At 41.1% G+C, this 65,213-nt stretch overlaps 7 protein-coding genes and 2 long non-coding RNA genes across 10 annotated transcripts; 1 reads left to right on the top strand and 8 right to left on the bottom strand.

Annotated features, from left to right (window-relative positions):
• The first annotated feature begins 4,527 nt into the window (after positions 1-4,527).
• LOC124383940 lies at positions 4,528-16,200 on the top strand. The gene is made up of 3 exons (XR_006925305.1): positions 4,528-4,627; positions 15,571-15,659; positions 15,755-16,200. It is a non-coding gene; the product is annotated as an uncharacterized LOC124383940 (long non-coding RNA).
• On the bottom strand, positions 8,074-11,645 carry LOC124383938 (C-C chemokine receptor type 5-like). Its single transcript, XM_046846327.1, has 3 exons — positions 11,598-11,645; positions 11,191-11,259; positions 8,074-10,326 (listed from the first exon to the last, which is right to left on the bottom strand). The coding sequence occupies exons 2-3, from the start codon at positions 11,220-11,222 to the stop codon at positions 9,294-9,296; spliced, it is 1,065 nt and encodes a 354-aa protein (XP_046702283.1). The 5' UTR covers positions 11,223-11,259; positions 11,598-11,645; the 3' UTR covers positions 8,074-9,293.
• Positions 16,201-16,734: 534 nt separating the features above from the next.
• On the bottom strand, positions 16,735-22,165 carry LOC124384156 (C-C chemokine receptor type 4-like). Its single transcript, XM_046846774.1, has 4 exons — positions 21,134-22,165; positions 20,194-20,294; positions 19,922-19,981; positions 16,735-18,152 (listed from the first exon to the last, which is right to left on the bottom strand). The coding sequence occupies exons 3-4, from the start codon at positions 19,948-19,950 to the stop codon at positions 17,105-17,107; spliced, it is 1,077 nt and encodes a 358-aa protein (XP_046702730.1). The 5' UTR covers positions 19,951-19,981; positions 20,194-20,294; positions 21,134-22,165; the 3' UTR covers positions 16,735-17,104.
• A 3,370-nt stretch (positions 22,166-25,535) lies between these two features.
• Positions 25,536-29,173, bottom strand: LOC124384154 (C-C chemokine receptor type 4-like). Its single transcript, XM_046846770.1, has 3 exons — positions 28,819-29,173; positions 28,521-28,577; positions 25,536-26,932 (listed from the first exon to the last, which is right to left on the bottom strand). The coding sequence occupies exons 2-3, from the start codon at positions 28,541-28,543 to the stop codon at positions 25,867-25,869; spliced, it is 1,089 nt and encodes a 362-aa protein (XP_046702726.1). The 5' UTR covers positions 28,544-28,577; positions 28,819-29,173; the 3' UTR covers positions 25,536-25,866.
• A 7,354-nt stretch (positions 29,174-36,527) lies between these two features.
• LOC124384155 (C-C chemokine receptor type 4-like) lies at positions 36,528-48,053 on the bottom strand. 2 transcript variants are annotated; one of them, XM_046846773.1, is made up of 5 exons: positions 47,771-48,053; positions 41,121-41,197; positions 39,565-39,676; positions 39,268-39,324; positions 36,528-37,910 (listed from the first exon to the last, which is right to left on the bottom strand). In XM_046846773.1, the coding sequence occupies exons 4-5, from the start codon at positions 39,288-39,290 to the stop codon at positions 36,857-36,859; spliced, it is 1,077 nt and encodes a 358-aa protein (XP_046702729.1). In that variant the 5' UTR covers positions 39,291-39,324; positions 39,565-39,676; positions 41,121-41,197; positions 47,771-48,053; the 3' UTR covers positions 36,528-36,856. The 2 variants fall into 2 exon arrangements, with proteins under 2 accessions (XP_046702729.1, XP_046702728.1); XM_046846772.1 differs by having other exon boundaries at positions 39,565-39,602.
• LOC124384951 (C-C chemokine receptor type 2-like) lies at positions 45,461-46,564 on the bottom strand. The gene is made up of 2 exons (XM_046847974.1): positions 46,058-46,564; positions 45,461-45,871 (listed from the first exon to the last, which is right to left on the bottom strand). Exons 1-2 carry the CDS (start codon positions 46,562-46,564, stop codon positions 45,461-45,463), a joined length of 918 nt encoding a protein of 305 aa, XP_046703930.1.
• A 5,500-nt stretch (positions 48,054-53,553) lies between the features above and the next one.
• Positions 53,554-56,143, bottom strand: LOC124384153 (C-C chemokine receptor type 4-like). The gene is given in 4 exon segments (XM_046846769.1): positions 53,554-54,920; positions 54,923-55,002; positions 55,636-55,703; positions 56,099-56,143. Coding segments are annotated over 3 exon segments (1,089 nt in total). The 5' UTR covers positions 55,677-55,703; positions 56,099-56,143; the 3' UTR covers positions 53,554-53,952.
• A 3,361-nt stretch (positions 56,144-59,504) lies between these two features.
• Positions 59,505-60,763, bottom strand: LOC124384944 (C-C chemokine receptor type 4-like; the record flags this gene model as incomplete). The annotated part of the gene is made up of 1 exon (XM_046847955.1): positions 59,505-60,763. A coding segment is annotated over one exon (1,035 nt), but the record flags the coding sequence as incomplete, so codon positions are not given.
• A 5-nt stretch (positions 60,764-60,768) lies between these two features.
• Positions 60,769-65,111, bottom strand: LOC124384158. The gene is made up of 3 exons (XR_006925356.1): positions 63,595-65,111; positions 63,157-63,224; positions 60,769-60,794 (listed from the first exon to the last, which is right to left on the bottom strand). It is a non-coding gene; the product is annotated as an uncharacterized LOC124384158 (long non-coding RNA).
• Between the last annotated feature and the right edge of the window lie 102 nt (positions 65,112-65,213).

The raw sequence follows: 65,213 nt of genomic DNA, 5'->3' as shown, positions 1-65,213 counted from the left end.
TTTTATTTTATATTTTAATTTAATTGATGATTTATTTATTTATATATATTTTGTCACATTTCACATTAGAATGAATGAATTATAGAATGAAAGTTGTTCATAATTTAAGCTAATAGTTAAATCCAGCTTCATGAAGATCTGCTTTTATATGGTGTGGATGATGTGGAAGATCTCCTGCTATAGAGCTCCTGTTTAAAACACTTTGGGGTGAATGTGAACGCTGACTGCACCCCCTTGTTTGCAGCTCGTCCAAATGAATACCACTTTAATCCAGTTTACAGCAGAAGTCACACCTCCACAAACCACAGCTGCTCCGAAACACACGTCACCACTCACACTATGAGTTTCAAGATTTCAGGGAGGACAAAAAGAAAAGAAACTGTTGATATTTAATCAGCACTAAAGTTTAAATGAAAGAGTTTTGCTTTACTGATGTAAATTAATATTTTATTATTGTCATTTTTCATTTTTATATTTTTTTATTACTTTATATTCAATTTTCATTCCTAATTAATACAAAATGAAGAACATTTTTACTACTTTTTATTTAGTATAATCTTCAAGACTCATTAATGAAAATAAATTAAATAAATAAATAAAAAAATATTTAATAAAACTTAAAAAATAAGAATAAAAAAAAAAGGAACCATCTTGGATTTTTCAATTACACACACACACACACACACACACACACACACACACACACACACACACCCCGAGATAAAGGTTTTGTATGGGAATCAAGTTAGCAAGTGGGTTTTGCATTGAGGACTTGTTTGTCTTATAGTGTGAAATAAAAAAAAAAATCTTTCTTCAGGTGTGAAGGGTGAGTATACCACAAGTCTGTGCAAGTGTGTGTGTGTGTGTGTGTGTGTGTGTGTGTGTGTGTGTTCTGCTTTGCATGCAGCCACAGCTATCTTTACTAATCGGGACTCTCAGGGGAGACTCAGGGTTCATTATGGTGCTTTCTATGTACACACAGGTGTGCAGGACTCATGTGTAGTGCAGCTTTAAAGAACATCACTAAGAAAAGAAAGTTTTCTCTGATCAGCCCAGAGGGCAAATGAAGCACCAAAACTGCATGATGAAGCTGAGGAGGATGAAGAGTGTGAAGATCCAGCAGGGGGCGCTCATCATCCTCCAGTGACTCTTACAAATGCAGTGTATTTACAAAAGAACTGGGACACATGACTTCTCCAGCCTCTTTACAACAAACCTTTTTAAAATATATTTAATGACTAAGTTCTTACAGACATCAACCTGCTTTCCTGCTTACCTGAATTCACTCAAATGCAACTTATAATCTACACAATATGGACAAAAGGTTGAAGACACCTGACCATAAGATTAATCTTTGTGTCTTTTTGAACGTCCCGTTCCACATCGAGTCTCCATTTGCAGTTAGAAAAATGTTGAAATCTACATGAAATTAAAACTTTTCACGTGTTTAATTCTCTAATCAACATGAAGAAATATTGAGGTTTGATACTAATGTACGTTTATTATCAGTGAAACTGAACTCAACATACAGCATGAAGAATAAATTTCCATGTCAGTGTTTTAAAGTAATGACGTAAATCTTCAGGACACCAAACGGAACCTTTGCTATGTTTCCACACGGACGGTTTTAATCGCCGGATTTGTGCACAATGGTGGATTTAATGTTGTTTTTTTATATCTGAGTAATGAGAAAAAGACGTCGTGTGTGTGTCTGTGTGTGTGTGTCTGTGTGTGTGTGTGTGTGTGTTGCGTTGAAGGTTTTAATTTCGCCTCTTATATATTTGTGAAAATGAAATGAGTTTGCGTTAATATATATGTATATTTATTTTTATATATTTGTGACAAAAGTCAACAGTATTCAGTATTACAAACTTTTAGAAATAATCCATAAATAATTAAATCATTCCGGTTCAGTCAACAACAAAAGTCTGAAGTGTTTCGGTTGTTCACAGAAACAGAATCCAAAATCTAAAGCAGTGTTTTAATTCACAGGAAATTCAGAGATTCATCAGACACGCGTCTGTGATTTAATGAGGTTGAACACACCGATTATATCTCCAGCATGACATCCACTCATCCCTTATCAGTGATACTACAACACACACACACACACACACACACACACACGGCTGTGCGTTTCTGAAAACAACTAAATTTAACGCAGACGAGACTTCGACTAGACTTCCCGCTTTGTCGCCTAAACTTTCTAAGAACGAGCTGCATAATGAGTCAAAAATGTCGTTAATCAGGAGGCGTTTTGTTGGAAATGACTTTCAGCTTGAATGATATGTGTTTAGGGGATTTTAGAGTTTCGTGTTTTGCGTGTGTGTGATACATTTTCATTCCTTTCCCACACCACCAGGAGGCGCATAAAGAACAGGGCTGCAACTCTTAAAGTGTTTCTCTGAGCGATCCTGTCTTCAGGCCTCTCACCACACACTCGCTCGTAGGAGTTAATGGTATTCGTGGTTGGGAGATGAGAAAATTCTGTTGAACTTTAGCAAGGGACAGAAAATACCAGTCAATGTTCATAGATTTAAGCAGAATTTCTTCTCTAATGTCGTCCAGTTTCAGATGCAGTCTCCATTTTAATCTCTAGGTTGAACACTCAGCAGCAGCTGGTCCACTGAGAACTTCAGTGCAGTGATGGACAGTAACAAAGTCAATAAAATGCGTTCTTGTACTAAAGTAGTTTTTCCACGTATCTGTACTTCACTGAAGTGTTTCCATTTGTGGAGGTTTTTACTGTAACTTCACTACATTTCACATTTAAATCTCCTCCGCTTTACTACATTTAGTGAAATCAGTCGTTTCTTTATATTTGTGAGGATAGAAACATGGCGGTGGTGGAACATCAGAGAGTCAACAATCAGGATCGAGCACACGCTCTGTTTTACACGTGTTCTGATCGGCACTTAGTGAATGTAAGTAGAAGGTTTTGCTTGTGAAGGTGTTGGATGTGAATCCAGGTCATATTTGTATATTTATAAGTGTAAAAGATGATTCATATATAAACTTGATTCACCACCTACGTGTTTTCAAGAAACTTTCTGTATCAAATGGAGAGTTTTTAGCAGATTTGAAGAAGAATGCAAATTTAGTTTCAAAATGATCAACACTCAACACCCCTCATGCGAAAGTCAGTGAAGCTTTTCCTTGAGAGAATAACACCGAGATCACTTCCTGTAATGTGGGGAAAATTTGGTGTGTTGGATCGCAGCATTACTTCAACTATAACACTGCAGTTTGCTCAAATTGTTCTACGAAACTGCTTTTCTCAGCTCTGTGCTGCTCGAGTACTGAAACTTCAACACATGGCAACTTTTGAGTTTCAGGTACAATACAACTCAAACCGGTTTTCTATGAAATCGTCGTGCTTACAATTACTCATTATTTTAAACATCTGTTAATCACAAATGACAATCAAACCATGAGCTTTGTGCTGTTGTTGCTGTTCTACATGATACTTCTTGTTATAATAAGTTCCACTCTTCTGAGGAGACGTTCCACTAGATTTTGTGGAGATTCATTCAGCCACAAAAAGTGTGTTAGTAAAATCAGGCACTGATGAAGGTGGGGTGAGAAGGTTCCTGGGGTGCAGTCAACATGGAAAATTCCTTCCAAAAGTGTTCAATTGAGTTTAAAGCTCTATAGCATTAGATCTTAAAGCAGATCATAATTGAGATGTCTTGGTGCACAAATATCATGCTGGAACAGGTTTGGGCCTCCTAGTTCACGTGAATGGACATCCAGAAACGTCCTAAGTATATTAAGAACATGGAAGACTAAAATATGTCTGATAGTTTTTCAGTCTCCTTATGGTGGATGTACATAGTGTTGTGTGTCAGTTTCCACCTTTTAACACTAGAGGTCAGTGTTCTGCTTTGTTACTGTAGTTACTGATTAGTTTCAGAGTGAAAGTGAACTGAAGGTGAACTGAAGGTGATGATGATGGTGGTGTTTATATACAGGTGTTGATATATACAGGTTTCACAGAAGCATTTCCACGCAAGCTTTTTCTCACGCCTCACACTAACGAGAAGCCGATTCATGCTTTCATTTACAAAGTGTTTGGACAGAAAGCAGCAGCAGCAGCACGAGTTCTTCAGTTCACTTTCCTTTCCAAGATTCAAATATAAATAATCAATAATGGTAAGTTTTTATTTACTGTACTTACTGTACATGCAGGCAAACTTTTGAACTTCCTCCCAGAAGACACACTTCCCCTCTCACTCAGAAAAGAGGCCTTCAGTGTGCTCAAAGTTCTTTTTAGTCAGATATTATTTCATGCTGATGTATATGTATATCGATGTGTAAATTATGCATGAATGTGTAATTCTATTCATTTACATTTATTTACGTGTGTTCTCTTTTTTTTCAGAATGATCTGATTCATTATCAATTTTAGTTCTGATGCATTTTTTTACTTTTTGTTCACTGCTTCATATGTTCAATAATATGAGTATTTATTAATCTGTATGTTTGTAGATCTTTTTTTTAATTGTTCCCTTTTTCTGGTAACTTGATCATTATTGTTTTTCCTTCTTATTTTTGTGTGTTACAGTAGAAATGCTGGTGATTCTCCGTGTATCTTCATGTCCCCTGTGGAATCCTGAGCTCCTGCGCTGTGAGTTACTCACGTCCTCTACACATCCTCTACACGTCCTCTACACGTCCTCTACACGTCCTCTACACATTTGGGGGTTTGTGCTTCACAAAAGTGAAATGTAATGGGAAGTTTGTGAACATGTCGTATTTCATTGCACTTCAGTGTTGAGTGTGAATGTGAAGCTGCTCCATTTATTCAGAAACACACTCACATGAAGCAAAGATCTAAAAATAAATAGCAAATTTTCATCTTCATAACTAATCATTGTCTCCTGAAATGAGCAGGAATGAAACGATGCACTCGTGAGACTCTCTCATGGTCGAGGAATGAACAAGTTTACGTTATTTGATCGTTCGTCTTTAATTCCTCACCACTGATTTGTTTATCAGACTTAATATTGTTAGTAATTTGCCTCCTACTCACCCCTGGTGCACAGGCATGGACTTGTTCCTCTTTTGTAAGGAAGGAAGTGCACTTCCTCCAAACACTTATCTTGACTTTCCAACAACACTGAAGGTTCTACCACATTACAGTCAGGGCCGTGTGTCAGTGTATGACAGTAAAACATTTACATTTAAGGTGATTGATGTGATTGTCCTTATAATTGTCCGTGTGTGGTATGGTGTGGTATAAAGTGACCGTGTGCAGTATGGTGTGGTATAAAGTTACCGTGTGCGGTATGGTGTGGTATAAAGTTACCTTGTGTGGTATGGTGTGGTATAAAGTGCCAGTGTGCGGTATTGTGCAGTATAAAGTGTCCGTGTGCGGTATGGTGTGGTATAATGTGACCGTGTGCGGTATGGTGTGGTATAATGTGACCGTGTGCGGTATGGTGTGGGATAATGTAACTGTGTGCAGTCCACTATCACCTCCTTAGTCCTACTGACGTTCAAGAGAAGGTTGTTCTCCTGGCAACATCTCTCCAGGTTTTTAACCTCCTGTAGGTGGGCCGTCTCGTCGTTGTTGGAGATCCGGCCCACCACAACAGTGTCATCAGCAAACTTGATGCTGGTGGTGGAGTTGGAAGTGGCCACACAATCGTATGTGTATAGTGAGTACAGCAGGGGGCTCACAACACAACCCTGGGGAACTTCAATGCTGAGGGTGAGGGTGGATGAGGTGTGTTTTTGTAAATGGGGGGTTAGTTAGGGGTGAAGGGGTGGAGGGGGTGATGGGGTGTATTATGAGATGAGTGGGGGTAAATGGTGGGTGAGTGAGGGGTAAAGGGGGGTGATGGGGTGAAAGATCTAGTCTTTGATCTTTTTTTAAAGAGCAGCTGTATATTGAATTTTGTCTGTTTATTTAACATCAAAGCTTTTTTACTCACGTTGCTCACATACTTACAGAAGGATGTCATAACTTTCCTGTGTTGTCAGATCTGCTCAGCAGCTTCTGCTTGGTTTTGCGAATATAAAATATTACACGAGCTTCATAGAATTTCTTCTGTTCATTTCACAATGATGTGAGTTCACAGCTGTCATTTACTGTGTTATTTTTCTGGTTGTGACGTCGGGGTGAGATTCTGAGGAAAGGAGTGACATTGAAGAGTGGGTTAGTCCTCGAGCTGAAGGCTGAAGGACACGTTCACTAGGGAAGACACACCAGACACACTGATTAGTCATACAGTACATTTTTTTTTTGTTTTTTTTTTTGCAATATTTCGGTGACAGACATGTTACAATGATATTATGAAATCGGAAAAAGATCATTCTTAAAAAACATATAGGAGACTGCAAAGCATTTCCAAAACAAACCTGATTCTTCATGTTAACAGTCCTAAAGAAGTTTCACTGAAGCCTTCAGAAGAAATTCTTACACAGCATTAAATCTGCCACACACACTGATATGTGCTGTATATAACCTGTGTGCATGTGGTCTCTGATGCCTCCAGGGAATTTTTACAGCATCTAAACCACTGGCTGTAAATATAAAGATACTGTATGTTCTATGTGGTTGAAAGCAGTTCACGCGTACTGGTGTGTTTAAAGATCTTTACACTGAATCTTTGGGTTTCTTGTAGTGCATAAGTTTAATTTTAAATCCGACTCTTCAGGTTAGCGTTTCCCTTTATTCACTTCTGTGTTTCCTCTGTGTTTCCTCTTATTGTTTCTAACACACACACACACACACACACACACACACACACACACACACACACACACACACACACACACTAGGTTTAAAGGGGCATCCCTGGTGACTGGGAAAAAAAAAACACAGTATATAATAACAAAAAAAATTATAAATCAGAAAATCTGGTTGATGCAGAACAAGTGAAGAAAACAGCTAAAAGCCCCTCGAGTTCTAGATCTAGAAACGAAACCTACAACTGAATATGTTTATCTGTTTCTCACTTGCTGAAACTGCTGAGAGAAGTTGATGTTCTTCTTCTCACTTCAATTCACATTTAAACCAGTTTACAAGAATCGACGAGTCGGAGTTTGACACTCGTAACAGCCACGCCTCGAATCGGGCAGCATGGAGGATCGTATCGGAGCTGTGTCTTATTGTATTCTACTTTTCTTCATTAGAGTAGATTAGATTGAACTTGGTCACTGCACGAGTTACGGTACAAGGCGATGAAATGCGGTTATTATACCAGAAGTGCATTAATAGCAGTGTTGAATATTTACATACCGTGTTTCCCCTGAAAATATCACCAGGACTTATATTATGTTTAATGTCCTCACTTAGTGTTCTAATGAGCTCCACTCTTCTGAGAAGATGTTCCTCTAGATTTTGTGGAGATTCTTTCATCCACAAGGGTGTTATTATAGTCAGATGCTGATGGAGATGAGGTGAGGAGGCCTGGGGCAGGAGGCAGTCAGTGTTCACATTCATCACAAAGCTTTGCAATAGAGTTGAGGCCCGAGCAAAATCTTGCACTCCAACCCACGTAAATGATCTCTTGAGTGATAAGAAGCTTCGTGCACATGCTGGAACAGGTTTGGGTTCAGGAGAAAGAAAAGAGAAAATTGTATGCCAGTGCACCTAAAGACGTCTTGTACCTTCTGGTGTCAGTTTGGAGAAGAACTAAATGTGGCTGGAAAAATCAGGTGTCCAAATACTTTTTATCCATATGGGGGATTTGTACTAAATAACACTGCTAACGGTTTGTATTTGAATCAAGCGCGTGACAGACTGAGCGACGTGATGCATTAATGATTTGCTTAGAAGAAAAAAAAAAAAAAAAAAGGATGTCATGCTATTGGTCTTCATGGTCGCTTCCTCCACAACACACAGGATGTAGAGAAGGTGTGATGAACTGCATATTTATATTAGCTGTCTCCTGTTCAGAATGTGGCTTCCTCATGAGATCTCGACCACACACACACACACACACACACACAATCACGCACAATGTCGTTATCTTTCTATCTTTCTGTTTGTTTTTTCCTGTCGAAATCTGTCGCCTTTTTTTGATGCTGGTTAAATTCAATAAGCAGAAGTGAAAAATGTTCATTGTAAAACACGGTTATTTATTTCATCAACACATTCATCAGGCTAGAAAATGCTACAAATGCGGCGCGTTTGAATTGTCAGATTTTTTTGATTGATAGCGAACAAAGGCTCAGTTTTGAATCAAGAAAAAAAACCAAAAACACATGAGATCATCCAACCACGTTTATAATGCTACAGCAGAAACCCACCAACGATTCTTGCAAATGCGATAAAGATGCTCTGTTGCATACGATCACCAAGTAAGGAAAGAAGACAGGAGACTTTTTATAATGCTTGAATAAATCCATTCTAATCCAGGCTGCATCATGTCTCCAGAGGATGATGATATGTAGAATACGACACGTGACTCAAAATCACAGCAGCACAGAATTATTTAAAAACGCATGTGAAGTGTGTGTAATAAGCCTTAATATTGAAGCGATGATGGCCATTTTTATTATGTACAATAATGCAAACTATGTAAAATGATTCACCCACCACCATGTTTCACTGTTGTTGTGTTAATTTCAGTTTTATGTTGTAATACTGCAGAATGGGGCAGATTTATATATAATGTATGGCCAAACATAGGTGAACATTTACATCCTTCCTTATGTGTATTTAATTGTCTAGATTATTTTTGTATTCTGTAAGATTAGAAAATCTTATTATTAAAACTGAAGGGCTCGGGTTTCACAATGTCCCTGTGCATAAGTGAGATTTATACAGATATGGTTTTCAAAGCCCTGGTCAGAAGCTCGCTGTGGACCTGAGAGGTGACCTGGAATGCTAAGTGTGGCAAGCCTTAATGTCCAACATCATTGTCCGGTCTCAATGATGTACAAGCCTCCCTCAGTGGTGCCCCAAAATCTGGTTGAAAGCCTTCACAGGAGGGGGTCCTTGGTGGTATTTTGAATAGGATGTTCTGTAAGAACCTTTTGGGTGCAATTGGGACAAACTTACACTTATAAAAGAACATATTCATTTCAAGCTGCTTTGAGACAATGTTCATTGTTAAAAGCTCAATACAAATAAACATGAATTGAATTGAATTGATTTGGTCATATATTATATATAAACAACTCTATTTTTATGCCTTTTTGTTTTCAGGAAACATGTTGACATAAATCATATACCAAATAAAAATCTTTAATCCGTACATTAAAACCTTTTGGTCGGTTTGAAGGCAACATGAGATTCTTTTTTGAATGGATCATAGTCTGGTATTGTGATCCTCCACCCTTCAGAAGGCAGTGGAACGTTCCTCCACGCTTGTGGACTGGGAATACACTGAAGCTGCAGCCTGGGTCATGTATTCTTTCATACACTGCACTTGGAAGCATGGGGTCTGGCGCAGAAGCCTGGCGAGATGCCTCCTGAATTTCTGACCCACAAACACGTAGAGGAACGGGTTGAGGCAGCTGTGTGAATACGCCACGGCTTCGGTGACCTGCAGCAGCAGCCGGATGGTTTTGCTGAGTTCACACCCTGGAGGCAAGATGAGCTTCATTTCCAGTGCACTGAGGAACGCTGCGATGTTGTACGGTATCCAGCAGCAGAAGAACACCACCATGACCATGGCAACTAGACGAATGGCCAGTTTTTTGGAATTACGAAGCGTCTTAAGCTTCCGGAGCACCATCGAGTAACAAAATCCCACAACGATCAGTGGAATTAGCAGCCCCAAAACATTCATTTTGAAGATAGCCTTACTTCTGACATCACTGTATTGATCATTCTTTGGATACGCGCTGCAAACATTTTGAGTCGCGTTGTTTTCAACTCCAAGATGCAGAAGTTCAGGAAATGAAGACGCAACAGCAAAAATCCAGACGAAGATGCTCGCTAAAATCCCATAAGTCTTTGTACGGATCCTCAAGGCGAACACAGAATGGACGATCGCCAAGTATCTGTCGAAGCTCATCAGCACGATAAAGAAAATGCCGGCGTAAAACCCGATGTGGTACACGCTGAGGACCAGGATGCACATGACCCTACCAAAAACCCAGGTACTTCTGGCATAATGAGCCAAAAAGGGGAGAGTGAAGATTAGCAGCAGGTCAGCGATGGTCAGGTTCAGGAGAGACACGTCAGTCATGCTTTTCAACTGAGCACCTTTCAGGATCACCCACAGCACCAGCAGGTTTCCCAGCAAACCCACCACGAAGAACACGGAGTAGAGCAGTGGGAGAATGCGGCTTGAATGGGGGCCGTATTCACATGGTTCAGGAGGTAAATCACCGTAATCATATTCAGTGGTAGAAATAAATTCAGAACTGAAAACAGAAAAGACAGAATTCCTCCATGAGATTTAAGAGAAAATTAAACATATTGGAATTCAGGCCTGAAATAGAATTTCATTATAGAATAGAAAAAGGTGGGATGAGATGAGATGAGATGAGATAAGATACGATAGAAGTTTATTAATACCAAAGGAAATTTTAATTAATGAATAAAAAAAAGCTCTGCATATTTTAAAGGCGAGACACAAATCCATCATTACTGCAGTGAATAAGGCAAAAACACAGGGTTTAGTAACAATAGCAGGAGCGAGATCAAGTGCTGAACGATGCGTATGGAAGCCGTACGGTAGCGTTACATTTTCCCTTGTTGAAGTAAAGACAAAATTTGCCAGGTTTCTAAAGATACGTCAATTCTCAGAACCTCAAACTGTTTCATAAAATTATGACTCACAATTTTTTAGTTACTGGATTTGAATGCAATTGTCTCATGGTCATGTTTTTGATTTCACTCTGGAAACCGTAAGTGCAGTACCGAGGACCCTCGCTGAGTCTTCCCTTCCCTACAGGTTAAGAAAAGTGTACTTTAAACTGGATTTCCAATTCAAAAGGTAGAAGATGTGTAGTACATTATTTCTCTCAGGGGTTATTTCCATTCCAGTTCTAGCATTTAAGAAGATTTTATAATATACTGCAGGTTAAACAGCATCAGTCATTCGACCTCTAATCACAAGGGTTCTTTCTTTGTTTTCATTTCCTGCTCTCATCCATGAAAAGACAAATAAATACACTATATATTATGAGTCAGAAGGACCTGAAGCTACAAACACATCCGAGACATTAAAAAATCTAGGATTGATAAAATCTATATATAATATCTGCATTGTAATGCATCCTCACCTGGTTGTTGTGTTCATCATCATCTTCACCATTCACGATCAGCCGATAGTCTGATTACTTCTGATTACTCTGAAGTAAAAGATTGATGGGGAAAAAAAGACGTAATAAATGAATCTGAAAGTTTAGGTGAAGCATCCAAGAGATTGCGCACGAGCTGCACACCACAGAGTGTGTAGTGTTTTGAAAGTACCAGCTCAAAAGATGAGTCAGTAAAGTGCTGAGTATGAAAATAAGTGTGAAAGTCTTCACTCTGGAAGCAAAGCAGACCTTGAAAATCAAGATTAACGCACAAAGCAATTCAAGAATTCAATTGACCCTGACACGTAGCATTGACCGCAGAGATTCTACAGGATACAACCCATAAGAAGGACAGAATTACACAAGCAGCTGGGACATTTTCTACTTACAAAATTTGAATGCAGTCCTTTGGGGCTCAAAGCTCAAACTGAAATGAGATGCTGTTGTGTTGGGCCTTTGTTTTTTTCACACTTCTGTTTTTTTTTCTTTTTTTTTACCCAACCCCCAGCCCTCAAGTGATGAGTAAGTGGGTTCTATGGAGACACGCAAGATGTTTGACACTTGACATTTTATTAGTTTGACCAGAAATGTGCGAATGCCTTTTGTGTGTGATTGTTCAGCCTGTGTTTACGCCTCCATGCACTGTGTTTTCCTGAAATCTAAAGGGAACTTGCTAAGATATGGGGTTATGTTCTTTCACAACGCTTTTATATCACCATGGATTCATGTACTGGGTCAAGATGTTCATTGGACGATTCATGAAACAATTTACTGGGGTTTTTTCATTTTACAAACCATGGCAAATATTTCAGTCAAACACACTCTTCTGCAGGAAATCAAACTTTGGCCTTAGATAGCACAGAAAAGCTAAGAAACTATCTAACACTGCACAGAGAACACCAGTGAGATCAGGAAACATCTCATGTCTATAGATATATTAGTGCAGGTTCAGTTAAATACAAGAAGGATCTTTTAGAAAGGTTGTGTGTTTGTACCGTGCTGTACTGTGATCTTACAGATGAAGAAAATAGTGTTTTATTTAAGAATTGATATGGATTTGTGGATAAGGCTGGGTTTAATCTCACAACAAGTGAAGAGATCATTATTAGGTGAGAAGCTCGAGAAAGTTTAAACTCTATAGAATGGAGTATGATGATGGAGTGGCCTTAAATCTCAAAGCTCCCTGATATCAGTTTCACAAGTTCCTACTCTGCATTTAACTATTATCTAACAAAAAGGGAAGATAATAATAATGTTTATGACCTCAACAATGATTGGACTGTAATGAACTGACATTATGTGTCACCCAGATGAAGGTGTGTTCCCTTTTGAGTCTGGTTCTTCATCATACCATCTCAGGGAGTTTTCCTTTCCTCTGTAGCCACTGGATCAGCCTGTATGGAGAATTATATGAGGACTAATTTATTTACAGTAAAATTTAGAGTTGCAATCTATGTTTTCCTGCCCTTGTTAAAATATCTATAAAATCTATTGATTGTTGGACTGTATGAATGGACAGATGTTTTGATGTGTTTGACGGCAAAGACATAATTTCATCTGTCCATACATACAGTCCAACAATTTACACTCTGACCCCAGAAGTGTTGTGGTTAATCTGTACTACAGTTTCCACTTAACCACAACACTTCTGTGGTCAGAGTCTCAATTCTTCTTCTTCTTCTTCTTCTTCTTCTTCTTTTGGCTGCTCCAATTAGGGGACACAACAGCGGATCATCCGTCTCCATACCACCCTGTCCTCTACATCTGCTTCTTTCAAACCAACTACCTGCATGTCTTCCCTCACCACATCCATAAACCTCCGCCTTGGCCTTTCTCTTTTCCTCCTACCGGGTGGCTCCATCCTCAGCATTCTCCTACTGATCAGAGAATGCTGCCTGCACTCTTTTCTTCACTTCTCTAACACACTCTCCATTACTTTGCACTGTTGACCCCAGGTACCTGAACTCCTCCACCTTCTCCACCTCTTCTCCCTGCAACCGCACCCCTCCACTGCCCTCCCTCTCATTCACACACATGTACTCTGTCTTACTCCTACTGACTTTCATTCCCCTTCTCTCCAAGAGGATGGCATGAAACCATACTGTTGCTCACAGATGGTCACCTCTTCTCTCAGCCTGGCTTCCACTACTCTTTCCCATAACTTCATGGTGTGACTGATCCACTTCATTCCCCTGTAGTTACTGCAGGTCTGCACATCTTAAAGATGTATGCTTAAAGATCAGTACCAGCACACTCCTTCTCCATTCCTCAGGCATCTTCTCACCTTCCAGAATCCGGTTAAACAATCTGGTTAAAAACTCCACTGCATCTCTCCTAAACATCTCCACGCTTCTACCGGCATGTCATCTGGTCCAAACGACTTTCCACTCTTCATCCTCTTAATCACTGCTCTCACTTCCTCCTTACTAATCCTATCTACATCCTGCTTCACCATCTCCACATCATCCAACCTTCTCTCTCTCTCTCTCATTTTCCTCGTTCATCAGCTGCTCAAAATACTCCCTCCATCTTCTCAACACACTCTCCTCACTAGTCAACACATTTCCATCTCCATCCTTTATTGCTCTAACTTGCAGTACATCCTTCCCAGCTCAGGTCCTCTGCCTGGCCAATCACTACAAATCCTTTTCTCCTTCCTTAGTGTCCAACTGCTTCTACGTGCCTTTTCCTTGGCTTTCGCTACATCCTTCTTCACCTGCTGCCGCATCTCCTTGTTCTCCTGCCTACTTTTCTCACCATTCTGTTGATTCCAATTCTGTTTTGCCAACCTCTTTCTCCTTCTGCTCTCCTGCACTACCTCATTCCACCACCATGTCTCCTTGTCTTCCTTTCAATTTCCAGATGTTACACCAAGTACCTTTCTAACTGTCTCCCTCATCACTTCTGCAGTAGTTCCCCAATCATCCAGCACCTCTTCACCACAACCGAGCTCCTGTCTGACCTCTTCTCTGAATCTCACACTACAGTCTTCCTCATTCAGTTTCCACCATCTTATTCTTCTTTCAGTCCTCACTCTCATCCTCTTCTTCTTCACCTCCAAAACCATCCTACAGACCTCCATCCGATGCTGTCTAGCTACACTGTCCCCTGCCAACACCTTACAATCTCCAATCTCCTTCAGGTTGCATCTCCTACATAGAACATAGTCCACCTGTGTGCACCTTCCTCCACTCTTATACGTTTCCATATGATCCACATTCTTCTTAAAATACGTCTTCACCACCGCCATTTCCATCCTTTTATCAAAATCTACCACCATCTGCCCTTCCACATTCCTCTCCTTAAGACCATCCCTACCATCACCTCCTCATCACCTCTGTTCCCTTCACCTACATGCCCATTAAAGTCTGCCCCAATCAGCAATCTTTCATTCCTAGGTTCACCTTCTACCACTTCATCTAACTCACTCCAGAATTTTTCTTTCTCCTCCATCGCACAACCCACTTGTGGAGCATAAGCATGATGACATTTATCATCACCCCCTCAACTTCCAGCTTCACGTTCATCAGAAACTCTCTTCACCTCCACTACACTCTTACTGTACTCTTCCTTCAGAATCCCATGATAGAACAATTTAAACACCTCCAATGTTCCTGCTCTTACTCCCTTTCCACTTGGTCTCCTGAACACACAACATCTCTACCTTTCTCCTCTCCATCATATCAGCTCCCTCTCTCCCTTTACCCGTCATAGTACCAACATTTAAAGTACCAACCCGAACCTCCACTCTCCTCCACTTCTCCTTTCCCTGCTGTCTCTGTAGATGTTTTCCCCCTCCTCTTCTCCTTCGGCCAACAGTAGCCCAATTTCCACCGGTACCCTGTAGGCTAACGATACCTGTGGTGGTCGTTGGTAACTCGGGCCTCGACCAATCTGCTATGAAATTCTGATTTGTGATCCGCATATTTGATTTGGCACATGTTTTACGCTGGATGCCCTTCATAACACAAACCTCCCCATTTATCCGGGCTTGGGACCGGCACTAAGAGTGACCTGAGTTGTGCAGCCCTAAGTCTCAATTCTGATGTGTACTGTGACATTGATGACATTTACTGTGAAGACTCACCTGATCCTCATCACCGTGTTACTTGGAACCATATTGGGATTTATTAAGTAGCCCTTGTTTCCCGCTGTGTTGTTTGCTGACAATATGGAGTGCAGTCAAGACTGTAAAAATACTATGCAGGGACATAGCAAGGCTCTAAGCAAAGATTGGAAAAAATGCCATACTCCTAGTAAAGAGGTTATATTCTTTGTTTTGTGTCAACCTAACTTTTGCAGCTTCTACAAAAACAAAAGAATAACTAATTTAATAGACACTACTTGCTATCATGTTTCCAGGAGCGTCGCAGGGGCCACGCCCACACCCACTAAAAACCATTCTTGGACTCCAGCCCTGGGACATTGGAGCAGTGGATTGGATTTGGATGGTGCTGCACACACCATGATACAAAGAGCTACAAATTCTATACGTATATCTTTGTAGTAGAAGGAGCTTTAACATTTCAAATGATCTCCCCTACAGCCGGAGTCCAGGATCTCAAATTGGCCCCCTCAAGTGACCACAGCCACAGCATCCACTGTGCCCCTTGCAGCAGACAGCAGACTTCATCTCATCAGGATCTTCCAGGAGGAGCATCATGTCTGAGCTTCACTTAAGATGCCCAAAATGGAGCCACCAGCAACAGGGAAATTCCTGAGAACACGGCTGTCAGAGGAAAAGTTGTCGAGCCTATGCCATTGCATCCAGTGGACATGGAGGCACCAGAATGAACCAGAAAGGAAAGTGAATTGTCTGACACAACAAGGACCAACTTTGCCCAGTTCAGCAGTCCTTGCCTTACAAAGCACCCCACTTGGGTGATTTATGTATGACACTACAGTCCAGACAATTACATGACAGGCATTCAAGTCTGGAAATAAAGTGCTTTAATGTCAGAAGAAGTGTCATTATCTCCCAGCTATTTATGTTCCAAGCTAGATGACTGGCCTTCCAGAGGCTGACGAGCCCTAGTGGAGCCCAAGCCTGTATGAGAGATATCTGTCAAGATTACCTTTGGTAGCAGGACACCCAGAGGCACAAACTGGGGTGATTTAGAAAAAGAAGGGCAGAAAGGCACCTGCATGTTACTCATGACATCAGAAACGGGTGTGAACAAGGGCGAAAAGCTCTGCAGTTGAGCCACCACTTATGAGGTTTTTGGGAGTAAGCCCAAAAACCTCATGGGGTGCTGTTGCCACCCTGAACTGGTCTTTCCTGGCCCAGATCGATCATGAATTTGGGTATCCTAAATCCATTTTTACCCCCAGAAAAACTGTTTCAGAATAAAAGGATCAGTCTGAGCATGAGATGTTTCTGATGGATGAAGACATCTCGATGCCTGTCACATTCTCTGACTTCTGTCATCAATCAATGATGCCAAAGAGGAGAATATTTAAGGCACTACAATACAGCATAAGATTCAAATAACTGAAAAACAAATACAATTGCATTAGACACCATTATGAAATTGCAGGTTTTTAATGAATAAAGACAGAAATAACAACATAAATGTAGCTGTGTTCTGCACAAGATTGAGGTCTGTGGGTTAGAGGGTAAGAAGAATATGTAAACCCATCATAGTTATACAAAAAGATTCATTAAGTCACTAAATGTGTGAAGTTAATAGAGATTTCCGAATGCATGATGCTGTAATAAAGGCAAAAAGCAGCTTCCAGAAAGTATTAGCAGTTAAAGTTGTTCAGACTTATGCAATAAAAAAAAAATTAATAATTATATCCCCAAATGAAATGTATACATATCAAATGTATAAAATATAAGGCTATCACTCAGATTATATATTTAACACAAACAAATACAAGCCCCTCATTTCTACTACATCAGTTCGGTTGCTCCTCCATTCAAATTATGTTCCTCCATACTTGTGGACCGGGAATACTCTAAGCTTCCAGCCTGGGTCAAGTAGATCTTCAAACACTGTATTTGGCTGCATGGAGTGTGGAGGAGAAGCCTGGAGAGATCTCTTTTGAACTTTTCACCCACAAACACGTAGAGGAACGGATTGAGGCAGCTGTGTGAATACGCCATGGCTTCAGTGATCTGCAGCAGCAGCTGGATGGTTTTACTGAGTTCACACCCTGGAGTCAGGATGTGCTTCAGTTCCAGTGCCTTGAGGAACGCTGCGATGTTGTACGGTGTCCAGCAGCAGAAGAACACCACCATGACCACAATAACAAGACGAATGGCCAGTTTTTCTGACCTACAAGACTTCTGAAGGCTCCAGAGGATCATGAAGTAACAAAATCCCACAATGCTCAGTGGAATTAGCAGCCCCAAAACATTCATTTTAAAGATAGACCCACTTTTTATATTATTGTGATTATTTTCTGGATACGCGCTGCAAAGTGTTTCATTCCCATTGTTTATGACTCCAAGATACCGTAGTTCAGGAAATGAAGACGCAACAGCGAGAATCCAGATGAAGATGCACGCTAAAATCCCACAAGTCTTTGTACGGATTCTCAAAGAGTACACGGCACGGACGATCGTCAAGTATCTGTCGATGCTCATCAGCACAATAAAGAAAATGCCGGCGTAAAACCCAATGTGGTACACGCTGAGGACCAGGGTGCACATGGTGCTACCAAAAACCCAGTGATCTCTGGCATAATGAGCCAAAAAGGGGAGAGTGAAGATTAGCAGAAGGTCAGAAATGATCAGGTTCAGGAGAGACACGTCAGTCATGGTTTTAATATGAGAACCTCTCAGGATCACCCACAGCACCAGCATGTTGGCCAACAAACCCACCACGAAGAACACGGAGTAGAGCACCGGGAGAATGTGGCTTGAATGAGGGCCGTAATCACACGGTTCAGGAGGTAAATCACTGTAATCAAATTCAGTTGTAGAAATAAATTCAGGGCTGAAAACAGAAAAGACAGAATTACTCCATGAGAATTAAAGGAGAATTGAACATATTGGAATTCAGAACTACAGTCAGAACTAAGACATGTTTAGATGCTGAAATTAATGTAAATACATGTGAAAACTTTAGAATACAATTCAAAGACATTAATTAAACTTCACTTGGAGATCAAATAAAAATCCTGATTAACATGTAATTTGAACAATTGAAACAATTTGAACATTCGCATTATAGTAACAGCATCTACTGGATCAAGTGCTATTCTATTTTGGAAGCAAATGGAAATAAAATTCTATATTTAAATTGACATATTCCATTACCATCTAATTTACATTTGCTATTTCCAACAGTAGTTTTAATATCAAAATTGCATATTAATTTGAATGCTTTTAAGTTGAAAAATGAAAACGTGTTACCCACTTTGATTTGATATGTGTAACGTGTCCTAGCAGAAATAGTAGCAAAATGATTATTTAAATGTTATTTGTAGTAAAAGCATTCACGTGTGATATTTATAGCAAAATTCAGTGAGTATTTTAAAATGCATTTTGCACCTTTTGCTAGTCCTTTGTGTCAGAATGCATTTTGAAATACACTGAGTTGGATCACAATTGAACATGTTACACACATCAAATCAATGTGGGAAATTTACAACTTACAAAGTGTTCAAATTTACTCTACTGTTTAAAAATAGCAAATGTAAATTATATAATTTTATTTCCCTTTTTGCAGCAAAGTTTTGCAGATATTTTACTGGAAAATGTACATTTAAATACAGAAATACATTTCCTTTTGGAATATTTCATTGCCGTGTTCTGTCGTAGATTTTAAATTGAATTTTGCTAAATCTGAGCTTCCATATTTAATAAGCTGACTAGCAATTGTGGTGGAAAAATGTGGAAGTGTGGAAAGCAAAATGTGGAAGTCTTACTGTTAAACTGAATCCAGCAGTGTTTCATGTGCAGAAGTAACATACCAGATTCCATGTTCTCAAGCGTTTGTTAGCGATATAATCCACCCTCACTGAGATCTTCTCTAAAGCAAGCTGGCCCCAGTGCACTTCTGTGATTATGTGGGTTTTTATAGTCATGTATTTTAGGGTTTTTAAATATATATATGTATCTCTACCTCTGCTGTGCCCCTGGTCCTGGTGGTCTTTTTATACACCCCTGAGTTTCTATCGATTTCTCTTATAGTCTCAAAGTTTCTCATTTCTGTTTCTTGTCCTCGTTTTGTCCATGTATTTTTGTTTATGAATGTCTAGATGCCTAAAGCTCTGTGCTTTAAACGCTTTTACTCAAGAAATACCTTAGAAGTGAGATCTTAAGCGTAGATAAGCAGAGACCTGAATCCAGTTCTGTTTCCTTGATTGTAGTATAAACTGAAATTGATTTAAAATGGTAAAGAAAATAGGTTTATAATATTTAGGAATGTATTTATTTAATTATTAATGAATATATTGATGCTACTGAGTCCATCATTTTTCAGTAATAAATGTGATTATAATTAGCACTCAGGGAAATAATTTTATTTTGGATTTTATTATTTTAATACTAGGGTTGAATGCACTTATGTTGTAGGTTGGATCTAGAACTCTGTTAGAATGATGTGGTCTGCAAACATGGCCGCCATGGAATACAACTCAGACTGCTGACCACTGATCACACTCACCAGGACATAACTACACATGTATGTGGTATGAACTGAGCACCTTTACTGCACCTTCAGGGTGAAAATCTCACTATCTAGCTGTAATACGTCCTCACCTGGGTGTTGTGATCAGCATCATCGCCATTCCGCTTCAGCCGATAAACTGTACAGTCACTCTGAGGTAACAGGTACGAGAAAAGAAGTTCATTCATATGGAAACGCCAGTTTTGGAGAAAGTATCAGTTTAAAGAATGTCTGTAAACTACTGCAGAATGTATAAAGACGTGTGAAGGCAAACCAGACTTCGATTACGTCCAGCAAGTAACATTTACATCACAGATTATACACTATACAATCATACACAAGCAGCTGGAACTTTTCTACTTACATAATTTCAATGTTTTTTTGAAGCCAAAACTGAAATGAGATCCTGGTGAAGGAGCTTCTTTATTCTATCACACTTTTGTTTCTTGTGATGGTATCAGGGCTCTGTGGAGACACGCATGACCTTTTAGATTGACTGGATACAAAGTTTACAACTTAGTAAACCCGTGTTGATGAATTCATAGATAGAGATTTTACAGCACTTTTGTAAATGCATGATGTTTAACACTTGACTTTTTTGATTAGAAGAACTGAGATTGGAACATTTCAGCACCGTGACTCTGAGTAACAAACACAAGCAGTCAGAAGAATTTGGGAATTTATTGAAACTCTTGCTTTTCTAAGGTCCGGTTCTCAAATCTATCGATCTTGCTATAGAAATGACTTCTACTCTGGGCTCAGGAATCCTGTCTGATTGTTTAATGCATATTCCTCCAATGTCCTTCATTTGTTTCATTATTTATACAGTTTGTACAACCAAAGAAATCTTTGTCTACATGTACGTCGTAACCTTTTAAAATCTCATGAAAGACTTTGCAAATGTCCTCAGATTTCCATTATGTAAAAGAAAAAAAAAGAAATATGACTTCAGCAAGGCTTTATTTCTTCATTTACAAAAAAGTAGACTTTTTTTTATCAGATAACGAACGACCTTCTTGTAAAACCTTGTTTTCACTCCTTTTTCAGTCAAAATCCCTAGAAAGCGAACAATTGTGTTGCACATTTTAGAAAATCAAACACTGAAACTGAAGCCACATTTCTCAACACAGCCGTTACACAGGACTTTATAACCACAAGGAAAGTTTTTACAGCACAATGCACACATTCCTTTCCTTTTTAATTTATTTACATTATTTTCAAAGACTGAATAAGTCTAAAATAACTTTAAAAATGACATGAAACATTTACAAAGACATAAAAAAGTTAAAGGAGAACACACTCACGGTTCGGTATGTTATTGTCTGCCTACTAACTGTCAGCACAGGAAAGTGAAAGAAGAGTTTGGGTGTGTGTGCAGCATGTGAACTGTTTTTTTTTTTCCATGAGTTAAAATCACTGTACTGACTATATAAATGTAACTATATTCAGAAGCCCTCGATGGAGCTCAGGAAGGTCATTAGGAAATGTGTACAATAGAAAGATGAATGGATGGATGGATGGATGGATGGATGGATATATCAGGGATAAAAAATTATAAGGAACTCCATTTTATGCAATAAACTTACACATTACTTTATATACCCTTATTACTATGAGACAACGATTATTGTAAAAAGCTCTATACACATTTAATTTAATTGGATGGCTGGATGGATGAATAGATGGATTGGATTGTATATGGATGGATGAAATGGATTTGATTGGATTGGGTTAGATGGATTGGGTGAATTGAATTGAATTCAATTGGATGAATGGCTTGGGATAGATAGATGGATTGGATGAAACGTTCTCATTGCATAGTATGAAATGCAGTGTAGCATCTACCAGACGTCCAAACAGCAGTACAACCAGAATGAGATGTATGGATGAATGGGATGAATATGTATGAATAAAACTGCCTTCTACAAGGAAAAGCTTGAGGCCTCTGCACAAGATCCTCGTAAACTCCACAACATCTCCCCACTACTCAACCCCCCTGCTGCACCTGCTCCATCCTCCCTGACTGCTGATGACTTTGCCTCCTTCTATGATGAGAAGATTAAGAAAATCTGCCAGACCTTCATTTCCTCCCCAACAATGACTACACAACACAGCCAACAATCCACTACTTCTCTGTCAAGCCTCTCAACCTTAACAGAAGATGAGAATCTGCAATTCATCCAATCTTGCAATTCCACCACCTGTCCTTTGGATCTCTGGTCCAATCCCTTCAACTATGCTTCAGACCACCACACAAGATCTCCTGCCCTTCATCTCCACAATCATCAATGGGTCATTAACATCTGGCTATGTACCAACTACCTTCAAGCAAGCAAGTCATTCCTATCTTGAAGAAACCTGCTCTGAATACATCAGACATCAACAACTACAGACCGGTATCACTTCTCTCCTTTCTTTCTAAATCTCTGGAACACACTGTTTTTAACCAACTTTCTGTTTATCTCTCACAGAACAACCTCCATGATCCGAACCAGTCTGGGTTCAAAGCGGCACATTCCACAGAGACGGCAATTTTGGCTGTTTATGAGAAACTGCATGCTGCTCGGTCAGCCAAGCTGTCATCTGTTCTTATCTTCCTGGACCTTTCAGCAGCATTCGACACAGTCAACCACAAGACATTTTTGTCAACCCTCAAGAGCCTCGGTATCTTACGGAACAGCATGGGAATGGTTTGCTTCCTACCTGGAAGGTCGCTCATACCAGGTAACATGGAGATCCACATCTGCCCAGTGCAGACTCACCACTGGTGTCCCACAAGGCTCGGTACTTGGTCCCCCCTCCATTAGTGAAGTCATATCCTCACATGGGTTTTCTTATCACTGCTATGCAGATGACACTCAATTAATCTTTTCTTTCCCTGCATCAGATTCCACAGCTTCCGCTCGGATCTCGGCATGCTTGACAGACATATCTTCATGGATGAGTGCCCACCAACTAAAACTCAACCCCAGTAAAACAGAACTGCTGATCATCCCCGGCGATTCATCTCCAGGTCAAGATCTCCAAATAACACTTCATGACTCTCTGCTCTCCCCTTCAGCCACTGCTTGTAACCTTGGGGTAACTATGGACAATGAACTGTCCTTCTTCCCACATGTTGCTAATGTGTCTCATTCTTGTAGATTTTTTCTCTACAACATCCAAAGGATTTGACCATTTCTGTCCACACAGGCTGCCCAGGTGCTTGTTCAGTCTCTTGTTATTTCAAGACTTGACTACTGCAACTCTATCTTTCAGCCACTGTTCTCTCCGCCAAGGGTATCGTTCAGCCTCTGATCACTGTCGCTCTGCTCCTGATCTCTGCAGAGGGCATCGCTCTGCTCCAGTCCTCCGCAGAGGGCGTCGCTTAGCCACTGTTCTCTGCTGAGGGTGTCGCTCTGCTCCTGATCTCCGCAGAGGGTGTCGTTCCACCTCTGGTCCTTCCCGACCTTCCCCTGTTTCTTTGCAATGAGGACCAGTCTGAGTCTTCCCTCTTCTGGGCCTCCTCCTTCAACCCTGGACAGATGGTTAGGACTGTGACCACGCAGGGCGGTAACTGACACCCCAAACCCACCTTCGCCAGGCGGGCCAGGGCACTCCGAGGTGGGCCTTGACATCTGTCCAGGGTTGAAGGAGGAGGCCCAAAAGAGGTTAGGACTGTGACCATGCAGGGCGGCTCCTGACACCTCAAACCCACCTTTGCCAGGCGGGCTAGGGAACTCCGAGGTGCTAGATGCTACCTGGAGTGCAAAGAGCAGCAATGCACAAATGGAATTGGATGGATGGATGGATGGATGGATGGATGGATGGATGGATGGATGGATGGATTTAATTGGAATAGTTGGATCGATGGGATTTGCAGCATATACAAGTACTGTATATAAATATATAGATAAACTTGTATATGCTGCAAATTTACATGATATAGAAAGTACAGGGAGGAGCAGAACTGCATGATGATTACTGACAGTAGAAAAACCCCTCAAATTTCAGTGTGATGGTGATGTTTGTGGGGGGGAAACGCTGGCCCTGAACCTGCTGCTCCTAATGCAAACTTTCCTATTCTTTCCTATTTTTTCTTCTGGGAGGTTAACCAGGTTGTGACTGGGATAGGAGGAGTCTCAGATGATGATCTGTGGTGAAGAAGCTCATCGGTGAAAAGTTGAGCTCTAGTGATGCACTGAGAGGTTTTCACCACCCTTTCACACACTGTAAAGCTGTAATACCACACTGTGATGGTGTTGGTCAGGATGCTGTCAGTGATGCATTTGAAACTCTCAGAATCTCACGATTGTCGTCTGTGTTATTAGTTCATGGTTATGCTGTAGGTTATTTGGGGTTTGTTCCATGATCTTTGTTGAATATCTTGAAACTTGAATTTGAGTAATCTGCACCCTCACAGCTTCAATTTCAGACATTCAGGATACATCAGTGTAGGCTGGGAGAACGAACGAGGGTACGAATATAACTTTAATATATAAATACACATTTGCATATGATTCCACAATGAGTAAAAAACCTTTAGTCATTTTTACACGTTTATATATAAAAAGCGAAATGCAATGAAACATCAACACCACCACAATGCTTATGTTGAGATGGTGGTCTCTCTCTCTCTCTCTCTCTCTCTCTCTCCCACGTTGTGTTTTTCAGGCTAAACGTTTTAGAATGTCCCAGTCAACATTATGTTTATTGTTTAAAGCCATCATCAGTCACGACATATTCATGAACTGGGATTATGTCTGGTGTTCGTATAGAAAACCAAAAAATGAGCTCCATTCTCTTTATAGCGTGGCCCTGCACCAGTCTCCTTCCATTGATCATTGATCAGGACAGTGATCCCTAAATCTGATTTTACATTTACAGCATTTAGCAGAATGAATTAAAAGATTGATTCATTCTGTGACTTTGTTCATGTAAAACAATCATCACTTTGTTCAGAATCAGAATCGCTCTTGTCTGTTTGCTCTCCTCCACTGAGTTAAGAGAGTCCTGGGCCATATGCTGGTGCTGCACAGAAACCAGGCATTTCCATGTTCAGGGGTTGCTGGTGTACAGTAAACTCTGCATCAGGGCAGCATGAGGAGTAGGTCCTACCTCCCTCTGTGTATCTCTGAGGATTTCTCCTCGGACCAAACATGAGGTGACCCGGTTTTAGGAGTCTGACACCAGGGCGAGTAGGACAGGATGAAACACTGAACTGTTGATGGAATGTTTCTACTGGCCAGCCAGTGTTTGCAGGTTGTGTGAATTGGTGTGAACCCAGTGGCCACACCAAGAGCACAATTGTGCCCAAAATCATTAATATCCCTCCCCTTCAAAAGAGCCCGGATTTAGAACAAACCACCCAAGGGCATTGCTTTGTGATAGTTTTGTCGGCCAAGGCAATGCTGCCCCCAGAGGCAGTTCCTTTAAGCAGCATTTCAGCACTTAACATTGTGTAGACACACTTCTGTGTTTTCTAAATCAGGATCCTGAATGAGCTCATCACTAATTCATTTGGCTGAAGTCCAAACAGCTCCCTATGTTTTTCCAGACACTTGCCTTAAAAGGCCTTTTTTCCCAACCAGTCTAAAAGGACATCTGATTGGAACCAGGGACTAAAACATTTTCATTTATATTCCACATCCTACATTTCACTACAATATGAAGGTTAACAACATTCACTGTAAAACAAACACTGATGTGGATTAAATGACAAACAAATGTTTGAAAAGCTATTTTATTATTTTATTATTCATTTAAAGTAGTAAATAAAACATTTATGACAAGTCATTCACAATTTGTGTTGAGTTTACAGTGCATGAACAATTCCCTCGAAATGAACCATCAAAAGGAGTCAAAACATCACTATATATAAAATTCCAAGTGAGTAATATTTATATAAAAGGTGAAAAAAACATTAATGATACTCAGCATGAGCGTGGTAAAAAGCAGGCATATATACAGAATATCTTGGATACGCAAATAAAAGCTTTTTAGCCTCAACTCTTCTATCTTACGTGTTAATTTTCAATATTAAAGAACAAAATTAAGATCATTTCTTCAGTTGCATGGATGTTCCTTCATCCGGATGTCGTTCGTCCACACTTGAGGTCTGTGAATACACTGAAGCTGCAGCTCGGGTCATGCAGTGTTTCATACACTGCACATGGCTGCATGGTGTCTGGAGGAGGAGCCTGGAGAGATGCCTCCTGAACTTTTGACCCACAAGCATGTAAATGAACGGATTGAGGCAGCTGTGTGAATACGCCACGGCTTCAGTGACCTGCAGAAGCAGCTGGATGGTTTTGCTGAGTTTACACCCTGGAGTCAGGATGAGCTTCAGTTCCAGTGCCTTGAGGAACGCTGCAATGTTGTACGGTATCCAGCAGCAGAAGAACACCACCATGACCACAATAACAAGACGAACTGACTGTTTCTTGGAATTACGAAGTGTTTGAAGCTTCCTTAATACCATGGAGTAACAAAATCCCACAATGATGAGTGGAATCAGCAGCCCCAAAACATTCATTTTAAAGATAGACCCACTTTTTATATCATGGTGATTATCTTTTGGATACGCGCTGCAAAGTGTTTCATTTCCATTGTTTATGACTCCAAGATACCGTAGTTCAGGAAATGAAGACGCAACAGCGAGAATCCAGATGAAGATGCTCGCTAAAATCCCATAAGTCTTTGTACGGGTTCTCAAGGAGGACATGACATGGACGATCGCCAAGTATCTGTCTATGCTCATCAGCACAATAAAGAAAATGCCGGAGTAAAACCCAATGTGGTACACGCTGAGGACCAGGGTGCACATGAAGCTACCAAAAACCCAGTGATCTCTGGCATAATGAGCCAAAAAGGGGAGAGTGGAGATTAGCAGAAGGTCAGAAATGATCAGGTTCAGGAGAGACACATCATTCATGCTTTTTATCCGAGTGCCTCTCAGGATCACCCACAGCACCAGCAGGTTTCCCAGCAAACCCACCACGAAGAACACGGAGTAGAGCACCGGGAGAATGTAGATTGAATGGCGGCTGCTTTCACACGGTCCATTATGTAAATCACCGTAATTAAAATGTGAATCATTTTCAGTGGTAGAAATAAATTCAGTGCTGAAAACAGAAAAGACAGAATTCCTCCATGAGAATGAAAGGAGAATTCAGAACTACACACAAAACTAAGCACTGATACTGAAATTATCTACACATATTTTGGTCTGTAATCATATTCATGAACTTAAAAATCTTATTCAAGGACAATATTACATTTAAACTTTGGCACTGTTCAAGATTTAAGAGTCACGTTGATTTAAAATCCTTTTCTCGTGGACCCTGTTAGCAGAGACAGAATCTTAACAAGAGACATTGCTTTTTGGAAACATAAAATTTTGAATATTTTAAAAATGGCATAATTTTTAACTATAAAATGTTTTACATGAGAATAAAAAATTAAGAAAAACTTAAATCTTAAACTAGATTTATTTTGTGTTATTGGTGCTAATTCCAAAAAGTTCTATTTATGACGGAAAGAAAAAGTCATATTCCGTGTTCTCATTTATATTTCACAAGTCCTAACACATTTTATTTAAAGATAAATCTCTTGAGAAATCTGAGGTATGATCTAATCATGGTGTGGAAGTGCGGGTGCGACCGAATGCTGGTTTGTAAACAGAAATGTGCACGAATTTGTGCTGAATATTTTGTGCATCTGAAATCTGTGAGCTGGGACCGGCACTGAGAGTGACCGGACTTGTGCAACACTAATGACTGGGTTATACTGTTATATTCTAATAATGTAACAAATGACATAATTCAGCATAACGGAGCATTTTACAATATCGTACTGTATAAACTTTACACTATATATAATAGACAAGCGCCGGTTAGTGAATTTTTGCCTGCCGTGTGAAGCGTAAAATATTTTGACAGCTGTTTAATTGCGCCATATCACGATCGTCATCATGATATTGTAAAATCGTAAGTCAATCCATCTGTACACTTCCATAGTGATGCGACACGTCATATTCACGTAGCAGCAGCGGTGCGGAGAGAACGTGCTCGAGTAACGGTTCAGGGGCGAGAAATCGATTCACTTTCTAAATAATAAAAGTATAATAATTATACATCAATAAATCTTATGCCGACGCAAATACGTTAAAAACGATGCATCGTGATACAAATGCCAACTTTATTACTTACATGATGTGAACGAAAAGCACAGAATGAACTGGATTTGATATTTGTTTTGTTATTTTTTTAAATGTTTACTGAAGGAAGATGTTCCTGGACTACAATCCGATCAGCCACTGCACCATCACATCACTAAGCACTCACACCTGTTCCCCGTCACCACTGATTACACCTGAAACTTCTCCCCCTTTACAGCACTATTGCTCATGTTTTCCTCCAGGATTGTTGTTCAGGTTCACAGTCCGTAGCTTCTTCTTTAGCTTATGGTTTCTTTCTTACTTTCTTTCTTTCTGTCGATTATCTGCGTTTGCATCTGTATCTTTAATAGTAGAAATGTAACTTTCATATCTGTGCCAGAAATTCCTCAAAATCGCATCTCCATCTAGGCTGCTTTAATTGTCTCGACTACTGATTGTATTTGGACTCAACCACACGGACGGTATTTACTAAATACCTTCATTACTTCTTTATCTTGCACAATTTGTAGCAGTTACATGGAATATGTTCTTACCTGGATGTTGTGTTCAGCATCATCTGCTCTGTACATCAGACAGTAAACAGAAAACCCCTGAGGGAAAGGAGAAAGTCGGGTAGATGAATGGTCTCAGCTTAGAGAATGACTCGCTTAAGTGCAAGAGTATAAAAAAAAGAATGTGGGCGTCTTCGCCTTAACCAGACCTCGAAATCGAGAAGAACAGCAGTTATGGAAATCAATAACACCAGGATTTTCATAACAGATCATTTTCATGCAAATAATAATAAGAAATCCTGCAGAATTCTTCAAGCAGCTGGAAGAAAAAAGACTTTACTGTATTTGCATGTAGTCCTTTGGGGTGTGAAGCCAAAACTGAAACGAGAATGTGGTGTTGAAATGCTTTGTTTCTATCACACTTTTGTTTTCTTGAGATGAGTAACAGGACTCTGTTGAGACATGCCTTGTGTTGACACGACATTTGAATGCGATAGTGCTGAGCTTGTGTTTACATTTCCATGTACTGGGTTTTCCAGATTAATCAGAAGAACTTGTTGGACTGAAATGATTACTAATATTCTTGAACGTCGTTTTGAGCGTTTCACGCGCCTTTCGGAGCGGGCCTACCACACGCCTCCGACTCGCCACCATACCCCCCCTCGGACTACTCCTGCCTCGGCGGCCTCATCCCCACCACAGCCTATGGAATATCGCACGTCGGCACCTGTCCCTATCAGAAAAGGAAAGACGCCGTTCCCAGGGGCTTTGTCTCTATTGTGGTGAAGCCGGGCATATGGCTGCTTCATGTCCAGCAAAAAGGCGGGCTCATCGTTGACGGAAAGGGCCACGGCAAGCCGCATCCTACCAGTCCCTTCCAAGCCCTTAGTTAAGATCTGCATCCGTTCCGGTGCTCAGGACTTTTCACTGGCAGCCTTTGTGGACTCTGGGGTGGACGCAGAATATATGGATCTAGATCTTGCCCGTCAGCTGAGCCTGGAGACGGAGCCATTACCGGAGACTCTTCAGGTCCGGGCCCTGGAAGGGGCACCCCCTAGACAAGGCCACTTACCGTACTAAGCCCCTTCTGGTCACCGTCGGAGAGCGACACCGGGAGTGGCTCACCTTCTTGGTCATTTCTTCTCCTCATGCCCCGGTCATGCTCGGTTTCCCCTGGCTCCGCAAGCACAACCCCCGCCTAGACTGGTCCAGTGGTCGGGTTCTCAGTTTGGGGAACCTATTACCAATCTCACTGCCTCACTCCGTCTTCCCCCCGACCGGTCTCCTGCTCTCCGGAGACTACCCCCGACCTCAGTTCAGTTCCATCTGTCTATCATGACCTCAGTGCAGTGTTTAGCAAGACTCAAGCCTCTTCCTTGCCCCCGCATCGGCCCTATGATTGCGCCATTGATCTCCTGCCGGGATCTATGCCACCCCGTGGCTGGCTTTACCATCTTTCAGCACCCGAACAGGCGGCCATGACCCAATACATTCAGGACCCGCTGGTTGCTGGCATTATCTGCCCGTCCTCCTCTCCGGCAGGTGCTGTGTTCTTCTTTGTGGAAAAGAAGGACAAGAGCCTCCGTCCCTGCATTGACTATCGGGGCCTAAATGCCATAACCGCCAAAAACCGGTACCCATTGCCCTTGATGTTTTCTGCGTTCGACTCTCTCCAGGGCTCGGTCATCTTCACCAAACTGGACCTCCGCAACGCCTACCACCTTGTCCGCATCCGGGAGGGGGATGAGTGGAAGACAGCATTCAATACTTTATCAAGGCATTGTGAATACCTTGTTATGCCATTTGGCCTTACCAATGCGCCAGCTGTCTTCCAGGCGTTGGTGAATGACGTTCTTCAAGACATGCTAAACCACTACGTGTTTGTATACCTGGACGACATTCTCGTGTTCTCACGCTCTAGAGATGAACATGTCCAGCATGTGCGTTCGGTACTCGGGCGGCTTCTTCAGAATGGATTATACGTTAAGGCGGAGAAATGCGATTTCCATGTGTCCAGCATTACCATCCTTGGATTTGTCCTTTCTGCCGATCACGTCCAGATGGACCAAGCCAGGATTCAGGCAGTAAAGGACTGGCCCCAACCCACCACCCGTAAGCAGTTACAGAGGTTTTTGGGTTTTGCCAATTTCTATTGGCGGTTCATCAGGGGCTATAGCTCTGTTGCGGCCCCCCCTTCACTCACTCACCTCCATACGTCAGGCTTTTAAGTGGAACCCAGAGGCTGAACGGGCATTTACCAAACTGAAGAGTCTTTTCACCTCGGCCCCGGTCCTAGCCCTTCTGGGCGTAGGGGCCGTTCTGTCCCAGAGAGGTGCCCGAGACCACCGCCTGCACCCCTGCACATTTTTTTTCCTGCCGCCTCAGCCCAGCTGAGCAGAACTACCCTGTTGGTGAGCGTGAGCTCTTGGCTGTTAAATTGGCCCTGGAGGAATGGCGTCAATGGCTGGAGGGGTCCGAAGTTCCGTTCCTCGTCTGGACTGATCATCGTAATTTGGAATATCTGCGGACTGCCAAGTGCCTGAATCCACGTCAAGCACGTTTGGGATTGTTCTTTGGGCGATTTAGATAGATAGATAGATAGATAGATAGATAGATAGATAGATAGATAGATAGATAGATAGATAGATAGATAGATAGATAGATAGATAGATACAACTTTATTGTCATTGCATTGTACAGGTACACAGCAACGAAATGCAGTTTGGCATCTACCAGAAGTGCAAAATGTAGCAGTTGTGCAAAAGTGCAGATAAATATCTAGCATATTTACAGTGCAGATAACTATCTGGCATATTTACAGCAGTGGTATATATATGAAGTATATACAGTGAATAAATATAAAGGCTATGAAGGTTACAGATCACAGGATTATGGCAGTAAGGAGTAGCAAGCTGAATAAACAGTCTACTATATATAAAATATATATATATATATATATATATATATATATATATATATATATATATATATATATATATATATATATATATACACATACATTATGTCCACAGATGAATGTGAAATGTTGGGCAGAATATACAGTAATGATAAAGATACATACAGATATAAAAAGTGCAGATGTAATGAGGAGTGAAAAGATATAATATGAAGTATGTACATGTATTGGACAGAGGTTATATACAGTCTTTTGTTTATGTTTGTTTTGTAGTGATTTAGCGGTGTAGTGTTGAGTTCAGTAGTGTGATGGTGGATGGAAAAAACTGTCCCTGAACCTGCTGGTTCTGGTACGTAAGTTCCTGTATCTCCTTCTTGATGGAAGGAGGTTAAACAGTTTATGACTGGGATGTGAAGAGTCCTTGATGATGCTGTGAGCTCTGCGCAGACATCTGCTGTGGTGAAGGTGTTCAATGGCAGGTAGTGGAGTGCCAGTGATGCGTTGGGCGGTTTTGACCACCCTTTGCAGTGCTTTACGTTCACACACAGTGGAGCCTCCGTACCATACAGTGATGGAGTTGGTCAGGATGCTCTCAATGATGCAGCGGTAGAACCTCGTTAAAATCCCCGGGGACAGATGAGATTTTTTGAGACTTCTCAAGAAGTACAGGCGTTGTTGTGCTTTTTTAACCAGAGCTGACGTGTTCTGCTGCCATGTCAGATCCTCAGAGATGTGAACTCCCAGGAACTTAAAGCTGGAGACTCGCTCTACCTCGGTTCCATTGATGTTGACTGGTAGATGTCTCCTGCTGTTGGATTTCGGAAGTCCACAATGAGCTCTTTGGTCTTTGTGGCGTTGAGAGTCAGGTTGTTGGTGGCACACCATGCTGCCAGATTACGGATCTCTTCCTGTAGGCCGATTCGTCGTTGTTGTCGATCTGGCCGACCACGGTGGTGTCATCTGCATACTTGATGAAGATGTTGGAGTTATACAGAGGAGCACAATCGTGGGTGAACAGGGAGTAGAGCAGTGGGCTCAGAACACAGCCCTGCGGTATGCCAGTGTTCAGAATTAGGGTTGAGGATACCTGGTTTCCCAACCTGACAGATTGAGGTCTGTTGGTGAGAAAGTCCAGAATCCATCTGCAAGTGGAGGTGCAGATACCCAGTTCACTGAGCTTAGTGATCAGTACAGTGGGGAGGACTGTATTGAACGCAGAGCTAAAGTCAATGAACAGCATTCTGATGTATGTGTTGCTTTTATCCAGGTGGGTGAGAGCAGAATGAAGAGCTGTGGAAACTGCATCCTCTGTTGACCTGTTCGGGCGATAGGCAAACTGGTATGGGTCCAGTGTAGGTGGTAGGCCCGCAGTGAGGTGATTCAGGACCAGTTTCTCAAAGCACTTCATAGCAATGGGGGTGAGTGCAACCGGGCGAAAGTCATTCAGGCATTTAGCAGCTGAGTGCTTAGGCACTGGTATGATAGTAGTGGTCTTCAGGCATGTTGGTACCGTGGCTTGGGCCAGTGACAGGTTGAAAATGTCAGTAAAACCTGTGCCAGTTGTCCAGCGCATGCTCTGAGAACACGTCCGGTATGCCGTCCGGGCCAGCTGCCTTACGTGCATCCACTCTGCTGAACACTGAATAGACGTCCGTTGTTGAGATTGAAAGTGGGCTGTAAGCAGTAGCAGAGTCCGTGGTTGGTGTAAAATGTCCTGTGCTTTGGTCAAAACGAGCAAAAAAGTGATTAAGTTCGCTCGGTTGGAAGGCACTGCTGGTTGGTTGAGCTGTGGGTTTGTAGTCCGTGATTGACTGGATGCCTTTCCACATGCGCCTGGGGTCAGAGTTGTGGAAGTGCTCTTCATGTGGCGTTAAATGTGAGCTTTGCTTTCCTGATGCCTCTTTTCAGGTTGGCCCTGGCTCTGTTGTAGTCCTCTGCACTGCCAGATTTAAAGGCAGCATCTCTTGCTTTCAACAGGAGACGGACTTCAGAGTTCATCCACGGCTTCTGGTTAGGAAAGCATTTCACGTGTTTGACAGTAGTGACATTGTCAATGCACGTGTTAATATGGTCCAAAACAGATGATGTGTAACTGTCCATGTCTGTGTGAGAGTCCAGTGTGGCCTGTGAAGCGAACATGTTCCAGTCAGTATCCTGAAACTGTTGTTGTAGAGAAGAAATGGCCCCCTCTGGCCACACCTTTACTGTCCTCACAGCTGGTTTCACACGTTTGATTAGTGGTGTGTATTTGGGTAGCATGAACAAAGAGAGGTGATCAGACTGACCCAGGTGGGGAGGGAATGGCTGTGTATGCCCCAGGTATGTTTGTGTATACCTGGTCCAGTGTTTTGTCCCCTCTAGTAGAGCAGGAGACATTGCGGTGAAATTTTGGTAAGACAGATTTCAGGTTGGAGTGGTTGAAATCTCCAGCGACAATGATAGCTCCTTCAGGATGTGCATACTGCTGTTTGCTGATAGCTGCATGCAGTTCCTCCATAGCTAGCTTAGCATTAGCATCCGTGGAATGTACACAGCAGTCACAACAATGGCTGAGAATTCTCTCGGTAAATAAAAGGGTCTGCACTTAATCATCAAATACTCTAAATGAACAGAGCAATGACTTTCAGTAACAGTAGAGTCCGTGCACCATGAGTTGTTAACATAAATGCACAGACCTCCACCTCTGCGCTTACCAGAGTCCTCTGCTCTCCTGTCCGCCCGATAAACACTGCGACCCCCGAGCTCAATGGCGCTGCTGGGAATGTTGTTGTTGAGCCATGTTTCCGTGAAAATCATGACATTACATTCCTTAATCCGTTTGTGTGATGATATCCAGAGCAGCAACTCATCCATTTTATTAGCAAGAGACCGTACATTGGCAAGGAAGACGCTTGGAATCGCTGGTTGATGCAGGTTTAGCCTTAGCTTAGCCCTGATGCCGCCTCGCTTCCCCCTCCTTTGTTTACGGTCTCGCCGCCGGCACTGTGGTCTCACTGTCGGCCGAGCTGGATCAGCGGTCCGCGGTGTTCGGGCAATTTCGAGGAGTTCAAAGTCCGTTGAAAGCCCGTATCTGTGAGTGTTGCCGATGTTTAGTAATGCTTCTCGGCTGTATGAGATGCGTGCAAGCCTGTTCTGCGTGAATAAACTTGCTGTTGATGGAGAAATTGCTACTAAATCGCAAAATCTGGAGAAACGCTGGGCCTCGCGTTGTGCACGCGCCGCCATCTTGGTCGAAGAGCCAACTTTAACTTCTTTATTTAACTTCTCCTTGTCCTACTGGCCGGGGTCGCTAAATGGAAAGCCTGACGCCTTGTCCCATTTGCACTCCCCTGATGAGAAGGAACCACCACCCGACCCCATACTTCCCGCCACTGTTACCGTCCGCGCTCTCAGCCTGAAGATTGAGAAGAAGGTCCAGCGGGCCACTGTCGGTCAACCTGTCCCTGAGGGCTGCCCACCACATAGGCTTTATGTGCCTGCACACCTTCATTCCAAAGTCCTCCAGTGGTGCCCCAGCTCCCCTTTCTTCTGTCACCCAGGTACTCCTCGTACCTTGGCTGTGCTCCTGAGGCGTTTTTGGTGGCCGTCTGTCCACAGGGACGTTCGTGAATTTGTGGCTGCTTGTCCCACATGCAATCAACACAAGAACCCCAAGGGGTGTCCGGTAGGTCTCCTTCACCCACTCCCTATACCCCGACGCCCATGGTCACACATTGCTGTGGATTTTGTTACCGGCCTTCCGCCATCCGCTGGTCATACGGCCATTCTCACGGTGGTCGACATGTTCTCGAAGATGGGTCACTTCATTCCCCTGCCCAAGCTTCCCTCTGCGAAGGAAACCGCCCAGCTCCTGCTCCAACACGTTTTCCGCCTGCACGGTTTGCCTCGGGATGTTGTGTCCGATCGGGGCCCCCAATTTTCTGCCCATTTTTGGAAGGAGTTCTGCTGCCTCCTGGGGATTTCTGTCAGCCTCTCCTCCGGGTTTCACCTTCAGTCTAATGGTCAGACCGAAAGGCTCAACCAGGAATTCGAGACCAGCCTCCGTATTCTCTGCGCCCAAGACCCCTCCACATGGTCGGAGAAGCTTCTCTGGGCTGAATATGCTCACAACACTCTTCCCTCCTCTGCCACTGGTGCCACTCTCACTGGTGCTGGGGGCTTAAACCCTCGACCTTCTAAACGCTCAAACTGTATCTGTACACGCTGTACCTGTTTCTCCTTCTATACTGTATATTTATATATTTATTCTCTTTCATTCATCATGTAAATACTATACTTTTTACTCATACAAACATACAAGAGTTAACAAACAAAGAGCACTTATTACACACACACACACACACACACACACACACACACACACACAAACTCACTTTCACACTCTCACTTACTCTCATGGTCTGGTCCACCCACAAAATCCCAGGAATAATGATCTTTCTTTCTCTTTTTCTTTGAGACTCTCTTATATCTACACAGAGAGAGAGAGAGAGAGAGAGAGAGAGAGAGACAGACATTTGGACTCCTTCAATGCATCATTTTTGAATAGTGACATACATACAGTTTAATTTCTAATCCACTCATTTTAATGGAGTCCTGGAAAACCTCATAATGTGCATACCTGTGCTTTCTGTAGTTTTGTCGGCCAAGGCAATGCTGCCCCCAGAGGCAGTTCCTTTAAGCAGCATTTCAGCACTTAACATTGTGTAGACACACTTCTGTGTTTTTTAAATCAGGATCCTGAATGAGCTCATCACTAATTCATTTGGCTGAAGTCCAAACAGCTCCCTATGTTTTTCCAGACACTTGCCTTAAAAGGCCTTTTTTTTCCCAACCAGTCTAAAAGGACATCTGATTGGAACCAGGGACTAAAACATTTAAATTTATATTCCACATCCTACATTTCACTACAATATGAAGGTTAACAACATTCACTGTAAAACAAACACTGATGTGGACTGGAACTGCGGTAAAGCGGGAGATTACTGTATTATAAAGACTTGTATATAAAACTATATATACAGTGAAACCTCCATAGTTCGCGACTTTTCATTTGGAACTGGACTAAAAGTAACTCACAAGTAGCTTGAAAGTTCAGAGTAACAGAGTTTGTACTAATAAATGACAAACAAATGTTTGAAAAGCTATTTTATTATTTTATTATTCATTTAAAGTAGTAAATAAAACATTTATGACAAGTCATTCACAATTTGTGTTGAGTTTACAGTGCATGAACAATTCCTTCAAAATGAACCATCAAAAGGAGTCAAAACATCACTATATATAAAATTCCAAGTGAGTAATATTTATATAAAAGGTGAAAAAAACATTAATGATACTCAGCATGAGCGTGGTAAAAAGCAGGCATATATACAGAATATCTTGGATACGCAAATAAAAGCTTTTTAGCCTCAACTCTTTAATCTTACGTGTTAATTTTCAATATTAAAGAACAAAATTAAGATCATTTCTTCAGTTGCATGGATGTTCCTTCATCCGGATGTCGTTCGTCCACACTTGAGGTCTGTGAATACACTGAAGCTGCAGCTCGGGTCATGCAGTGTTTCATACACTGCACATGGCTGCATGGTGTCTGGAGGAGGAGCCTGGCGAGATGCCTCCTGAACTTTTGACCCACAAGCATGTAAATGAACGGATTGAGGCAGCTGTGTGAATACGCCACGGCTTCAGTGATCTGCAGCAGCAGCTGGATGGTTTTGCTGAGTTCACACCCTGGAGTCAGGATGAGCTTCAGTTCCAGTGCCTTGAGGAACGCTGCGATGTTGTACGGTATCCAGCAGCAGAAGAACACCACCATGACCACAATAACAAGACGAACAGACAGTTTCTTGGAATTACGAAGTGTTTGAAGCTTCCTTAATACCATGGAGTAACAAAATCCCACAATGCTCAGTGGAATCAGCAGCCCCAAAACATTCATTTTAAAGATGGACCCACTTTTTATATCATGGTGATTATTTTCTGGATACGCGCTGCAAAGTGTTTTATTCTTTTTGTTTATGACTCCAAGATACCGTAGTTCAGGAAATGAAGACGCAACCGCGAGAATCCAGATGAAGATGCTCGCTAAAATCCCATAAGTCTTTGTACGGATTCTCAAGGAGGACATGGCATGGACGATCGCCAAGTATCTGTCGATGCTCATCAGCACAATAAAGAAAATGCCGGCATAAAACACAATGTGGTACACGCTGAGGACCAGGGTGCACATGGTGCTACCAAAAACCCAGTTATCTCTGGCATAATGAGCCAAAAAGGGGAGAGTGGAGATTAGCAGAAGGTCAGAAATGACCAGGTTCAGGAGAGACACGTCATTCATGCTTTTTATCCGAGTGCCTCTCAGGATCACCCACAGCACCAGCATGTTGGCCAACAAACCCACCACGAAGAACACGGAGTAGAGCAGTGGGAGGATGCGGCTTGAATGGGGGCCGTATTCACATGGTCCAGGAGGTAAACCATTATAATCAAATTCAGTTGTAGAAATAAATTCAGTGCTGAAAACAGAAAAGACAGAATTACTCCATGAGAATTAAAGGAGAATTCAGAACTACACACAAAACTAAGCACTGATACTGAAAAGATCTACACATATTTTGGTCTGTAAACATGTTCATGAACTTAAAAATCTTATTCAAGGACAATATTACATTTAAACTTTGGCACTGTTCCAGAATTAAGAGTCACGTTGATTTAAAATCCTTTTCTCGTGGACCCTGTTAGCAGAGACAAAATCTTACAATTTTGAATATTTTAAAAATGGGATAATTTTTAACTATACCATGTTTTACATGAGAATAAGGAATTGAACAAAACCAGATTTATTTTGTGTTATTGGTGCTAATTCCAAAAAGTTCTATTTATGATGAAAAGAAAAAGTCATATTCCATGTTCTCATTTATATTTCACAAGTCATAACACATTTTATTTAAAGCATAAAGCTGCATTAGCATGTTCGAGTGTGCAGATGAAGCTACAGAGCAGTCAGAATGGTGATCAGTATGAGGTAGTATACTGTTATATGGGAATTCTTGTTCTTTCAGCTTCTTCCATTAGGGGTCGCCAGAGCGTATCATCTTTCTCCTTCTCTTTCGTGATCCGCATATTTGATTTGGCACGTTTTCCGCTGGATGTCCTTCCTAACGCAACCCTTATCTGGGCTTGGGACCGGCACTGAGAGTGACCGGACTTGTGCAACACTAATGACTGGGTTATACTGTTATATGCTAATAATGTAACAAATGACATAATTCAGCAAAACGGAGCATTTTACAGTATCGTACTGTATAAACTTTACACTATATATAATAGACAAGCGCCGGTTAGTGAATTTTTGCCTGCCGTGTCATTTACATGATGTGAACGAAAAGCACAGAATGAACTGGATTTGATATTTGTTTTTTGTTTTTTTAAATGTTTACTGAAGGAAGATGTTCCTGGACTACAATCCGATCAGCCACTGCACCATCACATCACTAAGCACTCACACCTGTTCCCCGTCACCACTGATTACACCTGAAACTTCTCCCCCTTTACAGCACTATTGCTCATGTTTTCCTCCAGGATTGTTGTTCAGGTTCACAGTCCGTAGCTTCTTCTTTAGCTTATGGTTTCTTTCTTACTTTCTTTCTTTCTGTCGATTATCTGCGTTTGCATCTGTATCTTTAATAGTAGAAATGTAACTTTCATATCTCTGCCAGAAATTCCTCAAAATCGCATCTCCATCTAGGCTGCTTTAATTGTCTCGACTACTGATTGTATTTGGACTCAACCACACGGACGGTATTTACTAAATACCTTCATTACTTCTTTATCTTGCACAATTTGTAGCAGTTACATGGAATATGTTCTTACCTGGATGTTGTGTTCAGCATCATCTGCTCTGTACATCAGACAGTAAACAGTAAACCCCTGAGGGAAAGGAGAAAGTCGGGTAGATGAATGGTCTCAGTTTAGAGAATGACTCGCTAAAGTGCAAGAGTATAAAAAAAAGAATGTGGGCATCTTCGCCTTAACCAGACCTCGAAATCGAGAAGAACAGCAGTTATGGAAATCAATAACACCAGGATTTTCATAACAGATCATTTTCATGCAAATAATAATAAGAAATTCTGCAGAATTCTTCAAGCAGCTGGGAGAAATTCGACTTACTGTATTTGCATGTAGTCCTTTGGGGTGTGAAGCCAAAACTGAAACGAGAATGTGGTGTTGAAATGCTTTGTTTCTATCACACTTCTGTTTTCTTGAGATGAGTAACAGGACTCTGTTGAGACATGCCTTGTGTTGACACGACATTTGAATGCGATAGTGCTGAGCTTGTGTTTATATTTCCATGTACTGGGTTTTCCAGATTAATCAGAAGAACTTGTTGGACTGAAATGATTACTAATATTCTTTACCATTTCAACACAAAAGCACCATGGCTTTGCATAAAACAACACAATCGGCCAGGAGAAAGTGTACGTTAATGTTATTAATACACTTTCTACAGAACTGTTGCACGCCGGAGATGTTGCCAGAGTAATGCAATTATCTCTCATTAGATCTTATTACTCATAATCCTTCTGAACCTCACCCAAATCTTATGCTCTCATCAATTCTGCGTGTTCGTTGGAAGGTGATATGTGGCTTCTGGTTTAATTTATCAGAAAATCTGATTCATTTCAGAAAACACTCTTTAACCATGTTTGAGCTGGTGGGGGGAAGAGGACACGCTGTAATCTCTCTGTCATTCCAGATAATAAACACCATCCCTTCCATGTCCTATTTATAAATCACAAGAGCTCCTTGAGCTTCTTCAGCTCCTTCAGATCGGCGGAGCAGCACAGAAAGTCACAGAAGATAAGAACTTATACATTTTTCTATCTGTGTAAAGCCAATCTGAGGCAATGTCCATTATTAAAATGTTTGCTAATAGTTTCACAGTCACTTTAAGAGCGAGAGGAAAGAACGAAGCTTTGACTTGTCACATAAACTACAGCTCAGTGAAAGTGTTTCTTCACACTTCAGAAGAACAGCCATAATACAGCACAGAGGGTTAAGGGCCTTGCTCAAGGGCCCAACAGTGGCAGCTTAGTGGTGCTGGGGCTTAAACCCTCGACCTTCTAAACTCTCAAACTGTATCTGTACACGTTGTACCTGTTTCTCCTTCTATACTATATTTATATATTTATTCTCTTTCATTTATCATGTAAATACTATACTTTTTACTCTCTATCTATCTATCTATCTATCTATCTATCTATCTATCTATCTATCTATCTATCTATCTTATATGGACAAAAGTATCAGGACACCGGACTTTATTGACTATTAAAGGATGAATTATTTGCGTCGGAATCGAATCAGAAAAACAGGAATGAAACGTGTTTAGATAAACAGAACAATCGTATTGTACATCCTAGAAAGTGAAGCAATGCTCTGATGGCCCACTGCATCACTACATCTGCTACTAAACAGCCACATTCCTCCACACTGACCTCACACACAACTCCACGGAGCTTCCACAACACAACACAACACGACACAACACAACACAACACGACACACACAGAGCGAACGCTGGAAACAGGGTTTTTACACTAAATACACACACTGAATCATTCACATGAACACATACAAACATACAAGAGTTAACAAACAAAGAGCACTTATTACACACACACACACACACACACACACACACACACACACACACACTCACTTACTCTCATGGTCTGGTCCACCCACAGAATCCCAGGAATAATGATCTTTCTTTCTCTTTCTCTTTGAGACTCTCTTATATCTACACTGAGAGAGAGAGAGAGAGAGAGAGAGAGAGAGAGAGAGAGAGAGGAGAGAGGGAGAGAGAGAGGAGAGAGAGGAGAGAGAGAGAGAGAGCGAGAGGGAGAGAGAGACAGACATTTGGACTCCTTCAATGCATCATTTTTGAACAGTGACATACATACAGTTTAATTACTAATCCCCTCAGGATCTAGCCCCTCCCAAACACACACACACACACACACACACACACACGCACACACACGCACACGTTACCCTTTCACCCCGTTTCCAAATAAAAAAGTCAATTTATTTATTATAGTTCATCATTCCTAGGAAAGTCCACAGTCCTGTTTTTACGAAACTGGAATGCAGCTGAAGCCTGTTTTATATTATCCTGAGACCATGTAGTTTTAAATATAAATATAAACAGTACTCGGAGTGTAATAATATACGTATTCGTACCGAACCATTACAGGACTTTCGCTTCAGTGTGTTTACACGTGTACTGAATGCAATCCTTCTTCAGAACTTTGAGCTCAGAGTCACTGCTGAATCCGTACCAGAAACATGATTAGGTTTTGAGCATGCAGGATATTGATGCCACTTCCTGTCATCAGTCTATCATACGGATTCTTAGCGTTTTATGTACATCCTCAAGAATTTCTTTTCGAAGGAGAAAATCCTGACAGTTTCACATGTTGAGGGAGTGAATGAATAAAGGATGGAAGGAATAAATTGATTTATGAATAAATACATTGAATGGATGAATAGATAACAAAAGTATGCATTTAAGAAAAACACAAGATAGTGAAAGTATCCTGAACAATTAAGTAGACGATATTTTTATTTTATTGTATATTGTTGAATTAAGTAAAAAACACACATATACACATCTGTATTACAGAATTGGGGTCTAACAAGATTAGTGTCATTTGTGCCAATATAATCGATTACTCAATTGAATCAATAGGAATTTATAAACTAGTATATATATATATATATATATATATATATATATATATATATATATATATATATATATATATATATATATATATATACAGTACAGACCAAAAGTTTGGACACACCTTCTCATTCAAAGAGTTTTCTTTATTTTCATGACTATGAAAATTGTAGAGTCACACTGAAGGCATCAAGGGCTATTTGACCAAGAAGGAGAGTGATGGGGTGCTGCGCCAGATGACCTGGCCTCCACAGTCACCGGACCTGAACCCAATCGAGATGGTTTAGGGGTGAGCTGGACCGCAGAGTGAAGGCAAAAGGGCCAACAAGTGCCAAGCATCTCTCGGGAACTCCTTCAAGACTGTTGGAAGACCATTTCAGGTGACTACCTCTTGAAGCTCATCAAGAGAATGCCAAGAGTGTGCAAAGCAGTAATCAAAGCAAAAGGTGGCTACTTTAAAGAACCTAGAATATGACATTTTCAGTTGTTTCACACTTTTTGTTATGTATATAATTCCATATATAATTCCACATGTGTTCATTCATAGTTTTGATGCCTTCAGTGTGAATCTACAATTTTCATAGTCATGAAAATAAAGAAAACTCTTTGAATGAGAAGGTGTGTCCAAACTTTTGGTCTGTACTGTGTGTGTATATATATATATATATATATATATATATATATATATATATATATATATGATATATGATAGAAAGAGAGAGATTGTGTGTGTGTGAATCCTTAACTCAAGAAAACTAAAGACCTTTGAGTGAAGTGATAAACCCACTCAGATGTTCAACAGTGTTTCTATCCATTTTGTATTTACATCATCTGGTAGACTTTAGTGCCAGAACGGAGAAGAGTCTTGTAGGATTTAGTCGTTGTTCCCTGGGAGTTGGTGGGATGTGTGAAGCAGGTGTAGAGGATTGTGAGAGCAGTAGTGCAGTAGTTGATGATCGGATGGAGCATGTTGAAGTGCAAGGCATAATAAGTCCTGTGAAGGAGGGACTGCTGGTTTTTAGGTGAGCATCAATGTTTTTAATCTGATGCTGAAGCTACAGGAAGTCAGTGGAGGAAACATAGCAATGGGGTGGTGTGGGAGAACATAGGAAGCTTGAAAACAAGTCATAAATAATGCATTCTTCATTATGATCCTTCACTGCATTGTTCTAGTTATGGAGTTGAATAACCATTTTAATGGAGTCCTGAAAAAAAATCCTAATGTGCATACCTGTGCTTTCTATACGGGGAAGTTCATTCCGGATGAACACCATAATGACAATGAAATGTTTACTGTGAAGAGGAAACAAACGTTTCTAGGTTACGTATGTAACCCTAGTTCCCTGAGGAAATGAGACGCTGCGTCGGTCTGAACGCTTTGGGAACTGGAGGCAGACCGTCACCGGCAGGGTGACATCAAGACCATGAAGTATAAAACGCACATGGATTGAAGCTAGCACCAGCTTCTGTAACAGAGAAGAAAGCGCTGAAGGGACACCAGAGGTGTGGCATAGAGATGCAGCGTCTTGTTCCCTCGGAGAACCAGGGTGACATATACGTAACCTGGAGATGTTCCTTTCCAGAAACTGGAGCTGCGTTGCAACACTTTGGGAACGAGAGTCCAATACCACCACACTGACCAGTCCCTAACTAGTGTAAATGAGCCCAGCTAGGTTGAAGGACAGAGGTGCCAGGAGTGGCCCAGAGGCCAAGGTTGTAAAGCCTGACAGGTCAGCGGGGTGGACCAGCCTGCAGCGTCGCAGAGGTCTTGGAGGGACACTTCAGAGGACCAAGCCTTAAAGGCTGCCACACTCCTGGTCAAGTGTGCTGTAACACTGAATGGTGCGGAGAGACCAGAGGACTCGTAGGAGGATGCAAAAGCTTGAATCGGACATAGCCGGTTCAGTTTCTCCTGGTCTGGGGTCTGGAAAAGAGGAGGATTGAATGCCTGGAGCCTAACAGGTCATAGGACGACTGAGGGCACCTTGGGGACGTAACCCGCTCTAGGGTGCAGGAAGGCACAGGCCATGTCTGTAAGATCCCCATGGTGTGCAGACATTCAGCGGCCTGACCTACTGAGGCATAAGCCTTCCCCACCAGCGCTGACGTAATACGCAGAGGCTTGGTGGGTAATGCCGGGGTCTTAAAGGGGCGGGCCGAGAAGGGCAAAAAATGGCACACCCTGACGTGGAGACTGTGATGCCGGGAGCGCATGGGCTGTGCTTTGTGCACAGTCGGAACGATCGCTTGCTTTTTGGACATTTACCACTTGCCTATAGGGGACGAACACACAGAGAGGGCTTCCTGAAAACCATTCTCTCCATGTGTGTTTTATACTTCTTGGTCATGACATCACACTGCCAGTGACAGCCTGCCTCCAATTTTTGACTCATTGCACAGATTGTTTCAGAGCATGGACAATGCAGCCGCGTTCCCAAAGCATTCCGATGCAGCTCGAGTTCCTGAAAGGGAACACCCCTTTCTGATCACAGGAACCTCGAGTAGGTGAAATCAGCTATAGGACGAGGTTGCATCTACATCATATCAGGTAAGATCTTTGGTGTGTGCAGGTCAGTTTGAACCTGTATGACTAATTCACATCAAACATCTAAACCATTTTATTCTACAGTTTCATTTGGTCTGACTTTCTAATTACACAAAACCACCAGCAACTCAGAGATTCATATCTTTATACTGCATTCATGTGTCTTATACTGAACTTATTATGGAGGTTGTCCAGATCCTGAAACGCTTCATCACATTTCTTTAAAAAGAACATAATATTGAAAGAAGATAAATGAATGTCTGGAAACTATAAATAAATCAACACAACGTTTTAATTTATATTAAACATAAAAAAAGTCACTTTAATACAACATTCAGTGTAAAACAAAGTCTGAATAATGGCAACTTTTACAAGAAAATAGAAATAAAGAAATTAAGCATATATGAAAAAATTAAGTTAATTTTTTTTAAATGTTGAATATATACGTATTTCTGAGTAATATATAAAATTTAAAGTACAAAAAGCAAGACTACGACCAAACAGCAGGAAAATATACTATCTGGACCAAAAAGAGAAAGATGTTCAAGACTTTTAGTAAAGTAGGTGAAAATGTAAGGAAGTCTGGGGTGCAGTCAGCGTTCACATTCATCCCAAAGGTCTTCATTGGGGTTTGGAGCTCTATAGCAGATCCTCCACTCCAGCCCATGGAAAGCAGATCTTCATGGAGCTGGTTTGAAGGAAAATCTAATACCATCACATCACATGGTGTAAATTACACATGCAAATACAAGCTTCTTTTTCTTACTTCTATCTTATGTAGGTGTTTCTATATGCTGGTTTCCATCCATATGTTTTTCATCCACACTCGTGGTCTGTGAATACACTGAAGCTGCAAGTCGGGTCATGCAGTGTTTCATACACTGCACATGGCTGCATGGTGTCTGGAGAAGAAGTCTGGCGAGATGCTTCCTGAACTTTGGACCCACAAGTACGTAGAGGAACGGATTGAGGCAGCTGTGTGAATACGCCACGGCTTCAGTGATCTGCAGCAGCAGCTGGATGGTTTTGCTGAGTTCACACCCTGGAGTCAGGATGTGCTTCAATTCCAGTGCCTTGAGGAACGCTGCAATGTTGTACGGTATCCAGCAGCAGAAGAACACCACCATGACCACAACAACAAGACGAATAGCCAGTTTTGTAGAACTACGAAGGCTCTGAAGCCTCTGGAGGATCATGAAGTAACAAAATGCTAAAATGCTCAATGGAATTAGCAGCCCCAAAACATTCATTTTAAAAATAGACCCACTTTTTATATTATTGTAATTATTTTCTGGATACGCGCTGCAAAGTTTTTTAGTCCCATTGTTCATGAATCCAAGATACAAAAGTTCAGGAAATGAAGACGCAACAGCGAGAATCCAGATGAAGATGCTCGCTAAAATCCCATAAGTCTTTGTACGGATTCTCAAAGAGAACACGGCATGGACGATCGCCAAGTATCTGTCGAAGCTCATCAGCACAATAAAGAAAATGCCGGCATAAAACCCAATGTGGTACACGCCGAGGACAAGGGTGCACATGGTGCTACCAAAAACCCAGTGATCTCTGGCATAATGAGCCAAAAAGGGGAGAGTGGAGATTAGCAGAAGGTCAGAAATTATCAGGTTCAGGAGAGACACGTCAGTCAAAGATTTAATATAAGAACCTTTCAGGATCACCCACAGCACCAGCAGGTTTCCCAGCAAACCCACCACGAAGAACACGGAGTAGAGCACCGGGAGAATGCGGTTTGAATGGGGGCCGTAATCACATGGATCAGAAACATCATTGTAATCATATTCAGTTGTAGAAATAAATTTATGGCTGAAAACAGAAAAGACAGAATTCCTCCATGAGAAAGGTTCAGTGTGAAACATATCGAGTTCTGATCTAAAAACAGTAAATAAATTTGAGAAATTATAGTGGGATAATATTAGAATATTAGATTATTAGGCATATAACCCAGCCATTAGGGAGGCACAAGCCAGTGCACTCTTAGTGCCGGTTCCAAGACCGGATAAATGGGGAGGGTTGTGTTAGGAAGGAGATCCAGCGTAAAACATGTGCCAAATCGAATATGCGGATCACAAATAAGAATTCCATACCGGATCGGTGGAGGCCCGGATTACCAACAACAGCCACAGGTATCGTTAGCCGAAAGGGTACCGGTGGAAATTGGGCTACTGTTGGCCGAAGGAGGAGAAGGAGAGGAGGAAGACATCTACAGACACAGCAGGGAAAGAAGAAGTGGAGGAGAGTGGAGGTTCAGGTTGGTACTTTAAATGTTGGTACTATGACTGGTAAAGGGAGAGAGGGAGCTGATATGATGGAGAGGAGAAAGGTAGAGATGTTGTGTGTTCAGGAGAACAAGTGGAAGGGGAGTAAGACCAGGAACATTGGAGGTGTTTAAACTGTTCTATCATGGTGTGGATGGAAAAAATAGCAGTCATAGTAACAACATTTAAAGTACCAACCCAAACCTCCACTCTCCTCCACTTCTCCTTTCCCTGCTGTCTCTGTAGACATCTTCCTCCTCTCCTTTTCCTCCTTCTGCCAACAGTAGCATAATTTCCACTGGTACCCTGTTGAATAACGATACCTGTGGCGGTGGTTGTTAACCCGGGCCTCGACCAATCCGGTATGACATTCTTATTCGTGATCTGCATGTTCAACTTGGCATGTGTTTTACACTGGATGTCCTTATAACACAACCCTCCCCATTTATCCGGGCTTGGGACCGGCAGGAGAGACCTGACTTGTGCAACCATAATGGCTGGGTTATACTCCATATAGTTAAAAATTACTTTTAAATAATTTGTTATGCAAAACTAAGAATTTCAGTGCAATTTTATAACCATTATCTTGCTAGTTGTTGGTTTGAGAACGCAGTAGAAGGTAAACACAGTGCTGCATAACAGTGTTATAAACACTATTGCCATCTTTACAACAGTTTCTGGATTCAAGGCACATTATACAAATGATACAACTAGAAATTCAGATCATATGGTAAAAGCCATTATGGTAGAAATATTCACAAAGATGCTTTTAATGTGTGGAAAAACTATTTAGTAAAATATTCTCACCTGAATGTTGTAGTACTGCTGCTGTTCAACATCACTGCCTTTCAGAATCAGACACTAAACAGTTCTTCCTGAGGTGAACAATACAGAGAAAGGAGGAAGAGGATGAATAAATCTCTTGTGCTTGCAGATGAAGATCTGATTATTCCACAATTAAAGCATTTTATTCCAGTCTCACACCAGTTTGATTTTAAAGGGTAAATTACTGTATATGCATCAGAATCGATTCAGAATTTTCACCAGGAAAACTGTACAAAAGTGAGGGTAATTATCCTAAAATCAACAAACTCACACAGAAACTCCAAACACAAAAGAGCACTTTACAAAAACAAAAACAGCTGGTCGTCACTCACGGTCTGGTCCACCTACAGGATCCAAACTACATCTTTATTCTTTCTCTTTCTCTCTGAGAGGAACTCAGTGCTACAGAGAGAGAGAGAGAGAGAGAGAGAGAGAGAGAGAGAGAGAGATTTTGACTTTTACAATCCTTTATTTAACATAGTACTTAACATAAGTCACTTTATGTTCTGGATTTTATCAGGTATCAGAATATAAAAGTCAAATAAATAAATAAATAAAAACATTAAAAAGACATCAATAAAACAGGACATTGACAGTTAAAAGATGGGGGTGGGTGTAATTGTTTAGCGGAGCTCTGGTACAAAGTACAATTCTTTTTCTTTTACTGAACAAAGAGCTTCTCCACAACACCACACAGTCGTAAACATCTTCAGATCCCCCAAACTCTTGTAAAAGTTAAAATCCTGCATTTTGTAAGCCTGGAGAAAATTCTAGCAGCATCACAGTCAGTGTTTTGAGCCATTTAGTTTTTCCTGCTCAGGTATATCGCTATCTTTGCATGACCAAAAATAAAATTAATCAACTGACACACAAACCTGTTTCTCCTGATGTACTTAAAACCCAGAATTAAACACTGTAGAGTAAAAGTCACATTCAAGGAATTACATTTTAAAAACTCAAAAAGTGACTGTAACCTAGAGCAGTGAGTAAAAGTGTGAACAGAACGGACCGTCCTGTAGAACATCAGGCTTTAAAACAGAAATAAAAAAATTCACAGAGATTTTATTATTATTATTTTTTTATTTATTTGTATAATTCAACTTTTTTTTATTGTTCAACAGTCCAAACTTCAAAGAACATCAACACGGCCGTCAATAATCATCTTTGCTATTACACCTTCAGCCACTAGTCACTATCAGTGGAATACAATCATAATATCAGCACATGGAAATTAAACAGTTATTAATCAGTCCTACTTCTTCAAAACATTTTTATATGTTGCCAGAAAAGATCCCATGTCTTCTTTATTACTCCCCAACATGCTCTCATACAAAGCCATTTCAGTCATCCCATCAATCCAATCCAATCCAAGTCTGGGGTTTTGGGACATTTCCAATTGTGTAAAATCATCCAGGCAGCTGTAATACAACCAATCTTAAAGTAAACTTGTTTTTTGCTCTGTTGGGTATCACTGATTTACTGTTTACTGTCAACAAATAGAAGCCATCTGAACTTCATGTGGAAACTGAAGAAACAGTGTCTAATCTGCAGATATTTCCAAAAATTTCCTTGACCCCCAATATTATATTTTTTCAGCAAATCAGTGTATGACATAAAAATTCCATTTTCATACAGATCACCAATTACAGTTACCCCTTTAAGATGCCATTGTTCCCAAAACACACAGGCTTTACCTATGCAAATTTCAGGATTCCTCCATAATGACTCCATATGACTCTCTATAATGTGATGTCTTACACAGTTTATGAATTTTGTTCCAAACATGTCTTGAGTGAATTGTCACTGGATTTGAGTCCCCAAAAGAACATTAACTGAAAGAACATTAGCTGAACTGGTGAGGCAAGTTTCTGTTCTATCTTGATCCAGTCCAATTCAGAATCTGTCCTGTCCCAATGTTTACCCAGCTCAGCCATTTCAAAAGAAAGATCATACAATCTCACATCAGGTAATCCAAGACCCCCCTCGTCCCTTGGGGAAGTCAATTTACTCATTTTAATCCTCGGTCTTCTTCCTTCCTATAAAAAGTCCTTGATAATTTTGTCATACCTTTTAAAGATATTGTCTGGAAGGTTTACAGGTATCATCATGGATATATAATTGAACTATGGAGCAATAATCATTTTGACAACATTGACTTTACCCCACAGAGAGAGTTTCAGCCTGCATTTTCACCGCCTTCATAAAACCTGGTCTGCAGCCTAAATAGTGCATATTCAGCTTTTTATATTTATATATATAATTGTGTAATTTAAATGTATACTTACAAATATCCTGATATAAATCATTAGAGTAGTGTCTAGCCAGCTTCTTCTCCAATGTACAAATTGTTGTTTCCAAGTTCTTGACCAAGTCTCTTCCTTCCCTTTTCTTTCTAGCTGCCTGCGCAATCAGTTTCCCTTTATTGTACGCCTTTGAGGCCTCCCATATAGAATGCCGACCTATCAGGGCTTCCTACATTCAATTCAAAAAAGGAGGTCAGATCATCAGCCAACAATTTGCTAAACTCCTCATCTTGTAATAATGCAGCATTCAATCTCCTTCTCCCCTTTCTACCCGCTTCTGTATTTAGAGCTATATCCAGTTTCACAGCCTCATGGTCTGACAATTCTATTGCTACAATTTTACAGTTTACTACCTGATCAGTGATAGAATTTGAAAGTAAGAAGAAATCTATCCTAGAGTGAGATTTATGGCAATGAGAATAGAAAGTATATTCTCTCTCTGTTGGATTGACCAGACGCCAAATATCAATCAATCCAATATCCTCTGTTAGCATATGAAGGGCAGCCCTAGCCCTTGGCATAGAAGATCCCTGATATTTATTCTTATCCAAAACAACACATTCGCACCCCACATCATCACATATCGACGCTGTGGATGTTGCGTCCCGGCGTCCGACGCCGAGGGTACCCCTTCGTCGCTTTTGACGAGGACGGAAACCCTTCGCCGCCGACGCAGATGGACGGGACCCCATTTGCGGGTTACAGTTAGGGTTTGGGTTAGGGTCAGGGTTCGGGTTAGGGTTTGGGTTAGGGTTACAGTCATCATCCAGCGACGCAAAGGGAGGTACCGTCTCTCTCGTCAAAAGCGACGCCAAGGGAGGTACCGTCTCTCTCGTCAAAAGCGACGCGAAGGGGGTACCCTCGGCGTCGGACGCCGGACGCAACATCCACAGCGTCGATATGTTAACATTATGAAATTCAGCCTCTTGTTTATTAGGATCATTACTCCTTTCGTTTGCACGTAAATGATGAATAAATGACATGCCCCACCCAGTTTTGCTTGATGTGGCTACATTTGTACGATATAAATTAGTTGCACATTATCGCGCGTGTAACCAGATATGTTGGATGAATGCCCCCTGTTGGGGAATGGCATAATAAACCGTGATGTGCAAATTTAACAAACGACAGTCAAACATTTCAAACACCAAAACTCCCTTCAGCAAAGTGCTAATGCTCATCAGAAAGTAACAATGATCAAACCCCCCACCCAAAGATTTACAACAGACAAAATTAAAAGAAGAGACAACAGAAAAAGAATGGCCATACCAAACAACGAGGACCGTCTTATTCCAAACACGTTGAGATTGCGGTCCGTGAGGTGCCGAATCAGCTATCCAGCCCTGCCTTGGCTGTCAAAACTGTTCGGAGACAGCACAGCTATCCGGGCCACCTGCCTCCCCACTGCACCTGACCCATATGCTCCACTTTGGTGATCTTGTGAAGAATATTTGGTCCCATCATTCCCAGACCTTCATCACACAACACAGAAATACATCACGCAATGTAGAGCTTTATCACACAACCCAGAGCTACATCACACAACCCAGAGCGATATCACACAACATAGAACTACATCACACAACACAGAGCTACATCACACAACATAGAGATTCATTACACAACACCTCGGAGATGCTGTTTCTGATCCGGACTGACTGAGGTCTCCCAATCAGGAGGTCCAGGATCCAGTTACAGAGGGAGGTGTTTAGGCCCAGTAGGCTCAACTTCTCAATCAGGTGCTGAGGGATGATTGTGTTGAATGCTGAGCTAAAGTCTATAAACAGCATTTGTACATATGAGTCCTTATTGTCCAGGTGGGTGAAGGCCAGATGAAGGGTCACGTAGATGGCAGCGGTTTGGATGATACGCGAACTGCATGGGGTCCAGTGAAAATGGAAGCTGGGTCTTGATGTGCCTCATGACAAGCCTCTTGAAGCATTTCATCACAATGGGTGTGAGTGTGATGGGACGATAGTCAGTGAGGCAGGAGACTGTAGACTTCTTCGGGAACGATGGTCGTCATCTTGAGGCACGTAGGAACAATGCCACTGCTCATTTAAATGTTACAGATGTCAGTAAAGACATTTTCTAGCTGTTCAGCACATTCTCTGAGCACTCTGCCAGGAATGTTGTCTGGTCCAGCAGACTTCCGTGGGTTAACTCTGGATAGAGTTTTCCTCACTTCAGCTGTGGTTAGACAGAGCACCTGGTCACTGGGAGGAACCCTAACCCTTCCTCACCGCCATGTTGTTCTGTACCTCAAACCAGGCTTAGAAGTTGCTCAGTACATCTGGGAGGGAGGCATCACGACCACAAGCAAGTGAAGTTGTCTTGTAGTTCATGATCCCCTGGATTCCCTGCCACATGCGCCGGGGGTCTCCGCTGTCCTGGAAGTGGCCGTAGATTTTCTTGGCATGAAAGCACTTCACCTCTCTGATGGCATGGGACAGATTGGCCCTTATACTGTCTTGTCCCCTGCTCTGAGGGCAGAGTCTATAGACTTTAGCAGCGCACACCTTGGCGTTCATCCATGGCTTCTGGTGTGAGCATGTGGTGATGGATCTTGGAGATGGTCACATCATCAATGCACTTGCTGATGTAGCTGGTCACTGATGATGTGGACTCCTCCAAGTTTATGGAATCGGTGTTGGTTGCAGTGGGGTTGGGGCTGGAACATGTTTGTCTAAACAAGATCCAGCGTGTTCTTCAATCTCATTGCAAAATCAACACGCTGATGAAATTTAGCATTTTAGAAATTTTGGCACTGATTTGAGATTCGCATGTTTGAAATCTCTGGTGATAATAAACAGTCCGTCAGGGTGAACATTCTGCAGGTCGCTAATCGCCCCTTAGAGTTCACACAGAGCCTTCTTATCATTATCACTGAGGGAAACGTACACTGAGTTTATGGGAAATAAAATGGCCTGCATCTAGGTCACAAACTCCATTAGCAATGAATAGCAACTTTAAACAAGCACAGTGTTTATGCTTCATTCCATTTTCATGTAAATACACAAACCACCACTGTGAGTCTCCCCACAAGCCTGTATTTCTGCTGGCACAAAATGCAGCTAGCACGTCCATCTAAATTTGAAAAAAAAAACCCTCATTCCTAATTCTCTCTGATCACAGGAACCTCGAGTAGGTGAAATCAGCTACAGGAAGAGGTTGCATCTACATCATATCAGGTAAGATCTTTGGTGTGTGCAGGTCAGTTTGAACCTGTATGACTAATTCACATCAAACATCTAAACCATTTTATTCTACAGTTTCATTTGGTCTGACTTTCTAATTACACAAAACCAGCAGCAGCTCAGAGATTCATATCTTTATACTGCATTCATGTGTCTTATACTGAACTTATTATGGAGGTTGTCCAGATCCTGAAACGCTTCATCACATTTCTTTAAAAAGAACATAATATTGAAAGAAGATAAATGTATGTCTGGAAACTATAAATAAATCAACACAACGTTTTTATTTATATTCCACATGGTACACAAATAAACAGGCACTCAAATACAACATGAAGGTAAAAAACATTCACTGTAAAAAAACATTTTCTAAATAATAGCAAATCTTTGAAAATAGAAATAAAGAAATTATGCAAATATAAATAAATTTAAGTTTTAAAATTTTTAAATGTTGAATATATATGGATTTCTGAGTAAATATATAAAATTAAAAGTAGAAAAAGCAAGACTACGACCAAAGAGCAGGAAAATATACTATTTTTTAATTTGTGGTAACAGTTTGGGGAAGAACTGCATATGGCTGGAAAAGTCTGGTGTCCCAATATTTTGTCCATATGGTGTAAATTACACATGTAAATACAAGCTTGTTTTTCTTACTTCTATCTTATGTAGGTGTTTCTATATGCTGGTTTCCATCCATATGTCTTTCATCCACACTCGGGGTCTGTGAATACACTGAAGCTGCAAGTTGGGTCATGCAGTGTTTCATACACTGCACATGGCTGCATGGTGTCTGGAGGAGGAGTCTGGCGAAATGCTTCCTGAATTTTTCACCCACAAACACGTAGAGGAACGGATTGAGGCAGCTGTGTGAATACGCCACAGCTTCGGTGATCTGCAGCAGCAGCTGGATGGTTTTGCTGAGTTTACACCCTGGAGTCAGGATGCGCTTCAGTTCCAGTGCCTTGAGGAACGCTGCAATGTTGTACGGTATCCAGCAGCAGAAGAACGCCACTATGACCACAATAACAAGACGAATAGCCAGTTTTGTAGAAGTACGAAGGGTATGAAGCCTCCGGAGGATCATGAAGTAACAAAATCCTAAAATGCTCAGTGGAATCAGCAGCCCCAAAACATTCATTTTAAAGATAGACCCACTTTTTATATCATGGTGATTATTTTCTGGATACGCGCTGCAACGTGTTTTAGTTCCATTGTTTATGACTCCAAGATACCGTAGTTCAGGAAATGAAGACGCAACCGCGAGAATCCAGATGAAGATGCTCGCTAAAATCCCATAAGTCTTTGTACGGATTCTCAAGGAGGACATGACATGGACGATCGCCAAGTATCTGTCGATGCTCATCAGCACAATAAAGAAAATGCCGGCATAAAACCCAATGTGGTACACGCTGAGGACCAGGGTGCACATGAAGCTACCAAAAACCCAGTGATCTCTGGCATAATGAGCCAAAAAGGGGAGAGTGGAGATTAGCAGAAGGTCAGAAATGATCAGGTTCAGGAGAGACACGTCAGTCAGGGTTTTAATCTGAGAACCTCTCAGGATCACCCACAGCACCAGCAGGTTGGCCAACAAACCCACCACGAAGAACACAGAGTAGAGCAGCGGGAGAATGTGGTTGAATGGCGGCTGTATTCACATGGTCCAGTAACATCACTGTAATCAAATTCAGTTGTAGAATTTAATTCAGGGCTGAAAACAGAAAAGACAGAATTCCTCCATGAGAAAGGTTCAGTGTGGAACATATCGAGTTCTGATCTAAAAACAGTATATAAAGGAATTACAGTGGGATAATATTAGAGTATATCTGCATGCACACATTGTAGTTTCACAACCTTTATTTAGTGTTTTGTGGCTACATGAAGTGCACAAAAGCAACAAATACACAGATACAGAATGAGAGTGAAAGGATTATTTTATTATTATTATTATTATTATTATTATTATTATTAGAAATTTGCAGTGATTATTGTGATAAATATAACCTGGATTGTTTCTGCAGAATTATATTGACTAAACAGCAGACTCCATATTGTTAAATATTACGGTTAAATAATTTGTTATGCAAAACTCAGCGTTTTAGTGCAATTTTATAACCATTATCTTGCAAGTTGTTGGTTTGAGAACGCAGTAGAAGGTAAACACAGTGCTGCATAACAGTGTTATAAACACTATTGCCATCTTTACAACAGTTTCTGGATTGAAGGCACATTACACAAATGATACAACTAGAAATTGAGATCATATGGTAAAAGCCATTATGGTGGAAATATTCACAAAGATGCTTTTAATGTGTGGAAAAACTATTTAGTAAAATATTCTCACCTGAATGTTGTAGTACTGCTGCTGTTCAACATCACTGCCATTCAGAATCAGACACTAAACAGTTCTTCCTGAGGTGAACAATACAGAGAAAGGAGGAAGAGGATGAATAAATCTCTTGTGCTTGCAGATGAAGATCTGATTATTCCACAATTAAAGCATTTTATTCCAGTCTCACACCAGTTTGATTTTAAAGGGTAAATTACTGTATATGCATCAGAATCGATTCAGAATTTTCACCAGGAAAACTGTACAAAAGTGAGTGTAATTATCCTTAAATCAAGAAACTCACACAGAAACTCCACGGAAAGCTTCCACAACACACACACACAGAGCGAACGCTGGAAACATGGTTTTTACACTAAATCCAAACACCAAATCAACTCAAATCAGTTCTGAATTACATCTAACATGTACAACATGCACAAAGACATACAAGAATTAATAACACAAAAGAGCACTTTACAAAAACACGGTCCGGTCCACCTACAGGATCCAAACAGAGAACTTTATTCTTTCTCTTTCCCGCTGAGATGATCACAGTGCTACAGAGAGAAAAGGTGAGAGAGTGAGAGAGTGAGAGAGAGAGAGAGAGAGAGAGAGAGAGAGATGGGGGTGTGGTAGACAAGTCACGTCAAGTCAAAAAACTTTTATTGTCATTTCAACTATACTGTATATAACTGAACTCCAGAAACCTGTTGCTACATCACACAACACAGAGTTCCAATACACAACACAGAGCTCCAATACACAACACAGAGCTTCATCACACAACACAGAGCTCCAATACACAACACAGAGCTCCAATACACAACACAGAGCTCCATCACACAACACAGAGCTCCATCACACAACACAGAGCTCCATCACACAACACAGAGCTCCATCACACAACACAGAGCTCCATCACACAACACAGAGCTTCATCACACAACACAGAGCTCCATCACACAACACAGGCTCCATCACACAACACAGAGCTCCATCACACAACACAGGCTCCATCACACAACACAGGCTCCATCACACACACAGAGCTCCACACAACACAGAGCTCCATCACACAACACAGAGCTCCATCACACAACACAGAGCTCCAATACACAACACAGAGCTCCAATACACAACACAGAACACTAATACACAACACAGAGCTACATCACACAACACAGAGCTCCATACACAACACAGAGCTCAATACACAACACAGCTCCATCACACACAACACAGAGCTACATCACACAACACAGGCTCCATCACACAACACAGAGCTCCATCACACAACACAGAGCTCCATCACACAACACAGTACTACATCACACAACACAGAGCTCCATCACACAACACAGAGCTCCAATACACAACACAGAGCTCCATCACACAACACAGATCTCCAATACACAACACAGAGCTCCAATACACAACACAGAGCTCCAATACACAACACAGAGCTCCATCACACAACACAGAGCTCCATCACACAACAGAGCTCCATCACACAACACAGAGCTCCATCACACAACACAGAGCTCCAATACACAACACAGAGCTCCAATACACAACACAGAGCTCCATCACACAACACAGAACTACATCACACAACACAGAGCTCCAATACACAACACAGAGCTCCAATACACAACACAGAACACTAATACACAACACAGAACACTAATACACAACACAGAGCTCCAATACACAACACAGGCTCAATACACAACACAGGCTCAATACACAACACAGAGCTCCATCACACAACACAGCTCCATCACACACAGAGCTCCATACACAACACAGATCTCCATCACACAACACAGAGCTCAATACACAACACAGGCTCAATACACAACACAGAACACTAATACACAACACAGAACACTAATACACAACACAGAGCTCCAATACACAACACAGAACACTAAAGTAAATTGTTCTTACCACATAAAGTATTAAGTATCTATTGTGTGCAATCAGTGCAATCAAGACAGTGTAGAACAGATACACAAAAACACAAAATAGTGCCACCAGAACACCTACTGTATAACGTTATACACTCTAATATACAAAGAGAGACCTATAAACAAGAGTGTACTTGTAAACATAAACACAATGTTGTGGAAAAACAGCGTGTAAACAATATAATATAATATGGGTGATGCTGTAGACGTGAATGTGTGTACATTTTACTGAGTATTTGTGTGTTTGAGTTTAAGTTTGTAACAGTTCAGTAACACACAGTATTGTGTAAAGTGTGTGTGTGTGTGAGATGTGTATGTGTGAGGGGTTTGTGTGAAGGGTGTGTGTGAGGGGTGTGTGTAAAGTGTTTGTGAGGTGTGTGTGAGAGGTGTGTGTAAAGTGTCTGTTCAGTGTGTGTGTGTGTGTGTGTGTGTGTGTGTGTGTGTGTGTGTGTGTGTGTGTGAGTGGTTTTGGTGCTCTTGATGATCTCTATGCCGGATCCATCAATAGAACCCACGACTTCTGTTTGGAGTGTGTGGTGATGGATCTTGGAGATATACACTTCATCAATGCTCTTGCTGATGTAACTGGTCACTGATGATGTGAACTCCTCCAAGATGATGGAATCGATGTTGGTTGCAGTCTCCCTAAACATGTCCCAGTCAGTGCACTCAAAACAGTCCTGAAGAGCAAAGGCTCCTGCTGGCCAGGTTTTCAGCTGTTTCAGAACCAGTTTAAAGCGTCTGATGAGCGGCCTGTATGCTGGAATTAGCATAACAGAGATGTGATCTGATTAGCCGAGGTGGAGGCAGAGAACATTTGTAGAAACAAGATCCAGCATGTTCTCCAATCTCATTGCAAAATCAACACGCTGATGAAATTTAGCATTTTAGAAATTTTGGCACTGATTTGAGATTCACATGTTTGAAATCTCTGGTGATAATAAACAGTTTGTCAGGGTGAACATTCTGCAGGTCGCTAATCGCCCCTTAGAGTTCACACAGAGCCTCTTATCATTATCACTGAGGGAAACGTACACTGAGTTTATGGGAAATAAAATGGCCTGCATCTTAGTCACAAACTCCATTAGCAATGAACAGCAACTTAAAACCAGCACAGAGTTCATGCTTCATTCCATTTTCATGTGAATACACACACCACCACTGTGAGTCTCCACAGAACTGTATTTCTGCTGGGACAAAATCCGTCCAGCTAAATAGGGGAATCTGAAAGTATGTCATTGCACCACATCTCAGTGAAAACATAGACGCAGCAGTCTCTAAACTCTCACCATGTGCTTTCTCTACAGGAAAGTTTACTCCAGAAGAACACCACAATGATGATGGAATGTTGAGTGTGAAGAGGAAAAAACCCTCATTCCTAATTCTCTCTGATCACAGGAACCTTGAGTAGGTGAAATCAGCTACAGGAAGAGGTTGCATCTACATCATATCAGGTAAGATCTTTGGTGTGTGCAGGTCAGTTTGAACCTGTATGACTAATTCACATCAAACATCTAAACCATTTTATTCTACAGTTTCATTTGGTCTGACTTTCTAATTACACAAAACCAACAGCAGCTCAGAGATTCATATCTTTATACTGCATTCATGTGTCTTATACTGAACTTATTATGGAGGTTGTCCAGATCCTGAAACGCTTCATCACATTTCTTTAAAAAGAACATAATATTGAAAGAAGATAAATGAATGTCTGGAAACTTCAAATAAATCAACACAACGTTTTTATTTATATTCCACATGGTACACAAATAAACAGGCACTCAAATACAACATGAAGGTAAAAACATTCACTGTAAAAAAATGAAAAAAAAAAAAAGGCTAAATAATTGCAAATCTTACAAGAAAATAGAAATAAAGAAATTATGCAAATATAAATAAATTTAAGTTTTGAAATTTTTAAATGTTGAATATATTTGGATTTCTGAGTAAATATAAAAAATTTAAAGTAGAAAAAGCAAGACTACGACCAAAGAGCAGGAAAATATACTATTTTTTTAATTTGTGGTAACAGTTTGGGGAAGAACTGCATATGGCTGGAAAAGTCTGGTGTCCCAATATTTTGTCCATATGGTGTAAATTACACATGTAAATACAAGCTTGTTTTTCTTACTTCTATCTTATGTAGGTGTTTCTATTTGCTGGGTTCCATCCATATGTCTTTTATCTACACTCCTGGACTGTGAATACACTGAAGCTGCAGCTCGGGTCATGTAGATCTTCATACACTGCACATGGCTGCATGGTGTCTGGAGGAGGAGTCTGGCGAGATCCCTCCTGAACTTTTTACCCACGAGCACATAGAGGAACGGATTGAGGCAGCTGGGTGAAAACGCCACGGCTTCAGTGATCTGCAGCAGCAGCTGGATGGTTTTTCTGAGTTTACACCCTGGAGTCAGGATGAACTTCATTTCCAGTGCCCTGAGGAACGCTGCAGTGTTGTACGGTATCCAGCAGCAGAAGAACACCACCATGACCACAACTACAAGACGAATGGTGAGTTTTGTAGAAGTACGAAGGGTCTGGAGACTCTGGAGCACCATGAAGTAACAAAATGCTAAGATGCTCAGTGGAATTATCAGCCCCAAAACATTCATTTTAAAAATAGCCTTAATTCTTATATCATGGTGATTATTTTCTGGATACGCACTGCAAAGTGTTTTATTCCCATTGTTTATGACTCCAAGATACAGAAGTTCAGGAAATGAAGACGCAACAGCGAGAATCCAGATGAAGATGCTCGCTAAAATCCCATAAGTCTTTGTACGGATTCTCAAAGAGAACACAGCATGGACGATCGCCAAGTATCTGTCGATGCTCATCAGCACAATAAAGAAAATGCCGGCGTAAAACCCAATGTGGTACACGCTGAGGACCAGGGTGCACATGAAGCTACCAAAAACCCAGTGATCTCTGGCATAATGAGCCAAAAAGGGGAGAGAGAAGATTAGCAGAAGATCAGAAATGATCAGGTTCAGGAGAGACACATCAGTCAGGGTTTTAATCTGAGAACCTCTCAGGATCACCCACAGCACCAGCAGGTTTCCCAGCAAACCCACCACGAAGAACACGGAGTAGAGCACCGGGAGAATGTGGCTTAAATGGGGGCCGTAATCACACGGTCCAGGAGGTAAATCACCGTAATCATATTCATAATCATATTCAGTTGTAGAATTTAATTCAGGGCTGAAAAGAGAAAAGACAGAATTACTCTATGAGAAAGGTTCAGTGTGGAACATATCGAGTTCTGATCTAAAAACAGTAAATAAAGTCGTACTGTTTTAATCATTTCACAACCCAAAATGAGGAATTACAGTGGGATAATATTAGAGTATATCTGCATGCACACATTGTAGTTTCACAACCTTCATTTAGTGTTTTGTGGCTACATGAAGTGCACAGAAGCAACAAATAAACAGATGAAGAATGAGAGCAGAAGGTTTATTATTATTATTATTATTATTATTATTATTATTATTATTATAGTAATAAATATTTGTAGTGATTATTGTGATCATTACAACATGGATTGTTTCTGCAGAAATACACACCAGACTCCATGTTGTTAAATGTGAGGTTTTTCCCTCCGTCTGCTGTTAAAGTGGTCTGGTTTTAGTGCAGTGGTCTTTACCCTGCTGAAAATCTCTCTCTCTCTTTCTCTTTCTGCTGTTTCTAATCAGAACATCTTACAGCTTCATTAGTGTGAACCACACACAGGTAATCTTCAAGCCCAAGAGAAGAAGCAGCGATGCAACACGACTCTGAGTGCAACAACCTTCACCACACGTGAATATTGATACGCTTTTTACTTTTTTATATCAGCGAATGGGTTTAATGAAAAAATAATTATTAAATAACAATTCATATCCAGAGCTCACCAGCAGATAGTTATATTTACACTTAAGCTCAAATCTCAAACGTGTTCCTGTAGTCATTATTCAAAGCAAATAGATTGTCATAGTGATGATACAGTGGAGGACCATCTCACACAGCAGCACAGCTAATCTTTCAACCACTTCCCTTTCAGCTAATTCCATCACTTTAGTAAAGATCAAGCAAATTCTTGATGTAGATAAAACACAGGAAGCGTGTACACTAGGTTGGGTGTGCACAAAGCATTATAGCGCAATACTGCGTGGTCTTAGTGCAATTTTATAACCATTATCTTGCAAGTTGTTGGTTTGAGAACGCAGTAGAAGGTAGACATAGTGCTGCATAACAGTGTTATAAACACTATTGCCATCTTTACAACAGTTTCTGCATTGCTGGGGTGTAGATCTCCTTAATAATACATCATCCTGATTCATACTATAGACCTCCTACACGATAATATACATTATGACCTGCATCATGACCAGTGTTGGGGGTAACGCGTTACAAGTAACGTGCGCTACGTAATAATATGACTTTTCTGGAGTAACGAGTAAAGTAGCACGTTACTTTATAAATGTACACATTAATATCTGAGTTACTTTTAAAAAAAAATAATGCGAGTTACTTTTCAGTTAAATTATTTTGCATAAATAAATCAATACTGAATTAAAATGAACGTAGTCACGTAGAATCGCGCAGTCACACGTGCGAGCCGCGGGAACAGAAGCTGGTCAGAAGCGGAGATGACAGGCAGAGCATTACATCACTGTGATGGAAGTGTTCTTATTATTGTGAAATAGTGGAGGAAAAGGAGAAAGGAATAATGGTTAAGTGGAGATTATGTGTTGGTGAAAAGCTCAACTGCAAAAAATACCACTTCAAAAAAACAAAAAACATCTGCATTCACAGCACGACAGATGTGTGTGTGCTAGGGGTGGGGGGGGTTGGGGGGAGGGAATGGAGACAGAACTAAAGAAAACTTTCGCCGATTTGGAATATGTTTCCACCACTGCAGCTCTATGGACTGCCCAGAATAAAAGTTTTCCGTGGGAGACACATGTACGATGCCATCACAGTGAGAGAGAGAGAGAGAGAGAGAGATAGAGAGCAAATTCACAGCTCGTTTGCTCTTTGTGGGAAGATAAACTGCCACGGTCACTGATAAAAGCGTGAACTTTGTAAAAGCGTTCAGAATGTTTGAAGCTGATGATGAAGCAGAGAATGATGTAGACGAGGACGAGGTCATATTTACGGAATTGTACGATGTTTTACGTGATGACAGTGAAAGGTATGTTCTCCCTCCACATCACCGGTGTGCAGCCCACACATGTCTTTTGCCCTAATATAACTGATTTCTCAATTACAGTTATCTATATTACACCTGTTACACCTGTAAGGCGTGAAAGAGATACAAGTAACGCAAAAGTAACGCGAAAGTAATATAACGCACTACTTTCCATAAAAAGTAACTAAGTAATGTAATTAGTTACTTTTTTGGGGAGAACTCAATATTGTAACGCATTACTTTTAAAAGCAACTTTACCCAACACTGATCATGACATTATACAAATGATACAACTAGAAATTCAGATCATATGGTAAAAGCCATTATGGTGGAAATATTCACAAAGATGCTTTTAATGTGTGGAAAAACTATTTAGTAAAATATTCTCACCTGAATGTTGTAGTACTGCTGCTGTTCAACATCACTGCCATTCAGAATCAGACACTAAACAGTTCTTCCTGAGGTGAACAATACAGAGAAAGGAGGAAGAGGATGAATAAATCTCTTGTGCTTGCAGATGAAGATCTGATTATTCCACAATTAGAGCATTTTATTCCAGTCTCACACCAGTTTGATTTTAAAGGGTAAATTACTGTATATGCATCAGAATCGATTCAGAATTTTCACCAGGAAAACTGTACAAAAGTGAGTGTAATTATCCTTAAACAAAGAAACTTACACAGAAACTCCATGGAAAGCTTCCACAACACAACACACACACACAGAGCGAACGCAGGAAACATGGTTTTTACACTAAATCCAAACACCAAATCAACTCAAATCAGTTCTGAATTACATCTAACATGTACAACATGCACAAAGACATACAAGAATTAATAACACAAAAGAGCACTTTACAAAAACACAAACAGCTGGTCATCACTCACGGTCTGGTCCACCTACAGGCTCCAAATGATAACTTTATTCTTTCTCTTTCTCTCTGAGAGGAACTCAGTGCGAGAGAGAGAGAGAGAGAGAGAGAGAGAAAGAGAGAGAGAGAGACACCTTTTTTTTTACTTTTTACAAGAGAAAAACCCTAACTCTAGATTTGACAATCATGTTTAATGCCAGATAATATCAGATTTTATTTGTCTAAATATATAAATAAGTAAATAAATAAGTAAATAATAAAAAAGTAATATGATAAATAGCCAAATAAAATCAGGTAATGACAGTTAAATGTCGGGGGAGGGGCGTGTGATTATTTAGTTCAATTCTGGTGCAAATACAATTCTTCATCTCTCACAGAACACAGAGTTTCTCCACAACACCACACAATCTCAAACATCCTTACCTCCCTCACACTCATACACATTAACATCAACTCTGATCAGCTATGTGGCCATTTTCTCCTCCCCAAAAATACATCAGTTACACATGAACCTGTTTCTCCTGACGTACTTAAAACCAAGAATAAAACACTGAAGAGTAAAATCACATTAAAGGAACTTTAAATACGTTTTAAAAGCAGAAACAGTGACTGTAACCTGAAGCAGTGAGTAAAAGTGTGAAAACCAGTTTCTCTCTGTGACCAGAACGGACCGTCCTGTAGAACATCAGGGTTTAAAACAGAAATAAAAGAGTTCACAGAGATGATACAGTGTAAAATCCTCCATTGGAGGTCAACAGTTTATATATCATCATAATATCATGATTAAAACCAAGAACATGTCTCCACTGGGGGTCCACCCTCCCACTCAGTTTATTCTTATTTAAAACCTTAACACAGTCCCTGTAGAGCAGCTTCCCCGTCACTGTCCCAAAGTTCATCTGCCCTTCACCCCTGCACTACAGGAGGGGAACCTCCACACCCGTCGAGGTTATTGGCGATGTCCAGCTGGGGAAAAGGTTCCTCCTCTGTAAAACCAGTCTCACCAATTTTGTAGTCCTTCAGTTGAACACGCTCCTCTGCTCTTAGTGTGGACCTCCAGCGATGTAGGAGCTGGTTAGTGATGCGCAGGGACCGTAGTCCCATACATTTACAATTACATTTGTGGCATTTAGCAGACACCCTTATTCAGAGCGAATACGTGCTGCCAGGTCTTCCCATTATGAACGGTCTGTCCCAGCGATGTTCACCAGCACCAGCTGATGATCTTTAAGGAGATAAGAGCTATGGACAGTGTGGGGGTGGTTGCACTGGAGAATTCTAGGCAACTCCCATTGACCAGGGGCTCCCCCAGCAGCCAGTGTAGTGTTCCACAGCCCTTAATCCCTTTAATATTTTAAAAAGTCCATGGTAAAAGGGCTGGTAATCCAGACATATTTAGTGTTTGTGTGAATTAAAAGCAATGTTCTATCAATCCCCAGTCCTCCCAACATGTGAAAAAGTCCAGTGGATTCTGTTCTCCATACTAGGTTCTTGAGCCCGGTTAGGAGTCTCTGGATGAGCTGGAGGTGAAAGGTTGCAGTTCTGCTGGCGAGATGAACCAGCCCTTGCCCCCCTT

This window comes from Silurus meridionalis, chromosome 4 (assembly GCF_014805685.1).
Source record: "Silurus meridionalis isolate SWU-2019-XX chromosome 4, ASM1480568v1, whole genome shotgun sequence".
Lineage (NCBI taxonomy): Eukaryota > Metazoa > Chordata > Actinopteri > Siluriformes > Siluridae > Silurus > Silurus meridionalis.
Note: the sequence above shows the minus strand (reverse complement) of the source record. Positions and strands in the feature narration are given on the sequence as shown.

Bases quoted from the DNA above. Each gene is read 5' to 3' on its own strand.
- LOC124383938 (XM_046846327.1), bottom strand. From the start codon at position 11,222: ATGGTGAAGATGATGATGAACACAACAACCAG. The intron at 10,327-11,190 runs GTGAGGATGCAT...TTCTGTTTTCAG, and splicing joins ATGATGAACACAACAACCAG to TTCTGAATTTATTTCTACCA.
- LOC124384156 (XM_046846774.1), bottom strand. From the start codon at position 19,950: ATGGCGATGATGCTGATCACAACACCCAG. The intron at 18,153-19,921 runs GTGAGGACGTAT...TTCTGTTTTCAG, and splicing joins ATGCTGATCACAACACCCAG to CCCTGAATTTATTTCTACAA.
- LOC124384154 (XM_046846770.1), bottom strand. From the start codon at position 28,543: ATGATGCTGAACACAACATCCAG. The intron at 26,933-28,520 runs GTAAGAACATAT...TTCTGTTTTCAG, and splicing joins ATGCTGAACACAACATCCAG to CACTGAATTTATTTCTACCA.
- LOC124384155 (XM_046846773.1), bottom strand. From the start codon at position 39,290: ATGATGCTGAACACAACATCCAG. The intron at 37,911-39,267 runs GTAAGAACATAT...TTCTGTTTTCAG, and splicing joins ATGCTGAACACAACATCCAG to CACTGAATTTATTTCTACAA.
- LOC124384951 (XM_046847974.1), bottom strand. From the start codon at position 46,564: ATGTTTCACACTGAACCTTTCTCATGGAGGAATTCTGTCTTTTCTGTT. The intron at 45,872-46,057 runs GTTGCGTCTTCA...ATGATCCTCCAG, and splicing joins TCTTCATCTGGATTCTCGCT to AGGCTTCAGAGCCTTCGTAG.